We start from the raw sequence: 71699 nt of genomic DNA on the forward strand, positions 1-71699 counted from the left end.
TCTCCTGGTGCTGCAAACATTTTGCTCAGCTCCATGATTGACACCTGTCTTCCTCTCTTAAACCATTCATCCTTCTTCCCTCCATGAGATCTAGTTCAGTTAGTTCAGGGTAGTTTGGAGTTTTCAAGCCAGTAGAAGCAATTCAGTGGGTGCAGCTGGGATCTAGCACTGAAAGTCAGCCAGTGGGCTGTGATGTTATTGGAAGCTGGTTTGTGACCTAGACTGATGGGAAGAGTCCTCACTGCTGACAGCTCTAAGTAGGCAGAGGTAATCACACAGAACCAGAGCAAAAGTGCAATAGCAACAAGCAGCACCTGCAAGGAGCATGAAGCTAATTCCGAAAAGTGGAAACGTAGCATGAAATGACAGATCAATGAGCAATAATGGAGAAGGGAATTTCAGGGACAGATGCAGCAGTAATGTGCTGAATAAACAGGATAGTGGCAAATCTTTCTCAAGGTCTTGCATGAAAGGCTCTTAAGCAAAGTAAGAAGTCATGGAATCAGAGGGAATGTCCCCCCATAGATCAGTAACTGGTTAAAAGATAGGAAACAAAGGGTAGGAATAAATAGTCAGTTTTCAGGATGGAAAGTGGTAAATAGCAGAGGCTCCCAAGGATCTGAATTGGGAACAGTGCTGTTCAACATATTTATAAATGACCTGGAAAAGGGGTAAACAGTGAGGTGGCAAAGTTTGCAGATATAAAATTACTCAAGATAGTTAAGTCCAAAGCTGACTGTGAACAGTTACAAAGAGATCTCACAAAACTGGGTGACTAGGTGACAAAACGGCAGATGAAATTCAATGGAGATAAGTGCAAATTAATGCACTCTTGGAAAACATAATCCCAGCTATACATACAAAATGATGGGGTCTAAGTTAGCTGTCACAGCTCAAGAAAGAGACCTTGGATTCATCCTGGATAGTTCTCTGAAAACATCTGCTCAGTGTGCAAAAGCAGTTAAAAAAGCTAATAGAATGTTAAGAACCATTAGGAAAGGGATAGATAAAACAGAAAATATCATAATGCTACTATATAAATCCAGGGTACACCCACATTTTAAATACTGCATTCAGTTCTGGTCACCCCATCTCAAAAAAGATATATTAGAATTGGAAAAGGTACAAAGAAGGGGAACAAAAATGGTTAGGGGTAGGGTACAGCTTCTGTATCAGGAGAGATTAAAAAGCCAAGGACTGTTCATCTTAGAAAAGAGATAACTAAGGGACAGTGTAATGCAGGTCTATAAAATCATGAATGATGTGAAGAAAGTGAATAAGGAAGTGCTATTTATGCCTTCACATAACACAGGAACCAGCAGGCTTATAACAAACATAAAGAAGTACTTCTTCACACAATACACTGTCAACCTGTGGAACTCATTGCCAAGGGATGTTGTGAAGGCCAAAAGTATAACCAGGTTAAAAAAAGAATTAGATAAATTGGTGGAGGATAGGTCCATCAATGACTACTAGCCAAGATGGTCAGGGATGCAACCCCATGATCTGGGTGTCCCTAAGCCTCTCACTGTCAGAAGCTGGGACTGGATGGCAGGCTGGATCACACAATAATTGCCCTGTTCTGTTCATTATCTCTGAAGCGTTGGGCACTGGTGGGAGGCAGGAAGCTTGGGTAGATGGATGATCTTATGTCTTCAGTGCAGACAAGTTTCTGGTTGGGGTTGGGACAGCTGCTGAGTTTGGACTGACAGGGCTGCTGCCCTCGCTGAGTCAGTGCTTTGCTTTTTCATTCTGTCTGGCTCATTTAACATGCTGGTGGGCACTTCTCCTTCTGTCCTTCCATGAGTATATCAGCTATCAAGATACACAGAGATCGATATTCATTGTATCAAGTGGTCTCCAGTGTTGTAACGGATTACGATATTTCTGTGATTGAAATGCAGAGGAGGAGGCAACGTATGGATATCATTAGGGCTGATTCATTTGACAGAACGAATCTCCTGAGAATATCAGCAAAGTTCATGCCAACCTTCTTCTCGGGGGCTTTATGCAGCTGTAAATTGTTACAAGGACTCAAACATCTCAATATTGTCACATGAATCCCCCTGGGGCTGGCCTAGGGACACATGACACGTGACCTAGGGAATGTAGTCTGACTTGTTCCTAGGTGTGCTTTGTGGCAGCTCTCTCACTGCAGTGGGGGCAGGGTATGTGCAGAGGGGACCAGCTTCCTGTCCCAAGCTCCCATCCCAATGTTCAGATATGGTGAAGCAGAGAGGATTTGTGGTCTACGGAGCTGAGCCCAGAATAGGGAGCATGTGACTCTTGCGTCCCACTCCTGGCTCTGGCACTGACTCCTTCTAGAGCATTGGGGAAGTCACTTCCCTTCTCGATGCCTGTTTCCTTCTGAGTAACGTAGAGTGAATTATCTTGACCCACCTCATGGTGGGGCTGGGAGGGCATCATGAGGTCACAAGTGAAGGTGTAGTTCGCTCCAGAGTGTCAGTCCATGTTACAGTGTCACTGCCCTGTCCGGTGGGATTTCCTTGCCTGGGAGAGCAAGGGGTTACTGTCCCAGTGGCTGTTGGGTAGATTGTCTGCTTAATGTGCTCCAGTCCCTCCTTTAGCATTAATGGGACTGATGGGCCAGTATCCAGCTCACTCTGAACTGGTGACCTGCTTTGCACTGAGTCAGCATTGAGAGGCAGGGTGTCCCCAGAGCACAGAACCCAGCTCTGCCTGAGGGACTCTGCTCTCTGGGAGGAAGAGAATGTTCAGCAGCAGCGTGCTGGGCTGTCAAGAAGACGTTATTTGGAAGCATGCATAACAATCGAGGGGAAGCTATATGTTCATGCCAACACTCCCCCTGTCATGTGACCTCTGGGACTCTGACCCAGGTCAGGGGATTGGGGCCAGGCAATAATCCCTTTCCAACAGCATGTGTCTCGCCTGTATAGTGCTGCGAATGCTGCTTCACTCATGGTGCTAGGAAGCACTTTCAGGACCCCCAAGCAGAATGGACAAGGCACTTTAAATTATTGCATCTGACCTAAGCAACATATAATATAACCCTCCTCTCCTAATCCTCTCCTGTTCACTCATGGCTCCACCTTCAATAGGAATTTTGCTGCTGCCTGTGTCCTTCAGTATCTCCATTCATTAATATTTCAGAGTAGGAAGATTTTTTTATGTTACCAACAATTTCTTATGTAGCCTGCATGAGAAAGTGCTCTAGCCACACTCTGATGCGAGTGTAGTTCTGCATGGCCGTCCTTTAACATTAGGATTAACTCCCTCATCCCATACAGCGTATTCTAAGGGTACATCTGGGACAGACTGTAACGTTACGTTAATTATTTAGTATGACCAGAAAGGAACTTTGCATCAGACTCTGAGTAGTGATTTATGATGCTTCCTGCTGGGCTTTGTATTATTCCTACAGCAGGAGTAGTTGTGGGGCTAGAGCAACAATAGAAACTGCTCTGAAAATAGAAAATCCACATTAGGAAAAACTCAATCACAAAGAATTATCATGGAGAATTTATTTTCAGTTGGTCCTGTAGCATAGTCACATTTTAGTGGATAATTCACCAGGCTGAAATGAGAGGTATAATCAGTAACAATGGAAAAGATGGTGAGAACTTTTTAGTATACGTATTGTACCCAGTGTCTGGCTCTTTGTCATGATCAGAATTCCTGTGACAGAACCCATGACTTTTGGCAGTTTCACAAAGAATATCATGGGCTTTCTCCCCATCTGCCCGTTAGGGAACAAAACTTTTATTGTGAATTTTTCTAATGGGTTGGGGGAGGTTGTATGTTTTGCTAGCTTGACGTGCTTTCAGGCAATTAACTGCAGCTAACACATTTAAGGAAATCTACTGTAGTGACAGTAACATGGGAGTCCACGAGAAAACTCCACTCTGTTTGGACCCTACTGTGCTTTAGAATTATCTCTGTAACAAAAGAACTGCTGCTGCTTTAACACACTGACTAGCATGTGCAACATTATGTAGGTCAGGCCCAGAATTGACAAATGTTTTATCTGGTTGGAACAATACTTGCCTCTCAGGTGCAGAGTTAGGGATGGAAGATGTGGGCTTTAACATTTGAGCAGCTCCCTCACTAGTCACCTGCCCCAGCAGTCTCTTGCTGAGCTGGAAACACAGAGTGGATTTATTGACTCCCAGGGCTCTGATCTGCTGATTATAAACCTCTGTCCTTCAGAGCTCACTCCTCCTTAGTTATGAGAACCTGATCTCACCAGTTCCCAGACCCACCCCTCATGTCTATCCATACTACTGCAGTGACTTGAAAAATCCAAAGAGAGACACAGGTTTAAAATTTTGCCTGAAAGTGGATTAGTCCCCAAAATACCCTTCTTGGGCTGGCTGGACTGAGCACTAGCATAGAAATTGCAGCATAATGTGTATGCAAAGCACTTTGGGATAAGAACAAAAGAATGACCTTGCTGGGCCAGATCAATGGTCCACCTAGCCCAGTATCCTGTCTTCCAACAGTGGTTGGTGTCAGATGCTTCAGATGGGATGAACAGAACAGGGCACTTATTGAGTGATCCAGTCCCTGTCATCTAATCCCAGCTTCTCGCAGTCAGAAGATTAGGGACACCCAGAGCATGGGTTTGCATCTCTCACCATCCTGGCTAATAACCATTGATGGACCTATCCTCCAAGAACTTATCCGGTTCTTTTCTGAACCTAGCTATATTCCACAGGTGGAGTTCCACAGGTTGTGTGAAGAAGTACTTGCCTTTGTTTGTTTTAAACCTGCTGCCTATTAATATCATTGGGTAAGCCAGGGTTCTTGTGTTCCTTATTCACTTTCTCCACACCGTTCATGAGTTAATAGACCTCCATCATATCCTACAGGGTGAAATATACTAGATAAATGCAAGCTACCACTGTTCTTAATTTTCATGAGGCAGCAAATGCAACACCAGGGAACAAGATCAGATCCTTTTTCACAGCTGCACTGTTTGGTTCCTAGAATAGTAATTTAAGATATATGTATCTCCTAGAGCTGGAAGGGACCTTGAATCCAGCCGCCTGCCTTCACTAGCAGGACAAAGTACTGATTTTTGCCCTAGATCTCTATGTGGCCCACTCAAGGATTGAACTCAATATGCTGCATTTTGCAGGCCAATGCTCAAACCACTGAGCTATCCCTCCCCCCAAGAGAGAAGAGAGACAAGAATCTTTAGGAATGTACAAGACCTTCCTGGGGGCAGGAGGCAAAGTTGCAGCAAAGAAGAATTCCTGGGCTTAGAGATGGCTCCTGTGCCAGTTGCTGGCTGGATCCAGCATTTCCTAGGCTGTTTCTAAAGCTCAGCTGAGGGGATGACTGTGCCTCCGACATCCTCCCAGGATGGCTTTTCTCTCTTACCCCTGCTGTGCACTCGGGTGATGTCATCCTGCTTGATACTGCCTTATGGCACCTTGTTCTATTATATGGGCAGCTCTGCAGCTAGCGTCTGGGAGCTCAGTCATAAGCTGGCCCCACGCTGCGCCCCTAGTGCTCATAGTGACACTTTCCAACAAGAGGGTGATGGTACAGAGCAGGCTCAGGAAAAGACTATTTTAATTAAAATAACAGAGCTGAGATCCAAAGGCAGGAGCCTGTATCAGCCTGGGACTGCACAGAGGAATGTGGGGGATGTTCTCTGCCGAGGCAGATAGCTACTCCGCTGGCACCAGGTGCGGCAGGAAACTACTGATTTCATTGTGTACTGTCCGAATAATGACCGCCTAGCCAGATGGCAGTGCCCCCTCCCCCCCCAAGGCAGGCTGGGCTGATACAGGTAAAGTTATTGAAATAATGAACTTTCCTTCTTCCCATGTCCCCCAAAGCCATCAGTCTGTTCCTCCTTCATCCTGTAGCAACACCCCGGGGGACACCACAAACCCAGTTCCTGGCTTCACTGCCAAGAAGGGGCTTCTGCAGCAGGAGCTGCTATAGCTCCTTCCAGGCAAGCGCCATAGAACACACCAGGAGTTGCCAGAGCAGGGATTTCCCCACCCCTGCAAACACTGTAGAGCCAGGACAGAAACAAGTGGACTTTCCAGCCAGTGATTCTGCAGATCCCACACCCTGCACATTGGTGTCCGGCCTCTCAGCTGGAGTTTAGAGTCCCCAGTGCCCTGCTTACATGTAGCACCTTCATGAGCTTTATTAAGCACAGGGAATCACTCACAGTCTCTAATGCTGAAGGCCAGGCTGGGAGGTAGCTGTACATGTGTGTTACAACACAGCTCACAGCCCCACTGTGCTGTACCTACCAAAATATCAGCGTTTAATCCAGGAGGATGGTAGGCTCTCACCCTGCATGGGGGGGAACTGGCAAGGGTGGAGTGGGGTGGAGGCTAGCACCGTTGCAATGGAAAAATTGGGTGGGTGCAGCCTCTTGGGTCATTCCCGGTAAACTGCATGCATGTGCCAGGTGGGTGGGGACAGATGAAAACGAGAGCAGGATCTGTGGGAACTGGAGTGGCTGCCACGGTGCCAGGTAGGAACTGGGGTGATTAGACTGGTGCCAGCAGCAGCTACACTTGGGGAGAGAGATGAGTTGCTGGGTCCCCCCCGCTTCCCAGTCTGGAGCTGGGAGCCACCCCTCCCTTGCCAAGTCTCAGCAGCTATCCCTGCAGAGCACCCCCCTCGCTCTTCTCTCCTATCCCTTCAACCCTTCTATTTAACACGAGCTTCCACCACCTCTGACCCCATGCACCTGCCTGTGATGAGGGTCAAGAGGCCCACGGTCAGGAGAGATTCAGCTCAGAAGTAAATTCACCTGGCTTGTGACTCTCCAGGGTTCCCTCCTTCCCAGGCTGCGGCACTCTATTGCGGAAGGAGATGGACAGGTTTGTGGTGGTGGAAACGGACTAGGGAGATTTGGAACTCTGGACAATCCTTCTCCTGTGGGGAAAGCCCCAGGCCTAGAGCTTCCTAGCCAAGGCACACGAGCAGCCATCTGCTAACATACTCACACAGAGAACATGGAGACAGGGTGGGGTGAAGCACAGCGGGTTCTTTTATTCGGGTCTGAGGATGGTGAATACAGACAGGGTCAGGGAGGAAGTAAAGAGTCTGCTGAGTGTGGAGTCATGACAAGCACCTTCTCTCTTCTGGGCATTACCACAATATTAAAACTCCTGCCTGTCCAAGTTTAATGGGAGAGTCCCAGCATCACCCTCGCATGACAAGACTCCCACAAGCACAGCCAGCGTCTCCAGTCGTCCTGTGCTGAAATCACAAGCTATGAAACACACTTCTTCTCTTGCCCCATTGCCTCCTGGTGTATTTTTCTCCCCAGCCCACCGCTGCCCTCTCATCTGCTTCCTGCCACCCAGGCAGTTGTGCAAAGTGCGCAGGCCCAGCTCCCTCAGTGCAGGACTCCTGGGATGCCCTTTGCAGGCACTCAAAGCCGAAGGCGCTCACTGACTCCTGAGGCCATGGAGCCCACCTCTGAGGAGTGGAAAAGCCACAAAGATTTGTCCAGGTATCACAATCTCTTCCTGAGTGCAGACATGTGCACTCTCTCAGCCCTCCTGCAATGGAGAGACTCTGCTGGACCACCAACTTCCCTTTTAAACAGGGACTTATGCGGTGCTGTGACAGAAGCAATTTAACATGCAGAGGAAGCCTAGCATGGTGCCAGTGTGAATACAAGTCATTCACTCTGGGTTTCTTGTCTGCACAGCCTGGCAGGAAACAGAACAAAACACTCCATTTTCTCACTTAGTATTAAGTTTATAAATCTAATATTTGCCCCCATCCTCCTTCCAGCAGCAGCCAGCCCTGGGCAGGCTTGAACAGCTCAAATAGCATTTCCCATGGAAACATTTGCAGCTAGTATATTGGTAAAGCAACTCTCAGCACCCTGACAAAGGCCCAGTAAGACTGGAGCCGATGCTGGGCTGTAGGGTGAATCATGCATGGGAGGGGCAGGGTGGGGATTGTGGGAAGGGATTTCTGTAATGCCCCGCATTGTAATTTGTAAAGCTTTATCTGAACAGGGCCTGACCCAAAATGATGGTTTAAAGCGGCGAGAGAATTCGCACCTTTATCTCAGGCAGCTGGTGCTAGCGCAGTCTTATAATGTACATTGTTTCTCAGTGAGAGTTGACAGCAAATCATAAAAGCAAACGCGGTTAGCCAGGTACAAAAACTAAACACACAGTGAGAAAAAACATCCCCCCAAATATTTGGTATAAAACTTGCCTGTGCCCAGCTCACACTGCGAGCCCATGATCTGCCACTGCGCCTGTCCCTGTCTCACCTGCTGGAATGGGTTGCAGCAGGGCAGACATGACTTGGGTTGGAGGATTTCACAGGAGCAGGTCACTAGTGCACAGAGTTCTGGGCAGTGACGATACCTTGGCCTACACCGAACATGAAAGTAAATGCACATCCCCCATCTGGCTGAATCAATCCATACAAAGCTGCATGCTTATGCCAATGAGCCAAGCAGAGCAAGCTTAGATGGGAAGGCAGAAGAAGCCAGGGAGCTGAATGAAGGGGCACCGGCCAAAGATATAGACCAATTTATTGATTATAGTATTTTTTACACTCATAAATAATAAAAATAAGTGATGCCAGTGGGAAGGGCCCCCCCTTTCTCCTTCACTTGTGGGGCAATGGAGAGTGAGCAGGGTGAGAGCTGCAGGCTGCAGAGGGCCAGAGGAGGAGGGAGGTTCTCACAAGGGTGCAGAGGAGCAGACTGAGCACTTTGTAAATGGAACATCCCCACCACCCTGTGGGTCAGGGAGAGCTTCCCCTCCACATTGCATCCGGGGCCGAAGTGAGGATCCCTGCCAGCTGCACAGACAGGAAGCTCCTGGGAAATCAGCCTCTTAAGCAACAGAAAAAAACTTTCCCTCCAAACTGCCACATGAGGCTGAGCCAACACCTTTCTGCCCTCAGGAGCCTGAAAGTAAGCCAGAGGAGCAGCAGGGTGCAAGGAGAGCTGAGCTCCACCACTCAGGCACTGCTGCTCCTGCGATCCTACTGTGGTTGTGTCTGGGTGAGGCTGCTTAGCACAGTGGGGGTAGGAGAAGGGCCTTCTCAGTGAGAAGGCTGGTAAAGCGTCTCCTAATCTCGCATTATGCAGCCGCTGCTGCATTAGCCAGTAGGAACCCCCAACAGCTTCTCATGAACTCCTCCTTTACCCCTCGCACATGCCCACCTGGGAAAGCCAGCTACAGATGAACAAGGAGAGTGTGGCTTTTTTGCAAAGCGAATGCCTCACATCCAGAGGCTGAGATTATTTTCTAACCTCCAGGGTTTACCCACATGCCCAGGAACAGCAGGTCTGACCAGCACTAATGGGTCTCTCAAAATTGCTGAGGATGTTTTTGGTGGAAGCTCTTCAGTTTTGAGGAGCCTGGCTGCTGTAGGTAGCCCCTGCTCAGTCAGGAGCAATCAGCAGCCCAGCCAGGGGCACCAGCATCCCTTTCCTCGGACTCCATCTCAGGCTTTGCTCTCTAGCCGCAAATTCCTAGTTATCTGCAGGGTTCCTCTGGCTCAGAGCCACACTCCAGGCCAGTGGAGTCCAGGGGCTCCATGGCTCACCACCGTGACATTTCCTGTCAAGCAGACCAGAACTGTGCCAGCATTGGCTGGTAGCAGCTGATCCTCTTCCTGTCGTTCCCAGTATGACAATAGGCTTCAAACACTAAACAGCCCAGAGATGAAGCATCCTGAGCAAGGAGGCACCAAGACAGGAGCAAATGCATCCAAGGGAAGAAATGTTCCCCATTCCCACTGAGCAGTTTGTATGGAACAAGTGTGAGCTGAAACCTTCAGCTCCCTACTGCCCTTCTAGGGACAGGCCTGTCCCCAGCCTGTAAGAAGTAGTGTGGCTAAGAACAGTGCTTGTAGGAAGGTTGGGTGTAGGAGTGTCGGTGTCTGGGGAAGTGAGGGCATTAACTGCAGTTTCATAGAATCATAAAATCAGAGGAGAGAGCCCAACAGGCTCCCATTTCCTCCCCACCCCACTCGGCGGGAGGCCAAGGTCAGAGACAGGATTGATGCTGGGGATGTGACATAATCACACATTTAATGGACTGGAGGTGGCACTGGCTCCAGATGCTGCTGCTGTTCTGCCCTGGCAGCACTGAGAGGTTTCTGTATTGGAGAGAGAGCCAGTTCAATTACACCAAGTCTGGGGCCACATCCTGGGTGAATGAGATGCAGCCAATGTCTTTCAGAACCTCAGCTGCTGGCTAGCTGTCCAAGGATGGGCTTGCATCACCTCTGCCTGTTCAAAGGCAACTATTCAAAGAGTCTAGTGGAGCCCAAGCTGGCCAGGAAAGCTCTTATGCAGATCGATTACTAGCAAACATCTCCATAGATACAAACACAGTGGCTGTGCAGCGGGCTCCTGGTGGAATTAGTAGGGGTAGCTCTTGCTGTAAGGCTGGGAAGGGAGGCTCTCGAGGTCCTGGATGTAAGCCGTGTTCTCATCCAGGTGGGAGAGAGGAACAGTGTCTTCCTCGCTGATCTGCCGGTCAAACTCTGCTTTCAGGGTTGGCCGCTGATTGTCAGGGAAGGCCAGGGAGAAAAGGGCTTCAGGCTCACACACAAACTTGTACACATAGCGCTCTCCAGCAACCTGCAGGGAGGAGACAAGATGAATGCTACAGTCTCTGTCCCACCCACTCGTTATGCAGCTAGCTGCTCCCAGCGAATGACAGCAGCCATTGGCACATGAGTTGTTCAGTGGGGGATGAGAGGGACTCTAGGGTGACCAGATGTCCCGATTTTATAGGGACAGTCCCGATTTTGGGGTCTTTTTCTTATAAAACCTCCTATTACCCCCAACCCCCATCCTGATTTTTCACACTTGCTGTCCGGTCACTCTAGACCCCACAGAGCTAGGAAAGACTCTGGGCTCCTCTAGATCATCCCCACGTCAGAGAGGGAGTTTTCACCACTTCGCCCAGCATCCTCTGTGGCTGTTCTGGAATAGCTGCAGGGACGGTGACACCCGATAAGCAGGCAGGGCACGTTGCAAGGGGCAGGTTTTCCCTTAGGGGGCTGGAAATGTGGAGGGCAGGGAAGAGACTCTTAACTGTAGGGATGGAGAACCATTCGACAAGGAGCAGGATTTGTCATGGGTTATCTTCAATTGCTGGACTTATGCTGTATTTATAGGTTATGTCAAGGCTGCCCAGAGCACATGGATAGGTGCTACCTTTAGACTTTTTATAACTCTAAGTAGCACTAACAAGAACGTCCCTTGCCAGCTAATCCCATGACAGGTGCCCTGACTGTTGTTAAAACGATCCCCCCTTGCTCCCCAATGCAGGTGTGCATGAAGAAAGCATGACCTCGCCCCCAATCAGCTTTCCCCTAGGATGCCTGGTTTCAGCTCCTTCAACCTTTCCTCAGTGGGTCTTGTTTCTTTGCTTCCTGCTCTTCGAATGGTGGGCCAGGGAGAGAGTTGCAGGGAAGGAGGGAACCTCAGGAAGTCAGGGGGTTCAGAACTTGCCATGAGCCAGCCAAACCTCCAAGACAAGTGTCAGGACGAGCATAGAACTTGGATCCCATCACAAACTGACCTTCTGCATGATGCCTTTCTCATAATAATAGCGAAGGGACCGGCTCAGCTTGTCATAGTTCATGGCTGGCCGGTTCTTTTGGATACCCCACAGCCTGGCCACCTGCAGGACAAAACACCAGGGTGCATTAATGTCTGTGAGCTCTGAGGGAAGGAGCACATGACAAATGCCTGTGTTTGTCTGTCTGGGAGATGTTCCATGTGATCCACTTCTGAGGGAAGAATGCTGCTCAAAAGGCAATATAAATAATAATTTATAGCAGGCAAACAATGGAATACAAATAATAAATACAGCACCATTTACACTTCACTGCAGCAAACAAGGAGGGCAAGGCTGATAAACAGAAGCTTCCTTTCATCACTGAGAGAATGTGTGTGTGCAAACGTCCCTGCGGCAATTGTATTGATGGAAAAAATCCATCAGTGGGTAAATATTGTCAGGCAATGAACTCCCTTCCTCGATCCCCAACATTCCGATTCTCAAAGTAAGGGGGTTGAGAATCCAGGATAATCCTGGGTGCTGAGTGGCTGACGAAAAGGTCACATGTTACTACAGGCTACATGCAAAGTGCTTGGCACTTTTAGCCAGTGCCTATATATTGGCGGGATACGCCCACAGCCAGGTCAGCACTGGGAAAGGGCCACTTCACCTGAAACCATCTTCAGCCTTGAATGATGAGCACTATTATACAAAAATGAGGCTGAGAAAACACTTGTAAATGAATGTTAATAGTGAAGTGACCCAGCAAAGTGACTCAGCCCATCTGCACTGCATATGTTCGTAAGAGCCTGGGGATTAGCTAGAGCAGCCACTAAACACAGCCATAAATCGGATCCTGACATTAATGGATGTTCCAGACACATTTCCCAGCTATTATCAGAGTTTATTGCTCTGTTTGGAACATGGTGGCACTAGATGTGATATCTCTGTTAATTGCAGTTCGAATCCATCCATCCCCAGATTAGGACATGGTTTCTCCCAGATTTTTATTTAAAATGCTGTGATCAATGAGGTACACTCCTGCCCCGGCTCTCAGAGACAGCATTGGGCACTGAACGTGAGGTAGGTGGCACAGAACCAATGTGGGACAGCCCAAGAGTAAAACCCCTTGGAAGGAGGAGACCAGCTGAGAAACCCACCAACTGCAGTTCCCTTTAGCAACTCTGAGATCCTAATGAGGGAGCTATTGGAGGGGAAACTGCCATCTCCTGTATCTGGGTCCCACTGACCTAGACTGTTCACCTGCTGGAGCTCAGGTGATGGGGGCAGCCCTCATAAGGCTGGGATTTTTGGGCACGTAGCTGCCGTGGCCTCCTCCTCTAAAACCTCAGCCTCAGTGGTGGCTCCTAGGGCAACTGGCAGGCAGGAGGCTTTACAGACATGTGGCAAAGGCCCCGGCCCTCAGGAATCTGAGGAATCTGTAACTCAGCCCAGGGGCCCCTCTTGTTCTATGGGTAGAAGCTAAAGAGTTTTCACCTCCTCGGGCTCAATGAGTTTGAACTCCATTCCTCTGCCGGTCCAGGCGATGAAGTGGGAATTGGTGGGATCATCCAGCAAAGCCACCAGGAACTGCCAGAGCTGAAGAGACCCTCGGCGCTGGTACGGGGGTCCTTCCCGGTACCCGCCCACTTCCTGCTTGATGTCTCCTGCTGAGCAGAACAAACACAAAGGGTTTTGCTATGTCCCTTTCCCTGCCCTCCAGCAGTTCCGCCTCTCCTGATGGGAGAAAGATGCAGAGACAGCTTCTGGGTGGACAGCCACAAAAGACAAAGCAGGCTCCAGGCCACCTACAGAGGTTACTGCAGGGATGCCCGAGGACTAACCTCTTCTCACCTTCTGTTTACCCAAGAGGAGAGCTTGGCTAGAAAGCAAGAGCCCGGAGTGCAGCAGGAATCTTGTGACAAGCCAGCTGAAAGAGTTGCTCGCTCTTTGTTGAATTGGAAGAAGCTGGGGGAGTTTTACTGTACTTCAGGGATCACTCCACAGTGTAAATGCAACAAGATCCTAATGCACTGTGCCATGGCATCTGCTCCCAGGGGAGCCCCATCCTCTAGAGATGGGTGCTAAAGGAACCGGCTGCCCTCTGAGTTCTGAGAGAACTCTGCAGAAATAGAGCTTTTAGAGCAAATGTGCTTCACTGCCTCCTTCAGAGACAGACCTCCACCCCCCTCGACTCCTGCACCCCTGGGCAGTGGGAAATCACTAGCTACTCATTTAGGCCCTGGCTCAGAACTGCTATTAATGCGCAGATGGCCCAGCTGGCTGATGCCCAGCATCAAAGCCCATTAGATAATCTCCTCCTCTAATGTTCATAAAGGCAGGGCTGGCCCTTGGGTACCCAACGGGGGTGGGCAAATCCCAAAGGGGAAGAGGAGAGAGGCTGGAAATACAGGTGCCAAGATTCTGGGCAGATGCCAGGCCTGGCTTCTAGCACGAGGCATCTACACGTTCTGCCACGACTCCCTGCAGCAGCAAAGCAGAACAGAATGAGTTCAGCTTGTGTCTCACGCCAGGGCAATCCCACACATTCTGACCTGGTGTGGGTGGCAGGCTGCACATCAGGACCAAGCTCCATTACTGTGAGCGAGCCCATGTTAGACGCGCTGCCGCCTAGCTGTGGAGTGACACTGACAACCACATAGCGACTCTAGGGGTCCTTGGGTGGAACTACTGTAAACTGACGCCAGGTACAGAGGCCCTGGGGTGCCATGCTCAGTGGGCACTAGGAAAGGGCAGTGATCTTGGCAAGAAGGTTTAGGGGTGTTTGTGGAGAGCTCGGACTGGGCCCCAACACCAATGACAAGTCTGGGAAATAGGGGGCCACTGGCTGAGCGGTTCTGGATTCAACTACTGTGCAGAAATCAGTATCTCTCAAGTGTTTGCCTGCAACATTTCAGTTTGCCAGGAGTGAAGAGGAGAAATCCACCACCAGCTGTAGTGACCTGGGCTCAGCTGTTGAAATGTCTGTCTGCTGCGATGAAAACGCAGAAAACAAACTCCCAGGAAGCACATCAGCCATGACTCATACATCCAGGTGAGGCATCTCCTAATGAATAGGGTCACGAGTAGGGTAAGCAGAGCTGGCAGTGTGCATATTCCGGCTCACATGGCTACATAGGGCCTGGGGTAACCTCATCCCACCCCAAGATTTGGAAGACACACAGGTTTCTCTCTGACCTTCAAACTTCTCCGGGACGACACAGACATCATCAGCAAATGGCCTCATCTGCTTGTTGTAGCCATAGCCTGGAAGAGACAGCAGCAGATGCAATCAGAGAACACAGACAAGCTGCAGCACTGGAGTGTGGCCTATTGCAGGAGCAGATGAAGAGGAGACAGAGCCATGGACGTTTCTTACCTAATGTCCCTTCGGTATTTGAATGGCTTTGATACCCCTCAGCGTTCATGTACATGGAAGGACAGCCAGGAACATCTACAGAATGAGCAATACACACAGATCACAGCCAAGCACAAAACCCATCAGGGCCGGCCTGCTCATCATATAGGATCACAGCCTCAGGCCCTGAAGCAGCCAGGCCAACCACTAGCCTTGTGCCCTCCTAAGAGAAAACTGAGACTCTAGATCCCATCTTCGCAACAGCTCAGAGTGGTTCCAGGCAGGGCCAGCTCCAGCATTTTTCCCACCCCAGGAGGTGCAAAAAAATAAAAATAAAATAAAATAAAAAAGCCACGATCAGGGGCAGCTCTATGGTTACCGCTTCATTCTTTGGTGGCAATTCAGTGGCTGGTCCTTCGCTCCAAGAGGGAGTGAGGGACCCACCGCTGAATTGCCGCTGAAGAGCCGGACGTGCCGCTTCTTTCCATTGGCTGCCCCAAGTACCTGCTTGTCCTCTCACCACGGATAGCCATGGATTAAATTCATGTACAATTGTGACACCACCCAAAGCACTGTTTTCATCCGTGATGACAGATAGAGCAGAATATTAACCCAGGTTACATTTGTTTGCTATTTCTCCTTTGTTTAGTGTTTAGGTGACGTGATGCTGGACTGCACTATGATAGTTACAGATGAAGAGGATGTTATTAGTCAGGATGGGCAGGGATGGTGTCCCTATCCTCTGTTTGCCAGAAGCTGGAATGAGTGACAGGGGATGGATCACTTGATGATTACACTGGTCTACAATTTTTGAGAAGTCGTCTGCTTCAGAGATAAAATGTGATATTTATTATGTATTTTGATGTACTGAATTCAAATATGACAATTAAAACAACTGATTGGCTACTGTTTCTAAGATATTTAAGTTTTTACATTTTATGTCTATGTATATTGTGTAGATAGTAGAGTTTTAATCATAAATTGTAAACCTAGGTCTTTTCATGTGTTTATGGTTGCTTTACATGATAATATTTCACCTGTCCTGTTTATGTAACACTTTAAAAATCAGCAAAAGGGTTATATAAATAAAATGTATTATGAAACAAAAGGCAAAAAACTATTATGTACATAGTTTAGTCCTATTCAGTGTCTACTCGGCGCTTCTTGGCTTTTCTCTTGTATTCATTAAATGGAGCATCTCTTGTCACTGTTCAGCAATAGTCTGCAAGCATTGATGGGCTCCATTTGTCCTGATAGCCTGCCAGGAGATTCCACTGCTGTAGTCTGGAGCCCAACAGCTCTGCCTTACTCTTGGGTAGTTCCAAGTCCCTGACAAGGTCATTCAGTTCACCTTGTGTTATGATTTGTGGTTCAGAGGAGGAGGATGGGAGAAAATGTGGGTCCTGTGACATTGATGGTTCAGGACCAGAAGTTTCATCCTCTTCCTCATCTGACTCAAGTGAGAATGATTCTGGTGCATCAGGAACCGGCAGTCCTTCTCCGTGGGGTACTGGGCGTATAGCTGATGGAATGTTTGGATAATGCACAGTCCACTTTTTCTTCTTTGACACACCTTTCCCAACTGGAGGCACCATGCAGAAGTAACAATTGCTGGTATGATCTGTTGGCTCTCTCCAAATCATTGGCACTGCAAAAGGCATAGATTTCCTTTTCCTGTTCAACCACTAGCGAAGATTTGTTGCACAAGTGTTGCAGCATATGTGTGGGGCCCACCTCTTGTCCTGATCTCCAATTTTGCAGCCAGAATAAAGGTGATAGGCTTTCTTAACCATAGTGGTTATACTGTGCTTTTGTGATGCAAAAGTCACTTCACCACAAACATAGCAGAAGTTATCTGCACTGTTCACACAAGTACGAGGCATCTCTGCTCACTTTGGCTAAACAGAAATGTGTCCCTTTGCAAAATCAAACACTGCCAAATAAGAGAGCACGACACTGTATGATTTCTAGAGTTGATATAGGGCAATTTGTTCAGCAGAGTGATGTAAGCTTCGTTATGATTGCATCATCCATGACTTCTAGGAATAACATGATGCAATTCATATCATGTATGACGCAATACCAGCTTCAGATTGCATCATTCATTGTTTTGCCTAAAAAGCAAGTACTGTCCAAACCTAGTCATAGATTTATTCATAGATCCAGTCAAAGATGTATTTTAGTCATTTCTGGTTTAAATTGAGATCCCTTCCCTTTATAACTCACTTATCCTCCGCCATTTCCAAGTCAAGGGTCATAAATACTGACCCAATAGCATATCTTGAAAACTAGAGCCAATCAACAATTTTAAGCATCATTTTCATTCTCAGTGACCCAGAATTAGTAAAGTTGGACTACATTTATTTCAGAAGCATTTTGGCTGTAGAGCAGTGTTACCTGTTCCATTCATTCCCTTTGGGGCACTTGGCACTGGCCACTGTCAGAAGATAGGACACTGGGCTAGATGGACCTTTGGTCTGACACAGTATGGCCATTCCCACGTTCCTATTTTGCTATAGTGCAGCTATGGACTGCAGGCCCCATACTGTTGGGGTCTTACTGGTGTTAATCTGAGACAGCTGGCTGCAAAGATTGGGAGTTCTCATGAGCATTAGAGAAAGCAAGAGGGTAAAAATAAGGTGGGTGTGGAAGAGGGCAGTGGTTTTAAAGGTTCCATACTGCACATACAGTATGACTGGTTACTGTAGTTTATACACTAGTTTTCCAGCCCCAGCGGGAATGGGGGAAGTAACTGGATGCTTTGGAAAAGTTTTCTCATGTTTCTCATGTCCTCTTGTATAATGAAGTTAGCTTCAGCGCTGTTTTGCTGATGCTAAGGGCAGGGGTACAGTGAACTGACTGCAGTCTGCATTGTATGTTATTATAGGCATAAACTAGTTTCACGAAAGCCATTCTGCTGGAAGCAGGGTCATTTTTACCCATGTCTGAGCGGAGGCACTCAGTGAGGGGTATTGTCTCCATGGTGGGCACAGAGATACATTCAGAACCCCAGTGGGAAATTTGACTGAATTTATTTTTGCTCATGAAAACCAGTCCAAAGTGGCCATTAAAATGCCAGGAGAATGGGAGCAACCTTCTCTCTTCAAAGGGGGATTGATTTAGTGTGGATCACGGCAGCGTGTGCCCACACCTTGGGCAGGAGTCTGCTGGAAAATAAGCTTGTCACTGAGAAAAACTAACTTTATTCCCAGACTGGTTGGGTTCCCAGGCAGCCCCCTTTGGAGAATATAAATAAACATTTCTGTAGTGCTGTGATCAGCTCTGACATCCTCTGAGATACTGGCTCTTCACCCCTGACTTCCCCTAGGATGCTTGCTGTGGGGGTGACAGCCAAGAGGAAGACAGGGCCTCATCCTCCCTGATTGAACTGACCTCGTTATCTCTAGCTTGCTTGCTAGCACACATATATATACCTGCCCCTGGATATTTCCATTACATGCATCTGAGGAAGTGGGTATTCACCCACGAAAGCTCATGCTCCAAAACGTCTGTTAGTCTATAGGGTGCCACAGGATTCTTTGCTGCTTTTACAGATCCAGACTAACACGGCTACCCTCTGATAAGAGGAAGACAGTGAGTCCAGCTGATTAGAAAGTTCTGCTTAGCGCAGCAGACAGACCCAGCTGTACTTGGAGTGGCTCCCATCCTCCAGTTTGGTGTTAGTGGCACAGATGTAAAAAGAAAAGATTTGCTTCTCAGAACAAAGCTGGTTTATCTTGCAATTTAACCTCCAAACGAGGGAGTCGTTTCTCATTGTCCCTGACTCGCTCCAGGCAGCAGTCAGACAGCAACACACCAGCTCATGTTACCAGCCACTGGCTGATGTCAGCTGCCTATGAAAAGGAAGCATGTGGTGAAAGCTGACACCACCGCCAGCCCAACTGGGAGCTCAGCTCCTTCCCCAGCCCTCCATTTTGTGAATGAAATTCCTCCGACTCCATTCAGCGGGAGAGGAGCAATGTGTGCCAAGCTGCAGGGCGGGAGCACAGTTCAAGGTTATGTAATGCAATCCCTGGCACTGGGGAGGAGCGCTCCAGCTCCCCTAGCATCTGAAGGTCACTGGCGCTGCAGAGACCACAGCGCATTCTCTGTCCTAGTTCCAAGCCACTGGACTCCCTTCTGCAGCTTTTGACAAAGGGATTTCTGTGCAACTTCTGCAAGGCTGGTCCTTGTGTAACACAGCAAAGTCTGCAGAGAGCTAAACAGAATGCAGGGGAACTCGCAGCGTGCATTCACATCAGAAGTGCTGGAACTAGGGGTGCAGCCGCTCCCGCTGGCTTGAAGTGGTTCATTATATACCAGGTTTCCAGTTTGGTTCAATGGCTCTCAGCACCCCACTATAAAAACTGTTCCAGCACCCCTGGCATGGGGGTAAAACTGCTTTCAGCAGAACCCACTTGCTATTCCCTTGGGCCACTGCTGCCTCCTAGGTGCCCAAAGCTCTTCCTAACCCACACACCTTCTGGGTGTGGTGTTCTGTCCCATCTCTAGTGGCACTAAGACCACTTAGAGAGAAAGCAAGAAAATGAATCTGCTCTACAGCCAGTTGGCTTTTAGCTCATGCACTAAGCTCCAGAGGTCCCAGGTTCAATCCCACCCGCCGCCGAGTGGGGTCTGTTGGCATTTCACTACAAAATCACATTTCCTCCCTTTGCGGTGGGAGAATGTGTTGTCTGGATATCAGCGCCTGCTGAAAAGCGCTCACCATCACACCTCTCTTATTTAGGGAGTAACAGCTTCCCATCAGCACAATATCTGAGCACCTTCCATGCAAAACCAAGAGCCACACTGAAGTCCCTAGTGGTCTTCACTGACAAGTGTTCAATTTCTGACCCATCTCATGACACCAGAACAAGTGAGTGATACACCGAGTCCCTTTCCCAGACCCAAGGACGAGCTCTGTGTAGCTCGAAAGCTTGCCTCACTCGCCAACAGAAGTTGGTCCAATAGAAGATATTACCTCACCTGCCTTGTCAAAAGAACAAGGGGGCAAATGAAGCTGCTAAGATGCTATCCTTCTTGGGTTTTTTTAAACATAATGCATACTTAGCCTGTGGAGCTCACTGCCACATGATATTTTGAGGCCAAGAACTGAGTGGGATTTGACATTTATGTAAATCATGAGACTATCCAGAGTTACATTAAGAAATAAGAATTTATAGGGGTGTTAAACACTTCTTCTTCAGGGCATGAGCCAACCTCTAAGTGCCTGAGGCTAGGGGCAGATTATTCCATAACTGTCCATTATAAGGTGTTTTATATCGCTTGCCAAAGCATCTGGTGCTGGACACTGTTGCAGACAGGAGCCTGTTTAGATGGACCCCTGGGCTGATCAGGATTAGCAGTTCATATGTTGTGGTGTGAGGAACACACACACACAGTTCCATTCCCCTTTGTATTTTGTCACTTACTCATCATTCACTGGGGACTCTGGATCAGTGATTGTGCATTGCTGGGGAGGTGTCAGAAGACAACAAGGCACCCCCAGGATTCTTCAAGGAAGCAGAGAAACCAGAGGTGATCTACACTGCCCATGCACAGGTCTGGATCCAGAGGTATGGGCTCCTTTTTCTGAGGACTCACCCATGGAATCTAACCAGAACATGACTAAAAATACATCCAGAAAGCAAGACTCCTGCTGAGTGTTCCCAGACTCATCGAGAGGAGGTCATTGTAGCCTGGCAAGCTGCCAGAGCATTTCTGCAGATTGCAAGAGTTAGAGTTCCTACCAGGAAACATTCTCTGATCTTTTTAAGGAAGGAAAAGTTATTATGTATTGTTGTTGTTAGCAGGCAGTTTGTGGGGCATAGCTCAAAGACTAAATATGGGACTTGAGCTTTTTTCCATGGTCTTTGTTACCCCAGTCAGGGTGCAAGGCACTTTCATGTCTCCGTACAAACTGGGCTCAATATGGGCCCAGTCCTGCATTACTGATGGAGTTTTGCCATTGATCGCAATAATACAGGATCGTCCTGCCCCTGCAGGGTTGTGGGCAGCACAGAACCCACTGGGATGCTGAGCAGGCAGGACATGGCAGCATTGCCAATACTGCCAGGCAGTTCTGAGGTTTCACTGGAAACTGGCAGGGCAGCAGTACATTTTCTAAGCAATTATAGACTCATCATCATCATCTCAAAAGTCGGTGCTTTCCAAAAATCCTCCACTTTATCATTCAGGGAGAAAGGAATTTGCTCCAAGAGCCCATGGAATGTCCTCTGTAATAGGCCAACTAGGGCGAGGCAGAGAGATTATGCTTCTTGGCCTCCATCTCTGGCCCCTTCACCATTTAAGATTGTCAATAACAGGCTAGTAAAGAACATGCATTACTGTGCATTAGCCTTCATTAATTTCCCAGCTCTGAGGGCCTTGAGAATCTCTGGCAGGGCAGCATTCCTGTAATTAAGGTTCAGACATAGGGGGAGGAAGGCCACACCTCTTTTTGAGCTGTAATTGCAGGCTTCAGGGAAAGGTAGAGGACAGACTTGGGGAGCAGCCCAGTGACCTGTAATCCCCTGCAGACCCTCTGGGATGCTCTGTCCCTTTCCCTTTGGGGCAGGCAACGTGGCATCCTATGTGTGTATGTAGCACCCAGCACAATAGGGTCCTGCTCTTTGACCAGAACCCCTAGGCAATATTAAAATAGAAATAATGCACTAACAACATAAATTCCTACTGGGCAGCTACAACTGGGGGATTCTCCTTCTGCAGCCTGGAAAATCTGATTCATCGATTCACAGAGTTCAAGGCCAGAATGGGTCATTCTGATCATCTAGTGCACGGGTTCTCAAACTTCTTTGCTCCGTGACTCCCTTCCTAAAACAAAAATTACTACATGACCTCAGGAGGGGGAACTGAAGCTTGCGCCCACCCAAGCTCTGCTGCCCTGGGATGGGGGGGTGCCCAAAGCCAAAGTCTGAGCCCCACCATCTCTGGTTGGGGAGAGGAGGCGCAAAGCTTCAGCCCCAGGCAGGGGCCTGTAACCTGAGCCCTGCTGCCCAGGGCTTGGGCTTTGACTTTAGCCCCAGGCCCCAGCAAGTCTAAGCCAGGCCTGGCGACCCCATTAAAATGGGGTTGTGACCCATAGTTTGAGAACTCCAATCTAGTCTGATCTCTTGCATAGCACAGGCCCGAGAACCTCATCCAGTAATTTCTGCATCAAGCCTCTAAATGCTGGTTGAGCTGGAGCTTGTCTTTTAGCAAGAGACCCAGTCTCGATTTAAAGATTTCATGGGATGGAGAAGCCGTGATGGCCCTAGGTAAATTGTTCCAATGGTTAATCACTCATCCTAATAAAAACATCTGCCTTTTTCCTAGGTGGAATTTGTCTAGTTTCAGCTTCCAATCAGTGGGTCTTGTTCTGCCTTTTTCTGCTAAACAGCCATCTTTGGTCAGAAATGTCTTCTCTAGGCAAGTATGTGTAGAGTGGTATCAAGTTACCTCTTCACCTTTCTCATGATTAAACTAAACCGACTGGGCTTCCGAAACCTCTCACTCAGTTTAAGGCCACGTCCAGACTACCCGCTGTGTCGGCGTGTTAAAATCGATTACTCAGGGATCGATATATCGCGTCTATCTAGATGCGATATATTGATCCCCGAGAACGCTTATATCGATTCCGGAACTCCATCAACCCCAACGGAGTTCCGGAATCGACAGGGGGAGCCGTGAACATCAATCCCGCGCGGTGTGGACGGGTGAGTAATCCGATCTTAGATATTCGACTTCAGCTACGTTATTCACGTAGCTGAAGTTGCGTATCTAAGATCGATTTCCCCCCCGTAGTGTGGACCAGCCCTAAGGCATGTTTTCCAACCTCGAATCATTCTCATGGCTCCTTCTCTGCTGCTCTCTTGAAACCTCCCTCAGGCTCTGAGGGTGTGGAAATTGGGAGGGGAGGTTTCCCAGTGGGAGGGAGGCTGTTAGCCAAAGCACCTATGCGCTGCTGCCCCATAGCATGGCAATGAAAAGCTAGAAGAAAAATTCCACTTCAAAGCCCGTGACAATGCCAGCAAGAAGGTTCCCCAGGAGCCAGCGCACCCAGCAGCATCTGGCCTGCATGTATTGCTTTAGTCAGGATAATTCTCCTGCCCTACCTGAGTCATAGGCATAGTCTGTCTGCTCCTGCTTGATCACCACTCCCGCTGGGTACCGGTGGTCACTGCTGTTCCCCAGCTGGTTTGCCTGCTCATACATTGGGTCGTGGTACTCCTGTTTAAAGCCCTGTGGGTGGTACTGTAGGCAGGGTTCGGACATCTGTCGCTGGTAGGCAACTGGAGCTTCTCGGCCCATGCCCTGAGAGGAGGGGAAGGAACGGCACATCTCCGTAGGTGGCTGGAAGACGGAGCTAAATAGGGGGAAATAGCTGATGCGGTGACTGCTTTCCCTAATCGCAAACTGTTTGGGACTCATATGCAATGGTAGGAGGAACAGCGATTTAGAAGGTTGTACCTTAATCAAAAGAGACACACATGCAGAACTCTAGCAAGGAAAGGGCACCTTGCAAGGTATTCCCAGGGGCTGTTGCATAGCCGTAGGTCATATAGAATCTACGGCTACAGAGCTGAATGGGCTTCAGACAATAGACTCCCCCAACATGGGCACCAGGCAGCAGTTTGGGACCCAGGCTGGTAACAAGAGGGAAGGTCTATGATTGCTGGAAAGAGACAGCTTTGATTCAGATACAGTGGGGGACGTCAAGGGAGCTTTCGGGAGAGCAGCCCCTTTCATTGGAGGCTGTCTACCACCTTGCCACTGGTGTGGTCACTCACCTGTGTTCCATGAGGTATCCACGGCTGGATGTGGGTTGGGACGGCCCCTGAGGGCTCAGGAAGCTTCTGTCCTGCCTAGGGAAATGTTGAGGCGGTGACTGTATCGGGGTTCCTGGGTTTGGGGACTTGAGTCCAACTTGTCTGGTTTGGTCATAGGCACTGGGACAGTCAAACAGATATTGGAATATTACAATCTCCTGACAGCGACCCATTCCATTCACCTGAGGAGAACGTGCCACAGGCAGTCACCTGGCAATGCAGCTCTCTGAGTAAACTTCCCTCTTATTGCTGATCATTCTCCTTGATCAAACTAATGGCACTTTACAGAGGAGTCACCCAATGAAATTATAGTCAGCAGGTTTAAAACAAACAAAAGGAAGTATTTCTTCATACAACACACAGTCAGCCTGTGGAACTCCTTGCCAGAGAATGTTGTGAAGGCCAAGACTATAACAGGGTTCAAAAAAGAACTAGATAAGTTCATGGAGGATAGGTCCACCAATAGCTATTAACCAGGATGGGCAAGGGATGGTGTCCCTAGCCTCTGTTTGCCAGAAGCTGGGAATGGGAGGCAGGGGATGGATCATTTGATGATTACCTGTTCTGTTCATTCCCTCTGGGGCACTTGGCATTGGCCACTGTCGGAAGACAGGATAATGGGCTAGATTGCCCTTTGGTCTGACCCAATATGGCTGTCTTTATGTTCTTATGAATAGGAGGACAAGGCCTGGGTGGTGAAGAGCTTATAGTGCAAATACAAAGATGTGCAGAGGAGTGGTGGGGAGGTCAGTACAGGGAGTATCTGGGGAAAGAAGGGATGAAGGAGGAGAGGGAAAGTGCTTGGCAGACAAGAAGAGGGAAATTGTTCTAAGCATCAGGGGCAGCCAAGACACCAACAAAGAGATGCAAAGGGACCGTGCAGGGATTGAGAACAGGAGTACAGCAGAGCACGGCTACATTGGGAGGGTTTATTTGAACAAGTAAACATGCTGGCACCAGTGGCGGATTTAGAGTTAGTGGGGCCCTGTGTGCAGCTTCATTTTTGCCCCCCCACCTCCCCCCGCCTAGACCCAGCCAAGAAAAAGAACATTCTCTCCTATCTCCCCCCCATTTTTCATTTTTTTTTCTTCCTCCTCCTCCTATATTATAAGTAATGGGAAGTAAATGAAAATAAAACGAGGTATGTTGATGAGGGGAGGGGGTTGAGGTGCAGGAGTCGGGATCTGGGAGGAAGTTTGGGTATGGGGTGCAGGCTGTGGGCTGGGGCAGGGGGTGGTGCTTACCTCGGGCAGTGTGGCTCCCAAAGCGACTGGCACCACCCCACCGGCTGTGGCTCCTAGGCAGAGGGGAGGGCATGGGGTCTACGCACACTGCTGCCCACAGGTGCCCTTTGCAGCTCCCATTGGCCACAGTTCCCAGCCAATGGGAGCTGTGGTGTCGGTGCTTGGTGTGGGGGCAGCGCATGGAGACACCCCCCCCCACTCCCCCTCCAGGGGCCACAAGGACATGCCAGCCACTTCCAGGCACGAAGCAGCGCAGTTGTGTCATGGTAAATCCACTCCTGGCTGGCCCTGATTTTCTTGGGTGTAAGTGATACTGTACAATAAACTAGCAGATAAGCAGGCTGCCGGGGGTGCAGTGTTAAATGGGATGTAACTGGCATGTCAGAAGAGACCCAGCGACCCAACAGGACATGTTGCAGTCGCACTCCCTCATCTTTAGTTACCCTTCCCTCCCTCCTGCATGCGAGCAGCATTACCTGGCGTAAAGGCATTGCTCGCCATTGCGGTACTGAAATGGCTGCTTATGGCTGCAGGACAGTGCTGGGTCAGAACAGGGACTCTGTGGCTCCTTCTTAACTTTAGCAGGAGGGCTGTGAAAAGCTACTGAGAGAGAGAAAGAAACAGTCAAGTCAAAACTCCTCCTGGGCCCAGAGAGAGGGCATTTGTGTCAGTGGAGAAACTAACGGCAAGTGAGATACATGGGCACGCACTGCCTGACCTACTTACCTGCCTCCAGGTGAAGCAGAATGACAATGGGTACAACTGTTCTCTGGAGTTTCCCGAACTCTGTCCCAAATACCCCTCCCTACCCTTTGTTTACACTAGCTGCTGTCTGAATATTTAGTTAGGTTCATACAGTGTCCTTACCCTTAAAGACGCAAATCTGGGGAAGAGATTATAGGCACTGTGAAAGTCCAGGGCAGGCTAGGTAGGAGGGAAGGTAGGTATATGTGAAGCAGTTCAGGACTTGGCAGGGGAGAGGCGACATGGTGTGTGGGTGTCTAATTATTTTGTGTTATAACCCAAAGGGTAACACATTCATATTCTGCTTTTCAACACCTAGAACCTAAGGTCTGGCTTTGCATCATGCCAACCACCCGCTCAGGTTCACATGCTAACAGCGTATTGTGAGTAACATCACCATGTCGTTACATTGTGCCGTACTGTACTGACACCGTCTCATGAGGTACATTTCATGATATGCTAGTTTGTCCTGTAGGACAAACAGTTTAAGATGGTTACCATAGAAACGGCTACACTGGCTGCTGAAGGATGTCCGTAGGGAAATATTATTACACTTATTGAGCCATCCTCACTGCCTAGTGCTGTACCAATGCAGAAGAAAACAAGGACTAATATTTTCAAGAGCCCCTTAGTGACTTAGGAGGCTAAATTCCATTTTCAAGAGACTTAGACAGTTAAGAGTCTAAATACCACTCACTGTCACTAGGAGACCAGCTTCTAAGTCACTTAGGGGCTCTTGAAAATTTTATCTAAGGTATCTGCCCAAAAATCAGTACAGACAATATCACACAGGACCATCGGACTCACGGGTCAGAGATCAAAGCTTTCAGTGCTAGGGAGTTTTGTTTGTTCTTTTTAATTTGGAAGATTAAAACCCCTTCCTAACTAGCAGTATCAGTAAGATGCCCCTTTGTAACATTAGTGATTTCAGGCTGTCTCCTGGGAACCAGTTAAGGGTACCCACACAGTTCACTAACACCCGCAGCACCATTACACAGCCGGCTGCATGCTATGTGACATTTGACAGTGTGGGTTCAGACAACATAAAACAATGAGGGATGTTCCCCGGTGCCCTCTCACACAGAGACTGCTCATGGAGCTGGGAGGAGGAGATATTTATTGTGAAGGAGGCACAGACACTGCTTCCCTAACACCCTCTTTTTTATTTTTCATTATCTACTTAGAACAGAGAACAGTGCCGGTCACACAGAGTTCTGGGTTGCAGCTATCTGGAGAAAGGCCCAATGTAGTTAGGTAAATGTTTACCTAGTGAGTGACAGATCAGCAAAGCACTGTGCACTTTAAAGTCACACAATCAGTCTGCCAGTGTTGCATTTTCTCTTAGATCTTTAGGAAATGCTCTTTATCCAGAATCCCTACAGATAAGGAGCAAAAATCAGATACAAACCAACAGCCCCTCACTGACAACAAGAGCATGGAAAACCATGAGGCTGTCAGTAGGCAGCTACAAGCCGAGAGTTCCCTCGTAACTGTTAACAACACACACTTTATTTCCAGTCTGAATTTGTCTTTGTTTACCAGTAAGGTCCTAGGGACTATAATCAAGTCATTCCTTAACATTCTCTTTGTTAAGATAAGTAGCTCCTTTGAGTCTATCACCATAAGGCAGGTTTTCTAGTCTAATGTTTTAATTAGGGCTGGAGAAGTCCAGCTAGGTCACACGTAGTTCACCCCTTGGGGACCCAGTGCTCCCTAGTGTCTTGTCCTGTCTAATTTTCAGTGTGCCACCACTTCTCTGGACAGGTGCTAGCACATTACATGTCAGCAGGAAGGACAATGCTACTAATCTCCCGGATGCAGTGCACCACAATCAGCCTCCAGCAGCTCCAGTGTCTGCCACTTTGCTCCAGGTTCTGCAGCACTGGCATGGTGGGTTGTGGTGATTTCCTTTGGCAGACTTGGCTTCTTTTCATTCTGAGGGAGGGGCAGGGAGAAACAAGCAGCCTGTTTGGTCCAAACTGGTAGACTGCCAGAGAATGAACTTGCAGAGGAGATGCAGTAGCCTCCTATAGGAGTGTGTGCATAGATAGGGGGTGGGGGAGTGGTGATGGGGGTGGGGAGCATGTTACTGCATGAACCATTGCAGAAAGGTATAGATCACAGAACTGGGGGGCTGGAAGGGACCTCGAGAAGTCATCAAGTCCAGCCCCCTGTGCTGAGGCAAGACCAAGTAAACCTAGATGATTCCTGACAGGTCTTTCTCCAACCTGTTCGTAAAAACCTCCAGTGCTGGGGATTCCACAACCTCCTTGGAAAGCTTGACCTAGAGCTTAACTATCCTTAGAGTTGGAAAGCTTTTCCTAATCTCTAACCTAAATCTTCCTTACTGTAGATTAAGCCCATTGTTTCTTTTCCTTCTTTCAGTGATCATGGAAAACAATTAATCACCGTCCTCTGTATGTGCACATATTTGGTTGATTCCACACTCATTTAAAGCACTGTCCCAACTTCATTGCTCCAGCCAGTGGCTTTGGCCTGATGCAGGCGGGAAGAAATATTTCTGAGCTGGCTAGAAATGTAATGAATAACAAACGTGGGTTGCAGTTTACAGGGTCAGGAAGTGGGATGCAGATATTGTTACTTCTTATGCATAATTAAATCCAGCAGGGAGCAAAATCTCTTTACAGGCTCTTCTGAGGAGCATGTCTCAGGCTGAAGGCCACATGCAGCTCTGTGAACAAGGTATGCACCTTATGACTTTGCCTCTGCTGCTGCCTGAAGTCATCATTGGACATAGGAAGGAAAGAGCTACATCGGTTATACCCCATTTTGAACATTCAAACAAGGAGAGGGGAGAAAAGGGAAGACATACCAATCTCCTAGAACTGGAAAGCATGTTGAAAGGTCATTGAATCCAGCCCCCTGCCTTCACTAGCAGGACCAATTTTTGCCCCAGATCCCTAAGCGGCCCTCTCAAGAATTGAACTCACAACCCTGGGTTTAACAGGCCAATGCTCAAACCACTGAACTATCCCTCTCCCCAAGGCATAAGAAGTGGAGGGGTCAGGTACAGAGAGAGGTGCACTCTTGCACTGGGTCTGTGTTTGGTCCTCAGTCACCAGGTTCATACCTAGTTAAAAATTCCATCCACTCTAGCTGATACTATTTCACTTTCCAGGGGTTCAGGTGCTTAAAATCTCCCTAGAAGCCTAGGCAAGGTTAAGTGCTGATCTGTGAATGGCTTGCTGGGTTTATTTTAGCACTAAGTAACCTGAGACGTTAATTGGCCAGTCAACTTCATGCCAGGCCCTTTGCCAACAGCAGGCAGTCCTTTCTGAGATGAGCCACGCTGGCTGATTTGCTGAGTTCTGTTATGGGCAGGAGGGCTGGGGTTAGCCAGCCCTGATTACAGAATGAGCCACTCCTGGAAGAGATCAGGGTGGCTGCCTATAAAGAGCAGCAGGAGGCTCCCTTGAGGGAGGGGAGCACAGGCTGTAGTAGAGATATTGTGAATGGTTCTTGGAGGAGTGAGATGCTGAGCCCAAGGGGTCTGTGGCAAGGAACTGTAGTGAGGAGGATGCTTCTGCTAGGTATCCTGCCTGAGAGAAGAGTTAGGGACTGGAAGCCAGAGAGCTGAGAAAGGCTGAACTCCTGCCACCTAAAGCCAGAGAGACTTTGACCTGGGGCCTAGCTCTGGGAAGAGCAGCTGGGAACGCCCTACATAAAGGGGGAGAGGGATGGAACTGGGGTTGGAGCCTGGAGGCCTGCTATGTAAGGATTCAATACAGGCAGGGCCGGTGCCAGCTTTTTTGCTGCCCCAAGCGGCGAAGCAGGGGAGAAAAAAAGAGAGAGAGAGCTGATCGGCACTTGGGCAGCAGTCCAATTGTGCTGCTTCTTTGGGGGTGGATCCTTCACTCCCTCTCTTCCTCTTCAGCAGCAGCTCAAAGAGGAAGAGAAGGACTGAGGGACTCGCTGCCAAATTGCCGCCGAAGACCTGGACGTGCTGCCCCAAGTACCTGCTTCCTTTGCTGGTGCCTGGAGCCAGCCCTGAATTCAGGTAGCCTAGGAGGGGAGTGCTGTAACTACCTGTGGCTAGTAAGCTATTAAGGGGCCCTGATGAGGGCAGAAGTTGGTAGCAGGACACAGCAGAGGGCATTCTGGCTGTGAGAGGAGAGGTCTAGGAGGTGGCTGGCCTTGTTTCAATGGCCTAGTGGTACAATACTGGCTAGTGATACTAGAGGTCGTGGTTCAAATTCAAAGTAATCTCTCTGTGGAGGTGACATGTGGCCCCGCAACTGTAAACAAGCAGGTATCCCAGTCCAGGACTGGAGAAAGGGGCAACTTATCACCGCAGTGTGGGTCTAGGCCACACCTGGTGACTCTAAACAAACCCAGTCTCAGTCAAGGGAAAGACAAGCACCTGGAGCCTCACCCCCTTCATCTGCTCTGACTTTCAGCCCAGAGGAGAAGAACCCATGTGCTTATTCCTCAAATCACTCCACAGCCCACAGGGATCCAAACCCTCAGGTAGAAATCAACACAAATAAATATGTCTGCAGCAGCAGGGAGGCTCCCAGTCCTTAGTGGTGAGGGCTTGGTCCTACAGCCAAACCTGAGGCAGCCATCAATCACGGTGGAGTGGGCCAGTGGCGTGCTCATGAATAGCTCTTTGCACAACCTGAGCAGGAGAGAATTCTCTTCCCCCCCACAACCCCATCCCCTGGGGCCTGTCCCACACCTGGGAGAGATTCAGTGTCTGAAGCATGACATCTGTGCAAACAGTGCAGTCGCAGGGGCAGAGGAGAGACATCTCTTTCCATAGCTCTAGAGCACTCCTTCCCCTTCTGTCTGTGACAGCTCAATTCGTTTTACAGAGTAAACAGAAACTATAGAACAAGCCGCAAAAATGCTGCTCTCAAGGGAGAGAAAAACCCCACTGCCCAGTACACTGAGCTCCATTCAAGCCTCATGAAGCAAAGTGCTAGGAGCGGCCAAGCCTTTCCGGCCCCTAATAGCTGGAACAGGCTATCACATTACAACTGGCTCATTCATTCAGAATGAAACATGGGACCAGCCCTCTCCTCAGCTCCAGGTCAGCGGGAGGAAGAAAGAAGTCATATGACTTAGCGCACACGCTGGGCCAGCGCTGCAAAGCCAAATCCCAGTGACTGCGAGAGGGGAGCAATCAGAAAAAGGTGCTTTGTCCTTTTTTTCATGAGCAGACACAGAAATGGGGAGGGGAACCCATCCCTGGAGCTAATGGGGAGAGAGGAGCATTGTCCCTGGAAAAGAACAGAGCTGTCTGGAAGGCTTTAAACATCCATCTCTCTCTGTTCTCAGTTACTGTGAGATGTTCACATGTGCAGGGGCTTGGAGAGGGGCTTCCTGCAGCTCTGACCTCTCTCAGCCAGCCTGGAACCAGGGCCGCCGACAGCGGGTTCGGGCCTCAGTAAAAAAATTTTTTTTGGGCCCCCAGCAAGGGCATACCGGCTAAACAGGGCCGATGAAGCCGGGGAAGCTGGGCCCTGGGCCCCCTTCCAGACGGCTGTGCCCCGGTAATTTGTACTGGCTTCTCACCCCTCTTGTCAACCCTGCTTGGAACACAGACTCACTACTCAGAACAGTCAATTAATTTTAGTCTCTTGGTCTGAAACAGCCCAGCATCAGTTTCCAGTATGACTGGATGGGACAGGCAGTTGCACAGGACAACAGGCAGCAGGTTCAATGGCTCCCAGCTACAAGGTTAATTCTGATGAGAATCCAGCTAGGCTCTCAAAATATCACCCTGTGCCATGTACACAGGCTGAGGTCAGCACAGGGGCTCCTGGAGTGGAAAAAGGGATGGACCATCAACTGAGAGCCAGGAACTCCTGGTTTCTCTTCCCAGCTCTGTCAATGACACCTGTGTGACCTTGGATCTGGGTCTACATCTAGAAAGTAGCCATCCCTCCTGGGGATGTTCATTAGGGCCTACTCAGCCCCTGGAGGATAGAAGTGCTCTGCAAGGACTGAGCACTGTTATTATACAGAGATGGCTCCCTGGTGCTGCACTAACCACACTGTATCAGACCCTCCTTCATGAACAGAAGTGCTCTGGTGTTAGAATGAGGGTGGCTGATATAAATGGTCCCACACACATGGGCAAACACACACATGTGATTCTTTCATTGAATGTTTGGTAAATCACAAGGATCAGGCTGGAGCATGGATCTATTAAGGAAACTGATTGTTCTACTGCAGGTCGACCTCAGGAGAGTTCAGTTGTTACACAGTGTCTCCAATCTGGGTAACACCAAGTCCCCCTATACAGTGCCCAGCTCCTAACCCAACCCCCTGCCCAGGTGGCAGGTGCCAAAGCTGATTTTCAGAGCCCAGCAGAAGTGATAATTAGGAGGTTCCCAAGGGAGCTCTCATCACACTTCCATTTATAGCCAAAGGTGGGTAGGTGCCTTCAGATTCCCTGCCTTGGGAGATTTAAAGTCGCCGATGGCATTTGTACCCCAGATCCCAATTCTGTACTGTTAATGTCCCATCTCAAGAGCTTTGCTTTGGAAATAAGATCCTAACCAAAAATAACTGACTTATGACTAAAGATGGATTTCCCCTCCTTTTTTATCTTCCCTCTTTTCCCCTCCCTCCAGTGAGAACATCTCCATCCAAGACAATTTCCTTCAGCTCAGTGGCTATAGGTGAAGGTTTCGCCTTTGCATCTCATGCCAATGCCACTCCTTAGCTGGTTGGAATTGCCCAATTAACCACCATACATATCTGCCACCAAACACCAACAGCCTTGGAACCTCTGTGTTAGGGGAATGTGCCAAATGCCTTTGACTGCGATAAGATAGGGATAGGTGGTCACTATCCCTCTGCTTTGGGTGGTGCAGGAGGGAGCTAGTGCCTTTGCTTTGATTCTCCATGTGGTGCAGTGATCGCAGTGATCTTATCATTGATATATTTGTTTGGTTTAAGCATCTCCTGCCCCTTCCCCATAAACACATTCCCATGGTACTTACAGTTTTCTGAATGAAAGTCAGGCACAAATTGCTCATCGCTGTCTGGAACCTGAGCTGCAAAGGGAGAGAAAGAGAGATGAGGAGAATTAGATTTGGCACTTAGTAAGCTGTTATTAAACAGTAAGGCAGAAATGAGTCTATGAGTGTAAGATCAGAGCTTTCAGCTGGAAGGCTCTGTATGTCCCAGGGCTGGTTTCCCTTAGGGATTACAAGCACATTGATGCAATTCTTCCCCCTGCAGATTCAGAGAACGTCTACACTACAAAGTTAGGTCGATTTAATTTAAGTGGACATCCAGCCACCGCAGTAATTAAGTCGGTTGGGTCAGTCTATACCACATTCATTGTGTTGGTAGAGTGCGTCCTCACTAGCAGCCCTTGCATTCCTCACCAGCAGCACTTGCATCTATACACAGAGCAGTGCACTTTGGGTAGCTATGCCATAGTGCAACTAGCTGCAGGGGATTTTGGGAAGGGCTTGCAATGCCTCATGGGACCAAAATATTGTTGCAGGGGGGAATAAGAATGGGAACATGGCCTCGACCTCCCATGATGTAGTTTCCTCCCTCTCTATCCTGAAATCAACGGTATACAACCTATACCTTTTTGTGCCTTTTTTGAAAGCCTGGCTTAGCTGTGTGTATGCCACAGACCAAGAAGCATGGACCCAGCTCAGCTGTGCACTCTTGTTGTGAGCATTACAATCACCTCACGCCTTACCCTGCCGTATTTCCAGAGCTGAGACAGGAGCCACCGCGAGAAACATTGCAATGTCATTCAAGCAGCCCTGCTGCAGCCCAAAAAATGAAATAATTCCCGGTTGCTGCTGGCAGTCACGCAGCAGCTGAACATGGTGGAATGCCATTTCTGGTCCTGGGAAACAAGCACTGACTGGTGGGATCACATCATTATGCAGCTATGACAAGCATGACTGCAGGATGACGAGCAGTGGTTGTAGAACTTATGAATGCAGAAGACCACCTTCCAGGAACTTCATGCAGAGCTTTCCCCAGCCCTGAAGTGCAGCCACACTAAAATGAGACCTGCTCTGACCATGGAGGTGTGAGTGGCGATCTCTCTGAGGAAGCTTGCAAGGCCAAACTGGTACCGGTCAGTGTGGAGTCAGTTCAGAGCTGGTAAATCCACCGTGGATACTGTTGTGATCCAAGTGTGCAGGGCCATTAATAGACTTCTGCTAAGAAGGGTAGTGACTCTGAGCAGTGTGCAGGACATAGTGGATGGTTTTGCCACGATGGGGTTCCTTAACTGCAGTGGGGCTATAGGCAGAACGCATATCCCTACCTTGACACCAGACCACCTTGCCAAAGAGTACACAAACTGAAAGAAATACTTTTCTATGATGTTGCAAGCACTCGTGGATCACAGGGGCCGTTTCACCAACGTCAGTGTGGAATGGTCAGGAAAGGTACATGACGTGTGTATCTTTAGGAACTCCGGTCTCTTCAGAAAGCTGCAATCAGGGACTTTCTTTCCAGATTGCAAAATAATCATTGATGATGTTGAAATGCCAACAGTGATCCTGGGAGACCCAGTTCCCCTTGTTCCCATGGCTCATGAAGCCGTACACCGGCCACCTGGACAGCAGTAAGGATCGGTTCAACAATAGGCTTAGCAAGTACAGAATGGTGGTGGAATGTGACTTTGGGCATTTAAAGAGTCACTGGAGCAGTTTGCTTATACCTCAGTGAAAGCAATATCCCCATTGTTATCGCTGCCTGCTGTGTGCTCCATAATATCCGTGAGGCAAAGGGAGAGAAGTTTCCGCAGAGGTGTGGCATGAAGGCGGATAGGTTGACAGCCGGTTTTGAGTGGCCAGATACCAGGGCAATAAGAAGAGTCCAGTGAGGAGCTTTGTTTCTCGAAGAGGTTTGAAAACCCGGTTCAGTAATGAGCCACAGTAATGTGCTCTGTAACTTGTGGGAAACCCATCTTGGGAGCACAGGTGGACAATGCCTCTGCCCTTTCGCAACATGGATGGTACTTGGAGACCAGGGACCAGTGTTAAGCCTCCCAAATTGTGTTTTTTTTATCTGAGGCAGCTCAAAGCTGGGAGGAACACAGGAAGCCCACCCTCCCCTTCCCTTATTGCTGCTGGTAGCAGTTGCCCTGGGCTTGCAGATTCCGAATTCCCTGCCAACCAAAACACTGGCATTTTAGGGAAACTGTGGTTGAGGGACTCATAAATCACCGCGGGTAGTAGATCACATGCTCTATTGTTTGTGGTCCAAGCACTTGTAATGAAAAGTTCCACAGTCTCCGAAGGTGACCCTATGTGACATTACTCTCCTGAGGATGACAGAGGTGGCAAAGGAGCAGATGCTGCAAGCGTCTGGGTAGAGAACCGGTCCTTATGCTGCTAAGATGTATACTGCAATGAAGCCAGCAGAGTTAATACTGGAGTGGCATGGGAAAGTGTCCTACCGTGGTGGAAGAAATAAGGAATTCCTTCCCAGAAACCTTCTGCAAAAGATTGCAGAGTACCTCCATGAAAGTTTCCTGGAGGTCTCCATGGAGGATTCCCAGACTGTCCCTGTGCACGTAAACAGACTTCTCTGGGGTTCACCCTCTGCATAGCTGGAGTGGCCACTGGGAAGCAGATTCCCACTGCACCTTACTTTTTCTTCATCTTAAACATAAAGCATAAGAGCATGTAACCCCTACTGTTTGGTTGGAATTGCATACTCACCAGAGGTGCCTTCCCCGGCATCATGCTTGGCCACCACGCTGTCCTGCGACTTGCTGGGCTACAGGGTTAAAAATAGCTCCTGGCTTTTGGGGAGAATGGATCCACCACTTGCCTGTCCCACATTCTCCTCCTCCTCCTCTTCCTCATCCAGAATGTCCTCCTTAGTGTTGCCTGAGGTGACCCAGGACTCAGACTCAGACACTGCGTTTGGCGGCAGTGGTGGGGGTCACTGCTGAGAATCACATGCAGCTCACTGTAGAAGTGGCATGTCGGTGGTGCAGAACCAGAATGACTGTTCACCTCCCTTGTCTTCTGGTATGCTGCCTAAGTTCTTTGATTTTCACATGGCACTGTTGCATGCCCCTGGTGTAGCCATTCTCTCCCATGCCCTGCGCAAGCTTTTCGTAGATGTTTACATTTCTTCAGCTGGATAGGAGCTATGTCCCTGCACAGACTCTTCTCCCCACAGACCAATAAGATCCACAACTTCCAGGCTGGAGCATGTTTGGGCCATTGCATCACCATGATCATAGAATATCAGGGTTGGAAGGGACCTAAGGAGGTCATCTAGTCCAACCCCCTTGTCCTGAGACAAGCAAGAAACATCTATGTCTCTGCACAGCCGTAGCCTTTGCAAAGCAATAGTGCCAGAAAAAGCAGATTTCTTGGCACTGGTGGAGAAGGCTGGAGTTCATAAGTTATTAACACAGGAGACAGAACATTTCAGAGAAAGCATTTAAGCTCTGTATGTATGTGTGGGAGAGAAATCCTCCCCTGTGTATGCATGCTCTCTCAAGTGGGAAATTCAGGAGAAAATTGTAGCATATTGGCATCTTATGTGACTTGCCAAACACCTGATCTCTCGCCTCACAAAGACAACACTAAACAGCTCATAGTCACACCCCAGGAGGCCTACACTTCCTGCTGAAGATACTGTAAACTGCACTCATCTTAATGACAATAGCAATTGCCTCAGTGGTTTTTGAATAATCCAGAAACTGTCTGATAAAGGTGTTTGAATATCTGCAGCCTCATTGCCCATGGACCATCCCATCTTGTGGGAGCACGGAAGAGCAGTGAAATGGTTAACAGCGTTAGTAACTCAATAATAATAACAAGGCTTCAACAACTAATGCCTCATCAAGCCACACTTGCTTGTCTGCAGGGGTGAAAAGACAACAGCCAGGCAGTTTATGTTCTCATTTCTCTCCACAGCCCAAAGGGCTATAATTATTAATTATTATTATTATTTTAAATGAAAGCTTAGACTTTGGAGAAAGCTGTAAAACCTCATGTGCAGAGATCCCCACAGCCTCTACTCCAGAGACACTAGAACAAATGAAGAATCATTTCCAGGGACAGCTCTTTGCTTTCTTCTGATAAGAATTCTTTGAGTCTCTTTAAAGCATAAACACTTTGTGTCTGCACACAGCAAATTTTCTGCATCATGACCATGTTTCTAGCAGTGCATGCTGGGAAAATCCGAGCTTTGTAGGGGATGTAGTGCCCAGCGGACACACAGAACAATGCACCCTGGGGAAACCTACTACACAAGCAGCTGGGAGTAAGTAGGCCCAGCCAAACTGGTTACACAAATATACAGAGGGCATCCTGTCTGCTGTGTGATGAACTGGTTACAGATAGCCATCTGTGCACCAGACTAGGGCTCTGGCAGGGACAAAACACTGTCACCACTTTGGTTTGTAAGCAAGTTTTAACCATGTTGTGCATATGGTCACAAATCATTTCTGGAGCAACTAACTGGTTACAAGCTTGTAGAGTGGTCAGAATCTTAACCACCCATCTCAGGCTTTATTGTTTCAACTTTTCTCACAGCTAACACATACATTCAATTAAACATGCTTCAATCCTAGAATTCTCCTTCGCCAGGAGGCCTGTGAAAAGCTTGGCAATGGTGAGGCAGCTGGTGTGCTCGGCAGCTGCCTATCATGCTGACTCCCGGTGACTCACCGTTATCTTGTGCTCCCCACCTAGCTACCTGTTTCTGGTCATAAAACTCTGAGCTTTTGGGGGCAGGGACAGTCCCTTTGTTCTGGGATTGAACCTGGGGCCCTGGTCCATGACTGAGTTGCCTAGGCACTATCACAATATAAATAATAATAAAACAGAGTAAAACATATATAGTAAAGGAACAAGGACTACACCACTTAACTAGGAAAGCTGACACAGCAGATTCTATGGGCATGCCCTGGACAGGGTATTCCAGCCTGCAAACTTTATATTAATAGTCACCGCAGTGCTACAGCCCATGGCTTCAGCACAGGAATTGAAGTTTACTCTGCCATTCCTGTTCTACTAATATCATAGATAGGCACCCTCCAGTCATAAGTTTTTTAAGTTTCAGGGAACAGCCAGATAGGGATTTGATCTTGTTCTGCTTTTCTTTTCTACTAGGAAGAGGTTTAATGAACATTTCCCTCAAACATTCAAAGAAGGAGCAATTCAGTCAGATTTTCCAATTATAATGAGTCTGTAGACACACCCTCCTCCCAGGTTATTTGTGCCCATTTTCCTTCTTTTGTAGCTATATGAGAATAGAAATGTAAAGCTAAAAGGAACATGAGAGGTCATCCAGTCCAGGGCCCTGTTCTTAAAAACTTTCAATGACAGGTATTCCACAACCTCCCTTGGAAGTCTATTCCATTGCTTAACTAGCCATAGTTAGAAATTTTTTCCTAATATTTAACCTAAATCTCCCTTGTTGCAGTTTCAGCTGATTACTTCTTGTCCTACTTTCAGAGGATATGGAGAATAATTGATCACCATCCTCTTTATAACAGCCCTTAACATATCTGAGGACTTATCAGGTCACCCCTCAGTCTTCTTAAGATTAAACATGCCCAGTTTTTTTAACCTCTCCTCACAGCTTAGGTTTTCTAAACCTTTTATCATTTTTGTTGTTCGCCTCTGGATGCTCTCCAATTTTTATTCACATCCTTCTTGAAGTGTGGAGCCCAGAACTGGACCCAGGACACCAGCTGAGGCCTCACCAGTGCCAAGTAGAGCAGGACAATTACCTCCCATGTCTTACATATGACGCTCCTGTTAATTCAACCCAGAATGATATTAGCCCTCTTTTGCAATTACATCACATTGATTCATATTCAATTTGTGATCCACTATAACCCCAGATTCTTTTCAGCAGTACTGTCACCTAGCCAGTTAGTCCCCGTTTTATAGTTGTGCATTTAATTTTTTCTTCCTAACTGTAGTACTTTGCACTGACTTTACTGAATTTCATCGTATTGATTTCAGACAAGTTCTCCAGTTTAACAAGCTCATTTTGAATTCTAATCCTGTCCTCCAAAGTGCTTGCAACCCCTCCCAGCCTGGAGTCATTTGCAAATTTTATAAGTATACTTTCACTCCATTATCCAAGTCATTAATAAAAATATTGATTAGTACTGGACCCATGACAGACACCTACGTGACCACACTAGATACGCCTTCCCAGTTTGACAGTAAACCATGGATAACTACTCTTCGAATACGCTCATTCAACCAGCTTTGCACCCACCTTATAGTAACTTCCTCTAGACCACATTTCCCTAGTTTGCTTCTGAGAATATCACATGGGACTGTGTCAAAAGCCTTAGTTAAATCAAGACATATCATGTCTACAGCTTTCCACCATCCACCGTAGCCATCACAAAGGAAATTAGGTTGGTTTGATATGATTTGTTCTTGACAAATACATGCTGGCTATTCCTTATAACCCTGTTATCCTCTAGATGCTAACAAACTGATTGATTAATAATTTGTTCAGTGTCTTTCCAAGTATTGACGTTAGGCTGGCCCAAAATGGCCCTCAACCTAGGATGTAGTTTTGTTGAAGTTCTTCTCTCATAATCGTCTCCCTATAAAATGGGACAAAAATATAAAAAATAAAGGTACCAACCCAGCTTTGTCTTCAAAAACAACAACATCTAGCTGTATTTATTCTAGAACACCCTTAATTTCTGGATGAGAAGACAAACTTCTACTAAGAACAGCAAAGAGACCGAGGCAATCAAAATAGGAATAGAATCCTGGTTTCAGCATAGCATTTGCTGCTCAGAAATTGGCCCTCGTACCAATACACAACTAACTCTCTTCCAGCCAGTCTGAACTTATGTTGTGCAGAGATTTCAGCCCTAAGCAACATACCTGGAGTTGCAGTGGCCACACCCAACCAGCTTCCTCCAAATACCTGCACATCTCCATTCAATTCTGTGCAAACACCCAACCTGCCAAGTTTACCTTCCTACCCTACCTTCTCACACAGAAGAATTCGCCTTCAATTTTCAAATGAAAAGCCTCCAGAGCTATTGCTTTTCTGCCAAAGCAGGACGATCTAATTATCCTTCTAGTCACCTGCATTTTCTTGCTTGCCTTCCCAGTTTATCTGAACAAGTCTAGACACACTGGCACCTCATCTGTATTAGGCTGCCCCACTGCTATTGCCCCCATAGGGCTGCACCATGCTGGTACAACATGCAAAATGTTAAAGAAAAATGCCAGTAATGAGGAGGTCAGGAGGACAGTCAACAAGTTATAAACACGTCACAAGTCCCCACAAAGGAGCTCCCTGTGAGCCAATGCAGCATGTTTCCAAGTCTGGTTCCCTGGAGCTCTGCTGAGACATGCATGTTGCCCTCTAGCAGAGCTCTGGCAAGCCATGCATCACTCAGGGTATGTCTACACTACCCGTCGGATCAGCGGGTAGCGATCGATCTATTGGGGATCGATTTATCGCATGTAGTGTAAGTGCGATAAATGGAGCCCCGATTGCTCTCCAGTCGACTGCTGGACTCTAGCTCAGCGAGAGGCAGAAGCAAAGTTGACAGGGGAGCCGCAGCCATCGATCCAGCACTGCGAGGACGTGAAGTAAGTGATTCTAAGTCGATCTAAGATACATCGACTTCAGCTACGCTATTCTCGTAGCTGAAGTTATGTATCTTAGATTGACCCCCCGCCCAGTGTAGACCAGGCCCAAGTCTCAAGGACGCTCGACCCAGGGGATTAAGGCTCAGATACACTGTGAGGCCTTGTCCTGGGCAGGTGCATGGGCTGTACATACCTCTGAGAGACACGTGATCTCTCCCGTCACCTTTACACTTTGGCAACACTTGCGTAGCTTGTCACTGAATTTTGAGACTCTTTCCATTTCATCGGGTTCAAAGAGCTGGCTTGAATTAACGCTGTGAATCAACACAAGCATAAGCTAAGTTTTGTAGAGACACTGTCAAGTATTAGGCCATGTCTACCCTAACACTTATATCGGCAAAACTTTTGTCACTCAGGGTGTGAAAAAAAACACACCCCTGAGTGACATACGTTTTGTTAGCATAAGTGCTTGTGTGCATAGCACTATGTAGGTAGGAGACGGTCTCCTGCCAACATAGCTACCACTGCTTGTTGGGGGTGATTTGTGGGAGCAGGTACACGAGTGATCTTACAATATACAGCTGCGCTGCTATAAGCTTGTAAGTGTCGACAAATTCTCTAGCAATCAAGAATGTCCCAGTGGTTAGGCATGGATGAATGTGTAGGGAGGGAAGGTGGGGTGATTTCCACGTCTTTCTTCGTTGGAGGCAAAAGTCCACATTTTGGGTTCAGAACAAACTGCTAAAAAAAAAAAAAAGTAGGCAGATCAAGGCAGGTTTATCACAGCATAAAAGATACTCCTTTTCCTCCGAACGCTTGTTTCCATCAGATCACTCATGCAAATTTAACGGGATAAGGCTAAGCACAGCTGCAGTTTCCTCCTTAGAAATCTAGAGTGAGGCCTGAAGTCTAGAAACCAGACTCGTTTGTTCAAAATCCAGAGATGCTTTGCCTCCTAAGGAGTCACACAGAATGATCTAGGATGCTGATGGGAAGGATACAGGCAGTTAGGTAAAGTACAAGCAGTGGCTGAAGCACATATTAGCCACCCCAGAGGTCAGAGCATCCCAAACAGAACCCGCCACAGATTCCATGAGGCTGGCATCAGGCTTCAAAGGGGGCCTCAGCTGCCACACAACTCGAGGGGGTTTCATTATGTTCCCACAGCAAAGCCATAAGACAAGGGTTAGGATACATAGTCCCTACAACTGGCACCTGATTGTCCAGTTTCACTGCACTGACACATCATCAGTACCAGGCCTCTGGACAGTCTTCAGAGCAAACGAACACGCACATTCAGAGCACACAAACACGAGTGGGGCAAGAAGCAAGAATTCTTTGCTGTTAACGAAGCTCTGTGACAGGCCTGAGAACCAGCACCCTACAGCAAGTTTCACTGCAAGGTTTTAGAGCAGCCAGAAGCCCCATACGAGATCTATCACTGGTAGCTCCATCAGTGAGGCTATGATTTAGTCAGGGGTATTTTTAGTAAAAGTCATGGACAGATCACAGGCAATAAATAAAAATTCACAGCCCGTGACCTGTCCATGACTTGTGCTATAAACGTCCCTGAATAAATCTTAGCTGGGGGGCCACTGCTCTGGGAGGCACCTGGTGGGCCACTGCTGGGGCGGGGGCAAAGGGCAGGCTGCTGCTCTGCTGGTGTGAGGGGAGCCAGCGGCACCAGCTGCCAGAGGCCACTGAGCAGTGGCTGCTTTTTCCGGCTGCCCCTGGGGCCATCCAAATGCTGCTGCTCTGGCTGCCCCCTGGGGCTGCCCAAACAGCAGCCGGTTTGGCTGGCCCTGGGGCAGCTCCAGCAGTGAGTGATGTGGCTAGCTGTTGGGCTGCCCGAGTGGTTGGCTGCAGAGCCACTCGAGCAATGGCCAGTGTGGCTGTCCCCAGGGCCGCCTGAGCACACAGTCAGCCACACTGGTGGCTACAGAAGTCATGGAGGTCGCAGAAAGTCATGGAATCTGTGACTTCTGTGACCTCTGTGACAGACACAGAGCTCTCTCCATCAGATAAAGCTCCAGTAATGGAAGAAGAGGTTAGAACTAGAGGGACATGGAGCTACCCCGCATTATCCTGTCAATAGAACACATATAATTCCCAGTGACTGATCCTGCTGATGAGACAATTAGGCCCCAGAACGTTAGAGCGACTCGGTCAGCTTGAAAACACATTTCAAGCAGGTACATTTCTTTCCCTAGGTTACTAGGAACACTCAATACCATGGAATATTATGCTCTTTATTCATTTTCTGTATTTCTCTTAGCTGGGTTAGGAGACTCTTTAGTTAGATTCTAAAGCCAGAAGGGACCCTTGTGATCATGTAGTCTGACCTATATAGCACAGGTCATAGAACTGTCCCAGAATAATTCCTAGAGCAAATCTTTTAGAAACAAAACATTAAAATGCATATTGTTTGCTTGTGCCCAGTTTACCAAGTGATCCTGATCGCTCTGAATCAGAGATCTGTCCTCTACATTGTTTACCACTCCTTCAATTTTTCTGTCATCTGCAAACTTTATTGGTGATGAGTTTGGGGTTTTTATCCAGGTCACTGATAAAGATATTAAATAGCATGGGGCAAAGAAGAGATTAATAGATTTTAATGTTACCCTTTAAAAAGAATTTTGTGGATGCAATTTATGGGGACTTAGCCATTGGTTCATCTTTTGTTTTGTGACAGACCCAGACCAGTGGGGTACAGGAGTCTAGTAGAGGGCAAATATACTGGTCACTGGATGAGTAGTTTTCTGTTCCCTGAGTGACCAGAGCAGAGGTTGCACTAGAGTAATCAGGAACCTGCTAGAACCAATTAAGGCAGACAGGCTGATTAGATCACCTGCAGCCAATCAAGGCAGGCTAATCAGGGCACCTGGGTTTAAAAAGGAGCTCTCTCCAGTCAGATGGGGAGGAGCCAGAGGAGAGGAAGTGTGTGTGAGGAGCTGGGAGCAAGAGGCACAAGGAGCTGAGAGTGGGAGGGTGTGCTGCTGGAGGACTAAGGAGTATAAGCGTTATCAGACACCAGGAGGAAGGTCCTGTGATGAGGATAAAGAAGGTGTTTGGAGGAGGCCTTGGGGAAGTAGCCCAGGGATTTGTAGCTGTCATGCAGCTGTTACAGGAGGTACTATAGACAGCTGCAATCCACAGGGCCCTGGGCTGGAACTCGGAGTAGAGGGTGGGCTCAGGTTCCCCCCAAACCTCCCAACTTCTGATCAGACACAGGAGGAATTGATCCAGACTGTGGGGAAGATCACTGAGGTGAACAAATCTGCCAATAAGCGCAGGACCCACCAAGGTAGAGGAGGAACTTTGTCACAGTTTATATCTAGTTTCATTGTCAGGTTTATAGCACTGCATTGCTTGGGATTTGAGCCTTTTCAAAAAAACTGTTTGTCTCGATTTTTTTTAAAAGGTGGAAACATTTATTTTATTCTCACATTTTTAAAAAAAGAAAATTAAAATTAAATCTGAGACTGAATTCAAGTTGACAGTATCCCTTGAAGCATTTCTGTATGAAACAAATTAAGGAACCAAGCAACTGAATATGGTGAGATGTTCTAGTTATACCACAGAAGGAAAAAAATATCCATCCGCATATAAATATAAATCTGAACAATCTGTAAGGAAAATGAGAGCCAGACTGCAGCAGCTCATCTGTTGAAGTTTAAAATGAGATGATCAAAATCGTATAGAAATTTTAAAATAGAAATAAGGGAGACTTAGCAAGAAGCTGTAAGAGTAGGCGCTGAACTTTAGTCTAAATGAGGCTAAACTACGATAAGAAGGACTGCACAGTTCAGAAATCGAGACTTGCAATCTCACTGAGTATTTAAGACCGGGCTTGTAAATGAGATACCACAACATGAGTCAGAAGAGCTGCTTTCAACGTCCATTCTGATTTCCATGGGATAGTTCCCTGAAATACATTTTGTATCCTGGCACTATCATGCAGGAAAAATGTGTATCACATACGCAGAAAGACATGGCAACCCTACTCCTTCTGCCTAGTGAAAATACGTATTTCTCTGCTTAGCAGAGATAAGCAACATGGAAATTCTTGACATTTACATGTGCTCTGTTTCATGCATTTTAAATGCTAGATTTGGACAGCAGAGATCAAATTTACTCACTTGCTAGTGGTTTCTTTGTTTTGAATACAGCTTTGCTTTTCTTGTTGAAAAGATGTTTCTAAAAGTGATGAGAACTTTGAACTGGGTTTTACAAGCAAAGGGAGAAACATGATGTATTCACTGGCTTTTGCCCTTGTACACTTGGGAAAGATGGATTTTATGTGAAAGACTCACGTTTGTGTTTTTAACAGAGCTGAAAGGAACATAGTTCATTTTCTGTACTCTGTAGGAGTGATCTAGTGGACAGCGCACAGGACTGTGATCTAGGAGCAACTGAGCTCTCTAATCGTGGCCAAGTCCACAGACAATGTCACTGACAGATGCAAGTCTCAGTGGTATTTCTACTATAGATGAATCCTGAAAACAGATTACAGCATAGCTTCACTTTGTAATGTAGACAGCACCTACACACACAGGGGGCGGTGAGGACACAGAGCCTAATTTACAGATACTAATACATATTATTACTATTACTTTGTTCACAGCATCAGTGAGGTAAGCCAGCCCAGAGAATAGCGTCTCTTTGCTGCCGCTGCAGGAGGAAGAGGAAAAACTCACTTGATTTCTTAAGGAACTAGAAAATAACAGCTCGTGTTCTCACCTTGGCTAGAGCAGGGAGTTTATTTTATTACAGGTAAAAAGTGAAGTTTATGATCTGGAGGAAGTTCTAACTTTTAGGCAATATTTTGGGTCTAAACAACCAGCTACCGTATCACTTGCACATTAACAGATTGAAAAGATCTTCATGCTGCCACCACCTCTATTCTTGTCAGAAACTAATGGTGGGGGAGGGGGAACTGACAGTGACACCAAAGGAGACAATCGCACTAATCTGTGCCAGGTTGGGCTGGAACAGCGCTGCTCTTACTCAGGGGCTGAAAGTGTTCCATTCCCAAAGTTTTGCATCTGTATTGTTAAGAAGCTGGGACTTGGAGACGTCAGGTTCCGCAGGTTAAGGAACAATAAGATGCAGCACAGTGTCTAGCTGCAGAGGTATGTTCTCGGGAGAGATCTAGGGTCCGCATTTAAACTTAGTTAGGAAACTCGCAAACTGATAGTTTTGAGGGAAGTTGTTTTGTTCTCTTTTCCAGTTAACTCTGCAAACCAAAGTTCAAAGCTAGTGAAAATCATGCAGGGGAGTGAAACTATATAAGGATTTCCCTGGTATCATAGATAAGTGGAGAAGACAGTGCAGGGACCTGGCCTGTCAGAGCTGAGCAAGAGCTGCAGCCACCAGTGTCAGATTCTATTGCTGCTAAAGCGAGAGCTACACCCCAGGGCTACTAGCTGCTAACCCCACCATTCAACAGCCCCCAAAATGAAGTGCACAGCTTCCTCCCTTCTGGAGAGGGGAAATAAAGTCCCACGAAAAGCTGGAAGTGACTCAAAGGGGACTGAACAGAGAAACTGTCTGAAGCCAACTGCTCCTCTGAGTTTCCAGCAGTAGAGTGATAGTGCTGAGAAAACCCGAAGTAACAAGCTATGCTGGAAACATGGCAAAGAGGGTTCCAGCCTGCTGGAAGGGAGTTAATCCCACCCAGAATCCTGACTGTTGGGACTCACAGTGACAAATATGTATTGCTGACCATAGACGCAAGTTGAACTAGGAAGAGCCGACAGTGCTCCCTGGGGACAGGCACAGGGACACCTCACTTAGGAGCAGCCTGGATTGCCACTGGAGGTCACTCTTGTTGCACAGCAGGGAGCACATTTTTGCTGTAACACTGACACAAAAAGGTGCTTTAGTGTAATTTAAAACTACTGTCCTAACTTGCCCATGACACATGGAGGGCAGGAGGGAGAACTTATTGTGTCTCCAGCAGGAGCCATTTTGGGGCAGAGGCAGTAGCAGGAAGTGCAGGAGCAATTGTCTGGTTGACACCGCTTAGGAAGGGAAAGTTTCCTTTGGTACAAATTTTTTGTAACCTGTTTTTAACATTCCAAGAGCATGTGACTATTTCATTTGCTCCAGCCAGGACAATGGCAATAAAGCAACGGGGACTAAAAAATACAGCACAGATGACTCGAGCTGATTCACAAGAAGCAATGATGAGGGGTAAATGTGCATTGCTTGGACAAATAGCAACTATGGCTGCTTCTGCTATTTCTCCCAAGGGTGCAGCTCCCCTGGGGCTCCAGAATAGACAGGACTCCAGCAGCTGTTAGTGTGGTAACACCTTGATGCCAACCCTATTCAGAGCAGGTCTACATGACCACAGCAGCAGCATCGAGACCCTTCTCTGCATTGGCACCACTAGTGGAGGTGAAATAGTGGAAAATGTTAGTAATGTAGATGGGGGCAGGAGGGAATGAAAAACAGCTGCAAGTCTCTAAAGAGCATAGGATGTGGGAAAACTAAGGTGGGATCCCAGGGGATAGAACCAAAACCAACCGATTCACTTGACTGGTCAGGGGAACTTGTAGGCTGAATATCAGGAAACATTTCAGTCAGAGCCCAAGACAGTCTTCCAGGGACAGAGCTGGAATCAGGGTGGCAACCACTGATTGTGTGCACACTGCCCGCTCTTCTCACTCCTCTCAGCTAAGTGCCAACTCTGCTTTCTGGAACACACAAATAGGGACAGAGTCCCGAGCCTCGCTCAGACAGACCCGCCGTTACACATGGTCAGCTCACTAGCGCAGTATGGAAATCGCAAAGGGCATGTCCATAAGATGTCTGCCAAAGGACCAAGCACCTGCCCATTGCCATAAATGAAATAGTCTTTGAGACAATACAGACCAGACAGCACAGGCCTGGCTAATGTTTTATTATTATTTCTTACAAGCATTTCCTGGGCCTTCTCACAGCAGGAAAACGAGTACCGGCTGTGCATGCTTGTTCCCCAAAGCCTCTATCAAATTGCTGCTGAAAACACTTCAGCTGCTAGTGCTGAATGGACAAAACCATTTTCAACTGCCCTGCAGAAAGTGTGATAGAGACCATACACTTTAAAGGACAGAGGCAAGGCAGGACTAGCAGCTGCCTGAATACTATGATAGTAGGCCTGGCAGCCAGCTGCATCCACCGGTGGAAGCCCAGCCATCGGAGGCACTTAAAACTAGATTGGACAAAGCACCCCAAAACTATACTGTAGGGAATAACCCTGTCCTGGCCTGAGTAACAGACTAGACTGGAGGCAGTAAAACACTCAGATCACTGTCATTTGAAATAATCTGCATGACTCTAAGTGGAACCAAGAGTGAAGAAAAGAACAATCCTACACAATTCAAAGAGTGAACAACAGTCTTTGAGAAATCTGTCATCGCAAGTGACTAACGAGGGCACCCAGGCTCTAGGTGGTAGTTGGAAAATAGCACCAAGGGGACGACTGTAGGTTAAAATTCAGTTTCAGCAACAGATGAGCTGAGTTTAGGGGTCTCAGTCTATTGCCCGGAGAACCTGTGTCTATTCTGTTGTTTTTAATAGAGCATCATGACCAGCTGCCAAAGGGCAATGGTCCATATCTCAGCCCCACAGAGTGGATGGTGTCTGCTCTGTCGTGGAGGAATCAAACAGAAGGGGCATGGCTGGAATGCAACTCTGAGGTGTAATGCCTGATAGCGGTGGCAATCAGCCAGGGGTATGTGTACCCATATGGGTACGCAGAGGTCTTCCGGGGGAGCAGCAACACATCTAGATATTTGCTTAGTTTTACAATAGGCTAAATAAAAAGCACTAGTGAAGTCAGTACAAACTAAAATTTCATACAAACAATGATGTGTTTATACTGTTCTATATACTATATAGTGAAATGTAAGTAGAATATTTATATTCCAATGGATTTTTTATAATCATATGGTAAAAATGAGAAGGTAAGCAATTGTACAGTACTAGTGTGCTGTGAAACTTGTATTTTGATGTCTGATTTTGTAAGCAAGTAGTTTTAAAGTGAGTTGGAACTTGGGAGTACACCAGCTAAATCAGACTCCTGAAAGGGGTACAGGAGTCTGGAAAGGTTGAGAACTACTGCCCTATAGGGCTGGGGGAGGGCAGTGGGAGGATGCACTAACAGGCCCCGTGCCCTGAAGTCAGAGCTGTCAGTCAGTCTCACTTACATGAGAACCATAATTTTCCGAATTTGTTCTCCATCTCACATAACTGAAACATAGTCCAAGAAATTTACTTCCATCCTCTTTGCCCCTAAGCCACCAGACGTGCTTCCAAGAGAGCAGCGAACTGAAGAGGCTTCTCATAGCCTCTCTCCTGGCTTATTTTAGTTGTTTAAACTGAATCCATCAACACTTGCCCGATCTTATCCCATAGCACTTACAGTCTCCATTGGGTTACAACCAACACTTTCAGACCAGAGTCACACAAGGAAGAATATTTCCCCCACCCTGCTTCCCCGGTGGTTCTAAAAACAGAGGAGTCAGCACAGACAACTAAGGAAAATACAGAAACTTTTCTCCAGGGAAGCCTTTGCATCTTTGAATCCTGAGTCACATTTATGAAAGCTTTGGCACAAAACTAGCTCCACAGTTACCTACTGCCAGAGTCACATTTCATTCTAACATGCTCCAATTCAGACAGAAAGTGATGTGGAAAAGAGCATCAAAGTTATGGCTATAAGGCCTAAGATTCCCGTGTCTGCTAAAAAAGACTTGCACATGTACAGAGATTGGTGATTTATACCAGTGCAATGTGGAAATTGGGCCCTATTTGCTGCTATAAAAACCTCCTGAATGAAACTAATTGTAGAACAAAGTTAAGTTTCATAGTTAAATTTTTTATTTTGTGCATAGCTGGATACTTGGCACAAACTAATTCCTGATTTTATATTTACAAGTTGTTTCCTTCCTTCAGTCTTTTATTATAAAAGTAATTGCAGGAGCCTTTAACACAAAGCTATATTTCTCAATTGCATGAGGTGGAGGCAGGAAATATATAAAATATTTCAAAGTTTCACTTTTTTCACATTATTCGTATTTCTTAAATTTCTCAGTTCTCCCTTGCACTGTTCAAAGATATGTCTGTAGCTTAGAATTGTCTAAATCTGATATAAAAATGCTAGCAGATAGCTCCACATACACAGACGTTAGATAATAACTGATTATCAAACATGTTAGCAAATGCAAGTACAGCGAACAAATAATAGCCTGCTTGAGAGGGGAGCTCTCCTCAGGGAAATTGGGACTTAAATCCTCAGCCTGCAATTTGTTTGTTTCACTTACAAATTTACAGCAGCTCATTTTAGCTGAAGAGCCAGTTCACCACACACTTATGGTCTAAGGAACAGAAAGTCTGTGCACGATCTCAACTAAGGCTCCAAATGGACTCTGACTAGACTCAGTGAGCTAGATTTAAAATACTAGAAGTTTGGCAGTTTCCAGGAGAACTGTGTCCACAGAAACAGCATCTCACTTTTTTACAAATAAATACAATTATTTTTGTTATAGTTGGTCATTTCTTATAATGCAGGTGGTCTGTAAATAACTGGGAAGCTCAGGATTTCTTTAATTTTGCTCTGGAAGTTGGATCTTATGAAAGAGAAAGAGGTGGTGGGAATGGAAAGTCCATAGGGTTTTGTATGGTGCAGGCAGCTTCACACAGACGTATCATGGATGGTCTTCTCTTAGCTCTCTAATATATATATATATATATATATATATGTATTTATACACTTGTCAGGGGAAGGGGAATGTCTACCCCAGTCTACCTATTCCTTCCCTCAAAAATATCATTTTCCCAGCTCCAAATATTCAACAATCAAATATAACAACTCTGCATTTTCATCCAAAGATGACTTAGCACTTTACAAACACTAATTGCCTGGGTAAGGTGGTTCTGTATTATCTCCCATGAGAGGGAGTGTGGTCTTCAAGTTATACCGTGCAACCAAGTATCAGGAGACCTGGATTCTGTTCCTCGCTGTGTGCCCTGGAGCAAGTCTCCCAGATGCTCCATGCCTCGGAAGGGGAATTGCAATACATACTTCACAGAGTATGTATACATTCATCGCTGTCAGTAAAGTGCTTTGAGATCCTGGGATGGCAGGTTACTATAGAAGTGCAAAGGATTAATATTTATTATGAATTTGCAAGTTGGGAAGATGGAGGTCAGAGAGGTGAATTGGCTTGTCCAAGGTCACACAGAAAGCCGATGACAAAAGCTGCGAAACAGAATCCAGGAGTTCTTTCTTCCAGTCCAGCACTCTAACCATTAGGCAGCTCTCCACAACTTTTACCTAACGTATGCCCAGGCAGAGAACCATAATTTCTTCACTATATTTTTTCTTGGTTTGCATTACTATCTAACAATGTCTTATCTCTGTCCACAGCAGTGAGACCTTGATGTGGCCTCTCCTTCCCCCTCTAGTAATTTCACAAATTAGTTACTGCAGGGCACGCTATTATTTATGGGAACATTGCACAAGAGATTCTGTGCAAGCTCTTCTGACTTTAATGGTGTCAAATTTAAAACAACTATCAGAGAGCAGAAGGCCCTGAATGGAAACTCCACCAGAACCCAAGTCTGACATGATGTCCTTTTGCTAACACCTCTACAGTTTTTGAAAGTAAAAAGGACTTCTTTCATAATCTGAGCGTATGAATGGTATTTACATAGATGGACTTCAAGCAAATCCACCTCTTTTTCCCTTGTAGTATGAACAGGATGGGTATTCTAATCCTGGACTGGCCTCCAGATGATATTTTGTGCCCATGAAGTCTGCATTCCTGAACGTTGCTTGATCAAATAGTCTTCTCACTTTGGTTTTAACTGAATAGAAAACATTTTTTTAAATAAAAGCCAATTTTTTGTATTCAATTGACAAATTTTTGTTTTAAAAAACCCTGCTTTTGCAGGAGTATATTTTCTTGTTGTGGTAGAATTAGGGGAAAGATGGCTGCTCAGATTACCATATGTATTTAGGATATTATTATTAAATATTTGTTAAATACCAACAACATACTAGGGGCTTTCTCAGACACATGATTACTTCTTCAGCTAATAAGTAAATTAAACAAACATTTTAACTCTTTCAGAGGACAGGCCACTGGTATCCTTGCAGTTAAAGCAAATACAAAAGACCACTTAGCATTAGTTGCAATTTAAATTAATTGGGCTCATCGAGATTTGATAATTTCCCTTCAGTGCTGAAGTCAAAAGGCAAAACAGTTTAAACATCAAAACTAAATACACAGTTTAGATGCACAAAGATTTCCAAGACAATCTCCTCAGAGCACTGGCTTTTCTGAATTAGCAGAAGAGCATTTTGCTCCCAAAACTGAAGGCAACATTCCATTGTTTATTAAAGAAATCATCAGTGTTTTGGCAACTAACAAAGATAAGTGACAAATTAACACAAAATCCCAGCAGTTGCCAGCAGACACTGAAAATGGGCCAAGGGCCAAGTTCCATTCATAAGCAAATACCCAGCACAATAGTGTGATTCATAATCCTTGATTTACACAAGACTAGAGGTTGGCCAGGCTGAAAAATATATTTAATGTTTGGAGCTAGGCAAATGAAGTAAAGGAAGAACAGAGCAAACACCAAAGACAAACAAATGATTGACAGACAAAAAGAGAGGAATGGGTGCCTACCTTCTGTCAGCCATGTCTCCTGAAACTGGCTCAGATCCTGGAAGAGGTCTGCAAGAAAAGTGAAAGGTGCCTTTACTGAAGGCTGGCCTGGGCTGGACTGACAGCAGGATGCTCCAGGGTTGGTGATGTGGGATGGGAAAGAAACACAAACACTGCAGGGAAATGGGGGAGTGAAGAAGAGAGAGGGGAGGGTCTGATCCCTACCTACTTCCTACTCATGAGCCCTGTCCCTCCCCCCACCTCCTCCCACTGTCCCCCATGAGCCCTGTCCCTCCCCACTGCCCCTGGGGTGCTGCTACTGCCTTTACCTTCCGAGTCCTGAAGTGGGGCTAAGCCTGGGTCCATGGGTCTCCTGGCGCCCATCAGAGCTCGGCTGCTGAGGGTCCCACTTCCCGGCGGTTTCTGAAGAAAAGGACAAACCCGCTTGGGAAAATCACGTCAGGACTGGACCCTGGGCCACCTCTCCCCGGGGCTGGGTGCTGGGCGCTGCCTGCAGCCTCGGGCCCGGGGGCTGCCGCTCTACTCACGTGTGTGAAAGTGTAAGGCACTTGCTGGTCCAAGTACCCTTTCATCCTCCTGTCCGCGTGTGAACTCCTCGTGGGCATGGAGCAGCCAGCTCAGTGCAGCGACCTGCGGGGAGACGGGGCGGGCAGAGGGAGCCTGTTTCACAAGGGCTGGGGAGCAAAGAGGGAGCGTCCCTTGGAGTCTCGGCTGCACCTGCTTTAGCCCACCACGTCCCGGGCTGGGCCTCGTGGCATCTCCCCATCCCCGACCCCCAGGGCTTGTCCTAGCTGCGGGAGCGGGGCTCTTCCTAAAACGACCCTGGGGCAGGTTACCAGCAGCGGCTCCACCGCCCCTCCCTGTTCCCCGGCTGCAGTGCTGGGTGTGATGTGCAACGAGGCGTCGTTCGCGCTGCATCTGGCAAAACTTGTGCGAAGAGGCGGGGTGATGCCTCGCTCCCCAATGGAAACTGCCACTCTGCACCCCTGCCCAGTCCGGGCTCTCACCTGTTCCCCTAGTCCCGCTCCCACGGAAAGGGCTCGCTTTCCTGGCGGCTCAGACAGTTGTGTGCCCGGGGGGAGCCTCCCATTGGTGCATTTCCTCCTTCCCAGGCTCAGCTTTCTTGCTTCTTTGTTTCATTGACTTTGTGAATGAAGCCCCGGGCTGGGACACGCCCGCCAATCACAGCTCTGCTCTGGCCCTCACCCAGCGCAGAAGGGGGAGCGGCTACGGATTCCAGGGCCAATCAGATCGCGTCACTCTGGGATTCATTCAAGGCTGGGGCTCCCATTCATAAAAAACTCCCAAAGTTCATTCATAAAGGTCTGCAAGGGACGGGGAGCCAGAGCCATGCTGAGCTGAGTTGTGTGCATGGCACGGCGTGTGCACGGTTCACACCACCAGACTCCCCCAGGACTTGCACACGTCCAGGCCTGACAACTCTCACTCAACGTTAAGAGTCATTTTTAAAGTATCTACACTCCTGTTATGACGAGTTGTTTTTTTTTTTTAAGTTTCAGTGGGACTTTGAAAATATCTCTCACATTTAGAATCTCCTTCTGTCCCGTTGTACCAGCCAGGCAACCCTGGCTTTCAACACCAATTTCTTTGGCATAACTACATAGTGCCAATAAAATAAAATAAAATAAAATAAAATAAATTCCAGTCCCTGAGTCTGCACACACAGAAGTAAACACTTGCATGTACAGCCAACATTTGTGTGTGCAAACCAGGTGCTCCATCTCCTGCATTTACACGTTCAAATGTCATTTGCATATCGAAATAAATATCTGTTTTTCATAAACCTCTGTGGACTCAAGTTTTTCAATTTCTCCTTTAGAGTTCCATGGGGCCAGGGACTCAGTTACAAGAAGATATTGTTCTGGGGGACATTATCCCCTAGACAAAGATTGATACTGGAGAAAGAGTCATAATTAAAAGGGAAAGAAAGAAAGAGGAGTGAGTCTTTATAATTGTAAGTATGAAAACTAGGCACAGTGACATGTTCTGCACATCACTAATATCAAAGTGGAATCTCAGAATGGTAGATTAGAGCAAGACATACTCTCTCTCTCTCTCTCTCTGGTATGTGGATGTATAACAGTCAATTAAACATTTTTGAACCCTTCTGCCAAATCAGGCTGTAGTATTATCTGATAACATAGCTCAATCACAATTCAACACTGTCTGCACAGACAAGACTGAACAATGTTTTAACCCTATCATGAAATTAACATCTTTCAGCATAGTTCCTCCCCTCTTCCCCACAACCATGGCAGTTGTGTAGTTTAGTTGGGACTTTAGTATATATTAACTCAGTCCTCAATGGGGGAAATCACATTGTAGAGATTGCAGCTCAGGCAAATTGCCTGGATATTTTTAGTTTCTGTGAATTTTTAGCTATTTTGTGACCTCCATAACAACAAACAGGCTATAAATATTAATCTGTGTTTAATAGTCAGGAGGAGACTGAATGAGAAGAACCCTCCCAGTTAGGTTATTGTTGGTCTATCTGTTCCATTTGTGCTTAAAATAATTAATTAACACCAGATACCCATGCTATTCACTCTCCCTTGTGCAGACGGCAGTAAAACAACAATTTGACTTTTACTAGTGGCACATTTCCTGGGTGAGAGATAATGGAGCCTTTGTTATTTCAGCTCTGATTTCAACAATATGATTACACTCCGACCTCTAAACCGGATGGGATTTTCTACTGCAATATTTATTTACTCTACAATGTTTTAATTTCCTACCCAGCTGGCAATAGCAGTATTGCAGGAGGAAGGCAAGGCCTCAGTAAATGTCTTCTTTGTACTTTCCATACCTCTGAAAAATACAGACAGACCTCCTAGCAATCTTTACTGTATTACTCTCTCTCTCTCTCACACACACACACACACACACACACACACACACACACACACACACACACACACACACACACACACACACACACACACACACACACACAACTGTATTAACATCAGAGACTCCAAGGCTCTATTAGTTCAAACTGAGCAGCCCCAGCCTTTCACCTGAAAATACGCAGCCTGTCCTTCACCCACCCAATTTCATACTCTTCTCCTAATACCTGAAAGGATTAATTGCAACAGATATATCATTTCAAAAGAAAAATTCATGCACTCCTATCAAAGCCACCTCCAACTCATCCAGCTGCAAAATGGGTACCTGATCCATTGGTTAGGGCTGTCAGTACCATTGACTGTGAAACTGACTGGCCTTGATCACATCAGCCCCATGAGCCAGTGGCTCAGGAGAACTATCAAAAGGAGCACAGGAGACTAGGGGTTTCTCTCATTGCTTGTGAGCTGTTTGGGGCAGTGACCATCATTTACCATGTGTTGTACAGCACCTAGCACAATGGTGCCCTGATGCGTCTGAGGCCTCCAGGCATGACTGCGATATAAACGATAGATAATAATACACATGGGTGTGGTTGTAACACTTCCATGCTCCCACCATGCCCAGCTGCACTGACCATGCCACTGGGCAGTGTATTGGAAGGCAGAAGATGCATGGAAGACTTCTGATTTCTTTTCCCAAGAGATTAGACCAGGAGTTGGCAACCTTTCAGAAGTACTGTGCCGAGTCTTCATTTATTCACTCTAATTTAAGGTTTTGTGTGCCAGTAACACATTTTAAAGTTTTTAGAAGGTCTCTTTCTATAAGTCTATAATATATAACTAAACTATTGTTGTATGTAAAGTAAATAAGGTTTTTTAAATGTTTAAGAAGCTTCATTTAAAATTAAATTAAAATGCAGAGCCCTCTGGACCGGTGGCCAGGACCTGGGCAGTGTGAGTGACACTGAAAATCAGCACGCATGCCATAGGTTGCCTACCCCTGGATTAGACTCTTTCTGAGGAGACGGAGTGGAAATTGCATCCATTCAGGTCCAGTGTGTGGACCCTTCATTTGAGCCATCACAGCATTTTGGTGAGCGAGAAACATGTCTAGCCTTCCCAGGGTAACCATGCCCTGGTCCTGGTCGAAAGACCTTTCAGAAAGCTTCCTCCAGCCCAGAGATCAGCAGCAGTAGCCAAGGTGTAAACGTCAGCTCCCAGCAGCCCAGGCACCTGAATGAGTTATGATCCTCAAAGCTGAGTACCCCAACTGCTGTCCAGATCATCTGGCAAGAGAGGACTTTGCAAAGACCAGCTATTTAGGCCTTTTCTACATGGGAATGTTTCACCAGTTATGCCGATATAATTATACCAGTGTAATTCCACCCTCCCCCCTAATATTCCAGTATAGAAGTGTCATTTTTCTGTTTAGTTTAAACCTTTCCCCAAGCAACAAAAGCTAAACTAAAAATAGTCACTCATACCAGAATAAGAGTATCCACACGGGGAATTATACCAGTATAACCAGAGCAGCTTAAATTCACACCTTAGCTTACACCAGTATGACTTTCCTGTGCAGCCAAGCCCTTATTACAGTATTTGGAAGGGGAAGACTGAAGCCAGTCCTAAGAACCTCTTACAGTGGGAAAAGAATTGTCTCAGCCCCTGGTTACAATACATTTTGCTCTGGCACTTCAGCTGGAACCAAAATGCATTATTGATACTACAGAATTAGTCCTAAACATTATTAAGAATTATTTCTGCTACAGCATTGGAGAAAGCAGGGTGGTAATCAGGGACAGGATTAGGTTCAGAGGAAGGATGGTCCTGTGATTACTGCACTGGGCTAGGACTCAGGAGCTCTGGGTTCAATTTCCAGCTCTACCACAGCCTCCCTTTGTGACCTTGGGCCAGTCACTTAATTTCTCCATGCTTCTAAAATGGAGATAATTCTACCTTCCAGGAGATTGGAGAGGATAATATCACTAATGTTTGTGTGGTGCTCTGACACCATGGTGATTGGCAGTTCCAGAGAAAAGCCTTCTAAAATAACATGCTTTTAACCCTGGTATGTACTGAGGCTAAAAGTAGTTCCCTAACATGGCTGTGACATGTTTATTCCTGACCGCACAGGTAATGAAGAATGGGCTACAACCATGGCTGTGTTTATAGTGCAGCCAGGGCCTTCAAGAAGCATGATAAGGAGCGTGAGTGACCAGGCTGTAAAAGAATCTTTAAAAGTCTGCAGGAAAATCAGGAAAATTCCCCATGATTTTCTACAAACATCCACCAATCTGTTCTGTGTTTCCATCCCATTTCCCACTGCCACCTTGTCCCCCTGCTCAAGCACCCTTGAGTTAAATACTCTTCCTCCAGCTGTAAAGCAAGTGAATGAGTGGGCGGCTCCATTGCTGCTATGAAAACATCTGGCTGGGGGCAAGGATGGGGACAGCACCTATCAGTGATGCTCCCTTCCCCCATCACCTGTGCCCAGCCTGGGGGGAGAAAAGAAGTTTTTCTCGTGAACTGGACTTTACAACAGTTTTAGGCCCTGGGGTCTTGCCTCACTTACAGCAGTTTTTACCCCAGTCTAACTCTGCTGGCTTCATTGGGGTTGCTCCTGATTTACAACAGTGCAGATGAGAAGATAATCAGGCCCTAAATATTCAGAAGCAGATTTATCTCTTTTTTGTAAACAACCCTGAGGATAAAGAGTCTGCATTCCCTAAGGAAGTGAAGTCCTTGGGCTGTAGTCGAAAGGGGGCGAGGGGAGGGAGGGTGCAGTTCTGTGCAGCGAAGACAAACTTTTTCCTAAGCGGAAACTCCCCTCACATTAGTAAGTAGGTGTTGAAGGCTGTTACTTTTCACAGAAGGAAGGGCAGAAAATAGTGTTATGTGCCAGAAGGGTCCTCCTGGCTAGAGGCTGAGCAGTGCTTTGTAAGGCAGGGTGTTCCAAGATTAACTAGGACTTTGGCTCATATTTGCTTATGAAAATCTCAGTCCACATCAAATCTAATTCTGAGAGCTGCCAAAAAGAATCCTACAGTCAGGACATGGGAGAAAAATGGACAAGGAAATCTCAAGAGGGCAAAAACCAGAACAGAAATGGGAGCCTCTGGCCTCTTTCCTTTGCTACAAGGGAATGTAGCACAGAAGACAGCGAGGCAGATGTTTTATTTACTGTAGGGTCACTAGAACAACTCAAATTCTGGCTTAGCTTATTTTAGGAGCCCCCTCCCCCACAAGTACATTTTATTGTATGATATTTTCAATTTTTGGGGGGTGGAGGGTTGGGGTAAGAATGATTGAAAAGTGAGACATCTGGAACCCAAAGCCTTAGGCAAGGGCTGACTGCTGCCTTGCACCTTGTGCTATCATTTACCCCAGTGCAAAGTGGGTGTAAAACACTCCTGGATCAGGCAGGCAGCAATGTGCATCCACTTTACATTGGCATGAATGGCACACTAGGTGCACAGCGGTGCAGTGCAGCATCAGGTGTAACTGCCTTCCACGGATGTGAATATTCGATACTGACAGTGCAGGCGCTCTCTCTCTCTCTCTCTCTCTCTCTCTCTCTCACACACACACACACACACACACACACACACACACACACACACACACACGACAGGCAGGGAAAGAGGAACAGGAAAAGCCACCTCTGCCACCTGACAGAACCTCTCCACATATTCCTCGAAAATTCACATCTCAAAGAAAATCACTTTAAAGAATTAACTAAACTGATTAGAGAGCTAGAGGCTGCTCTCTGTTCTACTTGTGGGTCTATCTAGGCCAGTTCAGCGAGGTCTGAGTCAGAAAAATGATCCAAGGCTTTAATTAGAAATGCCTTCCTGTTTTGCTTGTGCACAAGTTTTTCTTACCTCCAAGGTGCAATTTTGCTACTGCAGCCCACCCTCCACCATTAGGCACTGTTGTCTGTGCTTCGGCTTTGGTTGTGGAAGGCAGTTCTTTGAGAAGCAGTAGCCAGGCCTCTACATTCATTTACACCCCAGAAGATGTGAGAATGGGACTCATGAGGCTGTGTCTTGTCTGACACACCAGGCATCTCCAGAGCAGAAAGCATGAACTTCTGTAGTCTGTACTTGAGCTAAAGAGCCAGGCTCTGTAGGTGGATTAGTGCTTTATGGAACTGCTGTTGTTTTAACTATTGTCCCCCTAACTCAGCTCAGAGCATGTCTACAGTACAGTGATATAGTGACAGCACCTGTGTTAGAACTGGTGTGAAACATTTAATAAAAAAGCCAAATTCAGAAAAGGATTATGTCATCTGGGTCCTGTCTGTTATATGTGGTCTCCTCAAGCCACCCTGCTGGTGGTGTCAAATGCTAATTATTAGTTATATTACTGGAACACCATTTGCTTCATTGCTAAGGTTTCCGATCTGAGGTGTTCAGTGTCACTTGGAAACAGGATTCTGACTTCCTACGTCAATGTCAAAGCCAAACTGGCTGGAGAAAAGGGTCGCCTTTAAAGTTTATCACAACTTTATTATTAAGGGATGTAGCCATGGCTTGCTGGACCAGACAGGCTGTTAGTGCTAGAAGCAGCCTCAGTACAAGCTTTGCTCACAGTTCAGACTCAATGGGTGGGAAGATTAATTTCTAGGGCCTGATACCTGAGAGTCTGGTTTCTAGTTAATTCGGATCTAGAACAGGTGACTGTGCCAGCTAGTTAGTATGAGGGGTCTGCAGAGATATTAAAGAATGAATGGAACTAAGTACATACAACGTGGCCAAATGTCAGTTAAGGGAGGTGATGTTAACCATCTACAGTTATGTGAAGGGGAAGAAATGGGTTAGGGCATAGCTAGGAGTGACTCAGTGAATATCAGGAAACATTTCCTTATGGCGTGCCCTAGACTATGGAAGTGGCAAAAGCTTCATTGAGAGTGGAGGAAACCCTGGAGAAGGTACTGTAAGGTGTAATTTTGCACAGAGCCTGGAGGGAGGGACAGAATGACCCAACCGGCCTTTCCCATCACCGCCTTCTATAATTAGGGTCTTACCAAACTCACGGTCCATTTTTGTAAATTTCAGGGCCATAGCATTTAAAAAATCTTGACTTTCACGGTTTCTGATATCTAAATCTTAAATTTCACGGTGTTGTAACAAAAAATGAATATGCATTTGAAAACAGCATGCTATAAACATGTAAAGCCCTTAAGACTCAGCGTTCCTCAAACTGGGAATCCTGACCCCAAAGGGGGTCACAAGGCTATTGTAGCGGGGTCACAGTATTGCCATCCTTCCTCCTGTGCTGCCTTCAGAGTTGGGTGGCTGGAGAGCAGCAGCTGCTGGCCTGGTGCCCAGCTCTGAAGGCAGCGCTGCCACCAGCAGCAGTGCAGAAGGAAGGGTGACAATACCTTGACCCCTTCAATAGCCTCGTGATCCCTTTTGGGTCAGGACCCTCAGTTTGAGAAATTCTGTGTACTTTTGTATACTTTTACCATATAGTATTGGGTACTTTTATAGCATAGGGTAAAAGACAGATTTCACAGGGGAGACCATATTTCACAGTCCATGATGCATTTTTCATGCCTGTGAATTTGATAGGATCCTACCTATAATTCTATTATTTCAGTGGCAGACTATTGCATGGGAGAGTATCAGAGTGGTAGCCGTGTTAGTCTGGATCTGGATCAACAGAACCAGATGTGTACCCAGAAGCCTCCTACTGCAAGACAAACCCAAGAAACAAACAAACAGGACTCCACTGGCCATCACATACAGTCCCCAGCTAAAACCTCTCCAACGCATCATCAGGGATCTACAACCCATCCTGGACAATGATCCCACACTTTCACAGGCCTTGGGTGGCAGGCCAGTCCTCGCCTACAGACAACCTGCCAACCTGAAACATATTCTCACCAGTAACTGCACACCGCACCATAGTAACTCTAGCTCAGGAACCAATCCATGCAACAAACCTCGATGCCAACTCTGCCCACATATCTACACCAGCGACACCATCACAGGACCTAACCAAATCAGCCACACCATCACCGGTTCATTCACCTGCACGTCCACCAATGTAATATACGCCTTCATATGCCAGTAATGCCCCTCTGCTATGTACATCGGCCAAACTGGACAGTCTCTACGGAAAAGGATAAACGGACACAAATCAGATATTAGGAATGGCAATATACAAAAACCTGTAGGAGAGCACTTCAACCTCCCTGGCCACACTAAAGCAGACCTTAAGGTGGCCATCCTGCAGCAAAAAAACTTCAGGACCAGACTTCAGAGAGAAACTGCTGAGCTTCAGTTCATCTGCAAATTTGACACCATCAGCTCAGGATTAAACAGAGACTGTGAATGGCTTGCCAACTACAAAACCAGTTTTCCCTCCCTTGGTTTTCACACCTCAACTGCTAGAACAGGGCCTCATCCTCCTTGATTGAACTAACCTCGTTATCTCTAGCTTGCTTGCTTATATATACCTGCCCGTGGAAATTTCCACTACATGCATCTGACGAAGTGAGTATTCATCCACGAAAGCTCACGCTCCAAAACATCTGTTAGTCTATAAGGTGCCACAGGATTCTTTGCTGCATGGGAGAGTTTCCCTTCCTCTCTGATGGCTGCAGGGTGTTGAGAAGGTGGCTGTCCCAGTCATGTGTTGAAATTGACTGCAGCCCTTCAGGCTTCCGCAGCATGAAACTCACCATGTGGATTCCATGCGCATTCATCAGAGCCCCCAGAAAGGAAGGGGACAGGACAGAGTTTCTGCAGGCAAATGCTCCGTGCAACACAGGCCTATGTGCCCCTCCTCATGTTCTCAGCCCCAAAGGAGAAGGGTTCTGCTCTGCTTTGGAGGGTGTTCCATGAACACACTCTCTGATCTTGGCTGGAGGAATCAGAGAAGTGAGATAAACCTGCTTCTCCTCTCCCAATGGCCGTGCCACCTCAGGCTTTGTTCTCCACCGTGGCTACCCCCAGCCAGCTCCATGGAGGGAAAAGAGGCACTGAGAGGAACAGGGGGTCGAGTTCTGCAATGCACAGGACCCTACTCTGCCGAGGGAGGAGGGAGAGTCAGGACAGGCATGTCTGTGTGAGTGGGTGTCTAGCAAATTTTCTTTTCCTCTCCTCCAAGCCTCCTGCCAGAGGAAGAACTAGGGCGAGCCCTGTAGCTGCAGAGCTTGCACGTGACATGGGGCTCCCAGTGAGCATGCCCCAAGGAGACGTTTTGCTTTGCTCAGGCTTAAGGGTACATGTCCTCACCTGGATGCTGAAAGCATTTGGAGACCCTTTCTGTTCTGGCCAGAATCCTGCCACCTAGTGGATGCTTCTGGGTTTAACAGGCTCCGAATAAGATGAAGTCAGGGTGAAATTCAACCCTGTGCAAAGAGGTAGCACAGGACTTAAGTCCCTTCACCCTCTGGACATCAGCCTTGTGCACAGCAGTGACTGTCACCCCAAACAAGAGCATGTTACTCAACCCCACAGTTGTGGTTTATCCCAGATTAGACTGTAACAAAGCTACAGCTGTTAGGAGACAACTCGCTGGGGTGCTGGCTTTGACCCACTGTTGTAAGAGGCAGTTTTGTATAAGACACGTCCTGAGCACTTGATGCAGATACCAAGTGGCATGTGCATCAGCTAAGCTGCCCAGATCCCTTGGGGTCACAGGTATGAAGCCTGGCAAGGTTAACGTCAGCCCTTGCAATTGAGATGGTGACAATTCAGAGTCTTCTCACAGAAGCTTTTCCCTGGTGTCCTTGCCTTAAGCTGCCCCTCCTGCATTACTGTGCAGTGTGTTATCAGCCTTCACACCAGAGCTGGCTGGCCTGCAGTGGCAGCATGATTCCGGTGTGTCCCCGCATTGCAATCTGGAAAGCCCTTTAAGGTGAGAGGGACTGTGATGTAAATTAGTAGCATCATCTCCCATAACAACAGCCCTGGGTATTGCCAGAGAATCACCGGCCTCACAGCCTCTGGGTTAGCACAGAGCATGCCCTTTAACCCTTCTGAGTGCAGAAGCCTGAGTCAAACCAGCATAGCCACGGCAGTAATGCTCTGAGAGGCTGCCACCTTGTGGCATGATAGAGAGAGGATGGCTAGTGACAAGCTTTCTGAAAGCAGCCGTCAGGGCAAAGGGAATGGAAGGGCCCTGTTGCTGCTTATCCCAGTGTGTGAAGAGGTGGAAAGGTGGTATATTCCCGACACTCTGGGCCCAGGCTGTTAGTATCCCAGATCCTGGCCTTGGGCTTCTCTGAGTCCCTGGACTGGTTTGACTCACCCGCACAGGATATAAAGCCTAAAACGAAGCCAACCCCATTTCAGGCTGCAAGGAAATGTTCCAGAGGTCCAGCATCATGTCCGTGTTGTACAGACAGTCTGCTGCAAAGCTACTGGTTCTTCTTCCTTTTTCCCACTATGAGCAAGTGTGAACAAATATGTGAGAGTGTCACCAAGTGTGACTGTGTGTGACACAGCATGTGTGTGTTATAGTAGAGTCACCCTTTTCACTAACTGGATGGTGATGCCATTTTTCACTATGATTCATTAAAATCTGTTGCAATGCTACCATTAATTATTATCATTTATTTGTATTCCAGTAGTGCCCAGAGGTACCAGTCTAGATTGGGGCCTTGTTACACCTGGACGAGACACTCTTGTGCAAAGGTGTATATATGTATGTGTGTTTGTGCATGCCTGTGCATCTGTGTGCATGCATGCATGGTATGAGATTATATCTACACCTATATCTATATTTATGACAGCAGTTTGATTCCTTGAAGCTATGGTATATAGAGCTCAATCTTTCTGGAGGGAATTCAGTGTGAATTTTGCCGTGGATTCAGCAGAAGCAGGATCTGATCCAAAGTCTGCAATTCTTCAAAGCACTTTGAGCCCTGCACAAAGTGCCACGTAAGTCAGTTAGGTAGATAATATTAACTAATCGCTGGGCTGAAGTTTGAATCCCACCAGGAACAGTCATCATAGGGATTTTCCCACTTCACTGCTGGAATTTCTAAGAAATGACTCCTCCTCCTAGGGGAGCTTGGCCTGTATGTTCCTGCTAGGTGCAATTCCCTCCTGTGCAGTGGGCTAGGAGAAGATCAAGTGGTCCTTGAGCACTGGGCCTCGATCTGGTGCCCTCAGCCCAGAGCAGAACTTCACCCTCTGGGTTCATGTTTCCCTTTAGATCACAGCCTCAGTCTCATGTCTTGCAGTGGATCCGCATAAACACTAAATGTCAAAAGAAAATCCATGGGAACACAGTATTGACAACTCTCAAGATTTTATTGCAAGTCTAGAGGTATTTGGTGTTCTTCCTAAAACCGCAGCTCCTGACTAGTTTGTAGCAGTGAAAAGGTGGAAAACATGACTTCTAAAGGCTCATAAACCAGAAAGCCATAAACAGAACCCCAAATTTATCTTTTTTGTTAAAAAAATTATGACTTTCAAGCCAATCTCATGAGTTTTGGGGGCCTGACTTGCACATTTTGAATGCACAGGATTTGCAATAGTGGGAACAGACTCGTAGTTGCACTTCTTGGTCTCTGGGGAATATCCAGGCTATGATGGCCAGGATTCACCAGGCTACTTCTGAGTCCTGATACTTCTATCCAGGCTGTAATTAGCAGGGAAGAGAGCAAAAGCATAAAAATGACTAAAACTAAAAAGATGTCTTTCCCCCGTTGGTCTGGGCAATTTAGTCCAATTATTTGAGATGTTTCATTCATATTATGAGCTCCTAGGATGGAAATAAAAAGCAGATAGAACATTGCCTTAAGAGCAAAGAAACCCATTAAGCTACGATACAAGAGATGCAGTAATAGAATGAAGAAGTAATTATCATAGGACGGCTGACCTCATTGGTGAGTTAAGTGTCTCAATGTGAAACAGAGGCTACTTATCACTAGCAAGGTCAATTCTCTGATTTATCCCTCAATGACAACAATAGCTTTGGGGAAGACCCGTGCCCCAGAGCGAGCTAGCGAGCAAATCTTTTCTTCAACTCTCATACAAATAAAATAGAAACAAAATAGACATTAACATTCTTACTGCAGGGCGCTGCATCGTTCAGCAGTGGGGGAAACACTGAGGGCTTGTGTTGTTTGTGCAAAAGGAGCTGATGCCAGGATGGGAAAATTCCGGCTGAGCAAAGGAATCATAGAGTCATACAAGTTATAGATAGAAGAGACCTATTAGATCATCCGATTCACCCTCCTGCCAGACCCGGACTGGTCTCTGTTGTGTTTGTTCTTGGGGTTTGTCCAGTCTAGTTAACAAAGTCCCAAGCAACCGGGCTTGGACACATGGTTCCAGGGTCCATCCTTCGCAGCTCAGAAATTAACACTCAGGATGATTAATTACTGGGATTCTGCTGATGTGAAAGTACCGAAGGGAAATATAAAACAGAAGGCAACTGGGTCTTGCTCCCTCAGGACTAGCCATGGATTTACCCCCCAAAATCTGATCTGTGTCACCTGAGTCTGATGTTTCTTTCACTGCTTGGTGGCTTGTTTCTTTTTAGGTAGCACTTAAGTTCTGTGCTAACCCCCCCGCATCCACCCGCCCCCTCAGCCTGTTGGTCTGAGAAAAGCCAGTTCTGGTTCTCAGCTCCTTGGCCTGTAAATTGCACCATTTATGGTTAGTACAATGCAGATTTCTCAGTCATAGATCCTGACACAAAAGGAACAAATGGCAAATGTCTTAAAAATGTGGCAAACTGAATTTCGAAAAAAGCCCTGTTCTGCAGGAGGGAGGCATGAACAGACCTTCACGTTTGATAAAACTAATAATACACAGCTGGCTGAAGAGCTCAGGTTTCCTAACATCTGGAGTGAAACCAGCCCAGCCACTCTTCAATACCCAGTTGTTCCCTGGACAGAAATCTCCTGAAGAAGGTGTTAAGTCTACTCATTGCCTATTGCTATTAGCCATCTTTGTCTAGCGAGGTGCTGTGATATCTGAGAAAACGCAGAAATCCTAACACTAGCGACACATTTCCAATGCCTGTGTGTGATGTGGGATGAAACTGCATACGTGGCAGCCTTCAGAAACTGGGGTCAGAAAGGAGGAGCCTGCCTCTCTAACCCTTTCCCAGCCTGGACTGCCTCCATCTCTCACTCTGCAGGAAGAGGCGAGTGACTGGAGCTAGCAAGTTGGCTTCTGACACTGCAAGGAGCTAAAACGGAAGGGGTAGTTGATCATGAAAGCGGAAACCGCAGTGGGTGAATGAGCATTGCCCAAGGGAGCTGTCCCCGAAGGACTACCACAAAGTTCCTGGTTATCATTTTTGTGGATGTTCATGTAACATACTGGCAAAGAGTGTGCTCTAACCCCTGCTAGTGGCCAGTCCATAGCTACCAGCTCACTCGGCTGCTCCTTCAGCTCTGTTGATGCTGGAGTGTGCTGTGGTGCCAAAGGTCTGAGAGGCAAACCCTGCTGATAGCTCGTGTGTGTGTGCGTGGGTGTTGCACCTTCGCTGCACTCTGTTATTTCTGCAGTGCTCCTTACTACACACTCTGTCTAGGTTGTGGTGAATGCTCTCCAATCTGCTCTGCTGACAAGCCTGTGCTGTTTGCCCTTTGGGCAGGTGGGTGTCTTCCCTGCAGTCTGATATGAAGTGACTTGGGCAGGACTCTTGCTGAGCATGCCCTGACCTGACCTGCTCTAGGAAGAGAGTGGAGCAGAGGGTGGCACTCAGGGGCTGAGGTCTCCTTACAGCTATGGAGTAACACAGGGGAAAGAGCATTATGTGTGAGTTTACACTCTAGCTATCATTCGTATACATAGCCCTCTACCGAAACTATTGCATTTCTGCTGCAGCCATCGCTTCAGGAATGGGAGCTAGGGGTTGTGGCAATTCTTGTTGATCTCATTCAGCAATAGAAATGGGTCTCTCTCTAATCTGGGCTGATTTTGGAAGAGTTCATTATACCACATCTATAAAGTGCCAGTGAGGACTAGAGAGTAAGTATTACCTAGACTTGTCCACTGTTATCGATCATATCAATATTAGAAATCATATTGCAGTCCTCATGCGGAAAAAGACCCATTGATTTTGTCTGGAATTTGCCTGCATAAAGCTCTGCAGGATCAGGCCAGTTCTGATCAACAGGAATCATGTCAAAAGATGAGGTCCCAGCTGGTGGTGTTATTTGTGGAATTTGTTAAGCATAACTCATCTGCAGACAGAATCTGGAACTAGGAGTGGTCTAGAAGAAACTCATGCCCTACCACATGCCTTCCCAGCTGTGAATGCTACCGAAAGATGGATTACAATTATGATCACAAAAACAATTTATATTTTCTGTAGGGCCTTTCATTCTGCAGGATCCCAAAGCACTTGCTAACTCAAACTACGCACAGTCTCGATAGCCACCACTGAAAATCTGGTGCATAACATAGCCACTGGTGAGCAGCAAGCAGGAATGCGATGCATAGAAAAAGAGAACAGTCCTGTACCCAACTGAAACTGCAGTGCAGCGTTTGGTTTGGCAGAACTGTAAATTGATCAGGGCAGTGGAGTTCACACAACAACTCTTACACAAAGTGTCACGAGACCGTCAAGAACCACACAGAATCAGGACCATGATTTTACACCGCAGCCAACATCCTGTCTATAGCTGGCATGACTGTGCCCTTCCCCACCTTGCTCGGGTACTAGCTCAAAGGACAGTGGTGGCAACACCACTTCTAGCACACCTAGCTGTTACTTGGAGATCTTCCGTTCCAGAACCTACCAGCCATAACCCTGCAGACTTCGGAGATGTAGTCGGGTAAGAAGACAAAGTGATCAGGCTGCATGAATCCTAGTCACTCAACTGCCTCTTACCATCTACTACGTTATTTCATTTTAATAATGTAATCCGATTATTAGCTGTTGATCTATCCCCACAGATGTGTCACTGTCAGAGAGTTGACTGAATCGGCCGCTGCTCCCGGGTCTGTAACCCTGCGAGCTGCAGCCTTAAGTCTAGCCAGAACTGTTAATTGAAACGATCCCAGTTCCTAGAAGGATATTTGATGGCATCCCCATCATAACTCATCAGCAGACAGAATCTGGAACTAGGAGAGGTCTGTGCCTAGGGAAGGCCAGGAACAGCACTGGTATAATCAATCCACATTCCTAGAAACAGGGTGAATATAATTGGCAGAGGACTAGGGAAGTCTAAATTGCAGACAGCAGATTATTAATCAAAGCCTGCTAGTAAATTCACTTTTTCAAGCACAACTGTGTAAAGTGATTGCGCTGAGAATTACAGACTAATCTGTCTAAGCTTTGTCGCAGCATAAAATGTCTTCTTAGCAACTTGAAGGAAATTTCCTCTTTCATTCCCAAGGGGTGGTTCATGGCACTAAGAAGCTTCCCAACAGGCACAGGGTTCTGCGTGTGGCACTTGATATGTACAGAACAATCCTGTAACTAGGTGACTGACTAGAATTCACCTACACCCTAGCTGCAAGGAGACAGCAGTGGACAGGTGTTTTGCGCCTCTGCAACTGTGTCTCAGACCCAACATAGAGACTTCGGAGAAACCTGCTTTCCAGCCAAAATGGCCTTTTTAGGTATTCATGCCAGCTCCTTTTTTATAATCTTCTGAATGGGAGAAGACAGTTCAGGCACTTTGTCTGCAGGAAGGAAGCCATTAAATTATTAGCACTTTGAGAAATTAAATGATATAACTTATGGCAGAATAAGTTTAGCAAAATGTTATAATGTAAGAAAACAATTAAAAAGAGTTATATAAGGTTGGGTGGCTTCTTTATTGCAATAGAGTGAGCAGTTAATTGATTGTCATCTTGTTATAATGCACCAGGGCAGTTGTGGCAGCAAATAGAGATGTGTCTTTTCGGGAAGTGCTAAGACAAAATGCAGAGAAAGGGAAATGGGAGCAGACAGCAGTCTGCCATCCTCCGTTTCAGTGCCTTGTACCCGCCAGGAAGACAACAGGGCTAGAGCACTTTCCTCCTCCTCCTCCCTCTTGTCTCCTACTTCCAAGTCCCAGTGCTTCAGCATTTAATTTTCTGCTCTCTTCTCTGCTGTGTTGGGGGGAGCAGAAGTGCTACAGGAGCGAGGCTCTAACAGGGTAGGATCAACAAAGGAGAGCATCCAACACCAGCAGCAGAGCAAGCTGGAGAGCCAAAGCAACACACTGCACCAGCTCAGGCCACTCCAGCCCAATGCCTGTTTTCGCCCCCAGTGCAAGGCTCTCTGGATCAGGGCAAGGCACATGTGAAAGGTGCTGCTCTATGAACAAACAAAAGCCCTCGCCCCCCAGCAGGGCCGGCTCCAGGTACCACCATTCCAAGCTGCAAGGGGCGGCAGTCCCTGTGTTTTCGCCGCCCCAAGCAGCACGCTGAATTGCTGCCGCAGGCAGCGGGGGCAGTCCATGTGCCCTTAGGGCGGCAGGTGTGTTTCCACGGGGCAGCAAGTCGGCGGCAGCTTCTATGTTTAGCTGTCTGGGGCAGCTTCAGCTAAACACAGAAGCTGCCGCCGAATTGCCGCCCCTGCAGAAACGCACCTGCCGCCCTAAAGCACACAGACTGCCCCCACTGTCCAGCGGCAATTCGGCGCGCTGCTTGGGGCGGTGAAAACTTTAGAGCTGGCCCTGCCTCCCAGAGCTCTCAGTCCAGCTCCTTGCACACAATTACTGGATTGGATCATAGTAATCGAGCTCCTCAGGGCCCCATTGTGCCAGGCCGGGCACAACCAAGGAGGCTCGATTCCTGCCCAAAAGCGCTCACAATCTAATTAGAGTGGAGAAAATTAAACTGGAAGCAACAACCTGGAAATAATCTCCCATGTCATTTCTCTGGTACCTGGGGTGAAGCTGGGGGTGGGGGCAGGGCTGCCCAGAGGATTCAGGGGGCCTAGGGCAAAGCAATTTCAGGGGCCCCTTCCATAAAAAAAAGTTGCAATGCTATAGAATACTATATTCTTGTGGGGGCCCCTGTGGGGCCCAGGGCCTGGGGCAAATTGCCCCACTTGCCCCCCGCTGGGCAGCCCTGGGTGGGGGCTCCCACTCCCTTTAATCGCTGAGGAATAAGAAGGGGTGGCCTTTCTGCTGTCAGGCAGTGGCACTTAGAGAGTTAACCTTGTGGGACTCACTACCCCCAGAGGCTGACTCTTCCAAGTCATCTTTAACAAGGCACTTCCTTTGGTATAAGCACATGTGCCCCTCTGTGCTCTAGCCTGAGCCACAACCAAAACAAGAAGGATTCAGGCCCTGTAGGTTCAAAGGAGGGAATTTGTCAGGGCTGATCAGGGCCTGGCTACTGTGACAGGATCAATTAACTGACTCAGATCTGGCAGGGGCCTCACTTACACACATGCATACAGGGCTCATTCCATCTCTGGCTTTGGGGAGGAAATGGCATATAGGGATTAGAAAGGAGGACCTGGGGTCAGGATTCCTGGGGTCTAATTCATGGCTCTATCACTGAGCTACTGGCTGGCTTTGGGCAAGTTGCTTCCCCTCACCTCAGTCTCCCCATCTATGAAATGGGACACATAAGAACAGCCACACTGGGTCAGACCAATTGCCCATTCAGCCCAGTACCCTGTCTCTGACAGTGTCCACTGCCTGATGCTTCATAGGGAGTGAACAGAACAGGGCAATATCAAGTGATCCATCTTCTGTCGTCCAGTCTCAGTTTCTGGCAGTCTGACGCTAGGGACAGCTAGCACATGGGGTAGGGTCCTTGTCTGTCTTGGCTAATAGCCATTGATGGACCCATCCTCCATGAACTTATTTCTTTTTTTCTTTTCACCCAGTTACACTTTTGGCCTTCACAACATTCCCTGTCAACAAGTTCCAGAGTAGACTGTGCATTGTGTGAAGAAATACTTCTTTATGCTGGTTTTAAATTTGCTGCCTATTAATTTCATTGTATGACTCATGGCTTGTTTGTTCTGTGAAGGGGTAAATAACACTTTCTTATGCACTTTCTCCAAACCAGTCATGATTTTATAGACCTCTATCATATCCCCCTCTTAGCCATCTCTTTTCCAAGCTCAAGAGTCTCAATCTTTTGAATCTCTCCCCATTGGGAAGTTGCTCCGTACCCCTAGTCATTTTTGTTGCCCTTTTCTGTACTTTTTCCAATTTTAACATCTCTTTTTTGAGAGGGGATAACCAGAACTCCACACAGTATTCAAGGTGTGGGCGTACCATGAATTTGTAAAGAGGCATTATGATATTTTCTGTCTTATTATCTATCCCTTTCTTATGGTGTTTTTTTAAAAGTTTCCATGCAGCTTGCAGGCATTTCACTCTTGTGACTGTTCCCTTTTAATTTCCAATTACCTAGACTCTTCATTTTTGTGTAGTTCATCCTTGTGTATTTAAATGCTACTGTGGTGGGTTTCTTTGATATTTTCCCATCTACAAGGATGTTACATTTAATTACATTATGGTCACTATAACTGAGCAGTTCAGCTATATGCACCTCTTGGACAAGATTTTGTGGACCACTTAGGACTAACTCAATAATTGCCTCTCCCCTTTTGGATTCCAATATTAGCTGCTCCAAGAAGCAATCATTAATGGTGTCTAGAAATTTTATCTCTGCATCTTGTCTTGAGGTGACATGTTCCCAGTCAATATGAGAATAGTTGAAATCCCCCATTATTATTGGGTTTTCTGTTTGAGTAGCCCTTCTAAACATTTCACAGTCACCACGACCAGCCTGATCAGGTGGTCAGTAGTATATTCCTACTGCTATACTCTTATTATTCAAGCATGGAATTCCTATCCATAGAGATTCTATGGTAGTTTGATTCATTTAAATTTTTTATTATATTTGACTCTACATTTTCTTTCACATATAGCACCACTCCCACAAGCATGACCTACTCTGTCATTTCTACATATTTTGTCCCCTGCTATTACTGTATCCCATTGATAATC

General features: G+C 47.1%; 1 protein-coding gene across 4 annotated transcripts; it reads right to left on the bottom strand.

Moving 5' to 3' along the window:
* Positions 1-7018: 7018 nt before the first annotated feature.
* Positions 7019-53044, bottom strand: ETV4 (ETS variant transcription factor 4). Of its 4 annotated transcripts, none has more exons than XM_050935115.1 (14): positions 52949-53044; positions 52469-52571; positions 52250-52343; positions 51942-51989; positions 32665-32718; positions 25423-25546; positions 23664-23822; positions 22989-23239; positions 14896-14970; positions 14715-14783; positions 13014-13183; positions 11538-11639; positions 7245-10588; positions 7019-7213 (listed from the first exon to the last, which is right to left on the bottom strand). In XM_050935115.1, exons 2-13 carry the CDS (start codon positions 52544-52546, stop codon positions 10367-10369), a joined length of 1446 nt encoding a protein of 481 aa, XP_050791072.1. In that variant the 5' UTR covers positions 52547-52571; positions 52949-53044; the 3' UTR covers positions 7019-7213; positions 7245-10366. The 4 variants fall into 4 exon arrangements, with proteins under 4 accessions (XP_050791072.1, XP_050791071.1, XP_050791070.1 ...); XM_050935114.1 differs by having other exon boundaries at positions 13014-13186; XM_050935113.1 differs by having other exon boundaries at positions 25423-25549.
* Positions 53045-71699: the final 18655 nt, after the last annotated feature.

The sequence above is a fragment of the Gopherus flavomarginatus genome, chromosome 25 (assembly GCF_025201925.1).
Source record: "Gopherus flavomarginatus isolate rGopFla2 chromosome 25, rGopFla2.mat.asm, whole genome shotgun sequence".
NCBI lineage: Eukaryota > Metazoa > Chordata > Testudines > Testudinidae > Gopherus > Gopherus flavomarginatus.

Bases quoted from the DNA above. Each gene is read 5' to 3' on its own strand.
- ETV4 (XM_050935111.1), bottom strand. From the start codon at position 52,546: ATGCCCACGAGGAGTTCACACGCGGACAGGAGGATGAAAGGGTACTTG. The intron at 14,784-14,895 runs GTAAGAAACGTC...TGTCTCTTCCAG, and splicing joins AAATACCGAAGGGACATTAG to GCTATGGCTACAACAAGCAG. The intron at 10,589-11,537 runs GTCAGTTTGTGA...TCCTCCCTGCAG, and splicing joins AGAAAGGCATCATGCAGAAG to GTTGCTGGAGAGCGCTATGT.